The sequence below is a fragment of the Copadichromis virginalis genome, linkage group LG7 (assembly GCF_057382275.1).
Source record: "Copadichromis virginalis isolate Kocher_CV1m ecotype Utaka linkage group LG7, C_Virginalis_male_GT1.1, whole genome shotgun sequence".
Classification (NCBI taxonomy): Eukaryota; Metazoa; Chordata; class Actinopteri; order Cichliformes; family Cichlidae; genus Copadichromis; species Copadichromis virginalis.
The window spans coordinates 40,339,869-40,402,931 of NC_140624.1; the positions used below are offsets into that span (position 1 = coordinate 40,339,869).

The window sequence follows — 63,063 nt, forward strand, 5'->3', positions numbered from 1 at the left end:
TGGCAGGAGGACCCTTATCCGTTCACGTGCACCATTGACGACCCCACCAAGCAAACAAAGTTCAAAGGGATGAAGAGCTACATGTCATATGGCCTTACTCCAACGCACACCAATGTCCAAGTCAACCGCAGGTATGTATCGTCTTCCCTTTTCTCCACTTTTCTGATTTTTACTGCGGTTTACGAAATGTTAAAAACAGAGCTGTGGATATTTGCCATCTGGAGCCTTCTCTTGTTTCCTCTCTGAGGTTCCCTCAACAGCTTTCACATTGTTTCCATGTCCATGTGTCTGTCAGTTGAACTACACTCGAATTCCCTCAGGGCTTGTTGGGAAAAGATTCCTGCACTTCGCCTCCATTTATCTTTTTCACTCTGTCTCACTACATGCTCCTGGCATTACCTTACCTCACTTATTCAACCAGTCCCAATTTCTCTTCTCTCCACTCCTTCCTGCAGGTATAAACACTTTGACTGGCTCTACGGTCGGCTCGTGGAGCGCTTCCCTGTCATCTCAGTGCCCCACCTGCCAGAGAAGCAGGCCACGGGCCGCTTCGAGGAGGACTTCCTCTCCAAGAGGAGGAAGGGTCTGATCTGGTGGATGAACCACATGACAAGCCATCCTGTGCTGGCGCACTGTGACGTTTTCCAGCATTTCCTGACTTGTGGGGCGGATGAGAAGGCATGGAAGCAGGGAAAGAGGAAGGCAGAGAGGGACGAGCTGGTCGGGGCCAATTTCTTCCTCACAATCAGGTAGGAGTCTGAGAATTGGTCTTTATTAAGATGCACATAGCATTTTGGGAAATGACAAAGTTTTTTGTCAGGTTCTTTTTAATAGTGTTAAGTTTAGCTGAAAGATATTTGACCTTGTATAGGGAACTAATATTATAAACTACGTTCTTTGCTCTGTTTTAACAACTTGGAGTTGAAGGCCTTTAAAAATAGGGTGTGCCAGATAGTGAGCAAAAGATAAGCAGTAGAAAAAGATTTAAAATGACAATCTTCCCCTTTCTTTTTTCCGTCAGCCCCCCATCTGTACCTCTGGACCTGCAGGAAGTCGAGAGCAAGATTGAAGGCTTCAAAACATTCACCAAGAAGATGGACGAGAACATCATAGTTGTGAACACCAGCATCAACGAGTTCGGCCGCAAACAAATATCGGGGTTCAAAAAGGAGTACCAGAAGGTCGGACAGTCCTTCAAACTCCTGGCCCAGGCTTTCGAGCTGGACCAGCAGGTCTTCTCAGTGGGCTTGAACAAGGCCATTTCCTACACGGGGGAGTCTTACGAGGCAATAGGAGAGTATTTTGCTGATCAGCCGCGGCAGGACCTGGACCTCATTTCCGACCTGCTGGACATCTACAAAGGACACCTGGCCAACTTCCCTGACATCATCCATGTGCAGAAAGGTGGGAGAGTGTCTTTGTCTTCATGTTGGTAAAAAAAATTCAGCTCTGCAGTCTTAGAGCACAAATGCAAAGGAAAGACGTTGAGCACATTTTTATGCAGGGCTAACGTTTTAATACTGCCTAAACATGTTAAAATACTTTCTTGGGAAAATAAATTCTAATTAGTAACAAACCAATTATGAAAAATCAAAAAACAAACAAACTTAGAGGAAAGAAAACAGACTCGGCACCAAGTATGTAGGGAAGCTTTTAACTGCCGTTTAAAGAAAAAAATTTAAATGAATTATATGCGTCTAAATGCTTCTAGCATGTCTGTTAATCATGCAGACATACAAAGACCCAGATTCTGACTGTATCCCAACCAAGAGAAACATCTGTTTTCATTTAGTGAAGAGCAGTGTCAGTCTGCGTCGAAAACTGAAACCCGTGGTCCATTGTAACACTCGGGGTACTGTGCGAGGGCCTGTATTTGCTCATTTTGAAAACACACACACACTTACAAAGCAGGAGTTGGCTTATTAGTTCCCTGCAGGTTGGGAGGAGGGAGTTCCTCCTGGCACGCAGAGTCCAGACGTTTGCCAGACCGAGAGACACTGTTTCTATAGTCTGCTGAACTCTGTTCTCCAGATACAATCCCAGCTCCCAACTGTGGAACGAGCCTGAATTGCAATAGTCCGTGTGACTGACAGGGCTTCACCTCCTTTCCTGTTGACAAATAACAAACACATTGTTTTATGCCTCGCAAAGCCCATTTACTTACTAACTCACTGTTTTTTTCCTGTTAAGTTTTTCATGCCAAAGTTTCTCTCCACAGAGCATCATTGGTTCGGGGTATTTTGTATAAAATGGGACGCCAAATAAAAACCAGTTAAACCAGTAAAACACATTTTACTTAAATTATAACCAAATTGATTAATATCTCGGAAAGATAGTCAACGTAATTTAAACATTTCAGGTGATCTCCCACAAAGTAGTGACATAATTCTGGGGCACCGGCGTGGGTTTCATCACTGAAAACACTGACTGGCAACATTTTTTTGTCCTTTTCATACAAAGAGTTGATTCTGTTTATTCATGGTCGGTAGTGACCGTGACCGCCCACTTTTTTTAAGACCTCCACTTCCAGTAGTGAATTTCTCATTCATTTTGTCCACTGATGTTTCAGAAAATTATTACATTTTATATACATTTAAGCCTTCAAGTGAGCCAGCCAGCTACAAGCCAGATCATAACCATGAAATCATTTGATTTGGATCAAAAATATAAAGCAAAATGAAAGTCTACTCAAGTTTCTTCAGTGTTGTGCTCACTAATTGAGCTGATGTGTAAGGGTTTAAACATTTCAGTGGTAACAGAAACCTCTATGCTTTTCCTACCCTTGATGTCAGTAACACGGTATATCCTCTTCTAGTTTTCAGCTAGATTCTATCCTGCTGTAAACTAAATTATAACCCTAATTATAACACATCCAAAGAAAATGACTAACACAACTATAAAATAGACCCAGCATGCAGAAGAATTTGTAAGCCTTTACAATAAGAACTCTCAGACTTTTGTAATCATCTCTGCTGGTGTTAGAAAAGGTCAGTATCCGGTGAGTAACATCCTTCAACCATTGACCATACTGCAGAGTCGACATTGCTGCTGGGGTTGTGAAATAACTTAGATTCGCATAAGATGACTGGCTTAGTTCACGAGGCATCTGATTTGATAAAGAAATAGGCAAGAAGGAAAACAGGACTCTAGCGGGTTTGCGTTTCCAGACGCATCAGGCTTCATTTTTTTCTCAGCAGCAGCAGCTCCACATTCCCCTAATTTCTATCAGTCTCATATTGTCTCATATACACTTTCTCCAGTAATGGCTAAATTAGAAAACATATAAAATGGCAGCTGTAACACCTCATGTTTGACTGCTTTGTTGAACTACATATGTCACTTACGGTGACAGTCATCTATGCCAGCTCAGTCTTTTAAGTCCAAAGGCTACATCTGATTTGAATGAGTGGGAATTCCTGGGCCTCTTGTACTCTGTTGCCCCGGGACTACAGGAATCCAAAATGGAGCGGTCTCAGGATTACATTCCCCTCCTCCTCTTTTTTTGTTCCCCCCTTTTCCTCTTTCCTCCTGTTGGTTAAAGAAAAATAGGAAGAAGAAGAAGAAGAAGAGGGGAGGTGAATGTATGAGGGGGTACGGAGAGTTACAGAGCTTTACAAGATTTCCTACCAGCATAACAGTACAAGAGTTCAAATTATAGCTCAGTAATCCCCTTGGCGGGGAGGAGAGCAAAGTCCGAGTTTTTTTTTTTGCTTCACTGTGGTGGCAAACTTGTGCTTCTGATCTTCGTGAGATAGAGAGAAGGAGAAACTAGGTCAGCATGTTCAAGATCAGCTTCCTCGCAATTTCCTCCACATTCATTCGAGTTAGTCCTTAACTCTGAGATCCCTCTTTGTTGGTCCTGTCTGTCTGGACTGTACAGCCTCCCCCCCAAAGCTTGAGTCACTCTAAACACTGTGAGTCATAAGTGGGTGATGGGTGTCTTCAAAGAAACCTGGCAAAGGTTTGCAACAATCAGCACATTTCTGCAGGTTTCTCAACATGTCCTGATTTTATGTGATCCAGTTACGACCTCGTGAATTTTGTATTGCACAAGTTCCTTTTGTAGAATTGTGTTTTAATTATTTGTGTAGAAGTTCTAAAAATATTCCAGACTTCCTTGATTTGACTATTGAGTTTGACTTCCTCTTTCCTGTGTAGCCACCCTGATGTCATCAACTGCTTTGCGGACAATTATTTTAAAGTCTCAATTTTCTAATTTTGGCAAAAAAAAACAACTAAGTGTTGTCTCAGGGGGAAAACTGAACTCCTATGAGTGTCTTTTTTTTTTTTATCTGAGCACAAAAAACTCGAGTCAACCCTAACAAGCTAAAGAGAGCACAACCATATAGCAAGCTGTGAAGATGAATGGTTCTGTTGTTATCATCAAGTCCTGAAAACTGGTCAATGGGGGTGTAAAAGTGTATTTTTTATAATGGGGATTTTATGTTGAAAAATAAAATCAAGTGGCGGTATAACCTTAACCATATAAATTTTGTCCAATCAGAAGCCTAGGGGGCAAAAAGTTGCTAGGCAAAAAAAGGAGGAAAAAGAAAGCACTGTGCAGGAGTCCTCCTGTTCTTTCCATTCATAATAAAGTCTTTGAGTTATCCAGTGGCTGCTTTAAAAAATGTCCTTGTTGTATTTTTCATTTCACAATGTGCCAAGTGTTTTCAGTTTGTGAAAGGTCTGGACTGCAGGTAGGCCAGTTGAGTGCTCTTCTAATGCAAAGCAATATTGCTGTAATGCATGGACAGTATGTAGTTTAGCATTGGCTTGCTGATATATGCAAGGCCTACCTTGAAAAAGACTGCATTGTGTGGATAGGAGCACATGTTGCTCTAAAGCTGTATATACCTTTCAGCATTAATGCTGCTTTTCCAGATGTGCATGCTGCCAGTTCCACACACGCTAATTCATCCTCCATACCATCAGAGATGCAGGCTTTTTAAATGAACATTAATAAGAAGCGTCCAGAGAAGATGGCAGCGTTTTTGGATTATACTCGAATAAAGTTTTAACCTGTCTAGTTTCAAGATCATTTCTTGAAGTGTCCTGAGCCCATGTGGTGATTTACATGACAATGCCATGGTCTCAGATTGTCTCATCCAATGTTTGTGAGTTTTTACTTTTAAATTTTGCACATTTAAACTTTGCATTTGGTTATTGTTTAAACTGTTTAATGTATTCTCTCCCTTAGTGTATTTACCCATTTTATTAGTTCTTAGTTGCTTTAGAGTAATTTTTTTCCCTCAGTGCTCCATCTTTTTGTGTCAAGTCTCCCGTACGTTCATTCATATTTTCCACGTTTAGATATCTCACTTCCTGCTTTATTTTGAAAGTTAGTTTTTTTCCTTGTGCTTTGCTTTTAGTTCCCTTGTCTTGGCTCTGCAATTTAGTTCAGATGTCTTCTTCTCCCCAGCTGTCTGCACTTCCTCTAATCACCCTTCTGTTTATGTATAGTTGCTGTCTCCACTTGTCCTTTGTCAGAGTGTCTGTTCCCCTTGGCCCAGTGTGTTTCTTAGTATTTTTTTTTTTTTAATGTTTTTAAATCCCCCCCCAAAAGTGCTCACGACAGACCGGTTACTCTCACTGAACCTGGTTCTGCCTGAGTTGAGGTTTTTCCTGTTAAAAGGGAGCTTTTCCTTCCCTTTGTCACCAAAGCGCTTGATCAGCACGGGGTCATCTGATTGTTGGGATTGTTAGACAGACAGAGAGGCCTGTTTAAAACTGGCGACGATGTTGGCGTCAGACTCTGGGCCACGAGAGTTCGTGTTGGATGTAGTACTTCATTCTCACGCCTGTCTTTCTAGACAGAGGAACAAAATTGCAGATATTAAGAATAACAAATGTATTGCAACAGTATTTTTGCCTGCACCTACCATTACAGGAAATTGTCTCATGAAAAAAACATTGCACATTATGATGTCAAAAAGAACATCATACCATTAATGTGGCTTGCCTTTAAGGGCATACCACATCAATGGTATGCCCTTAATGTGTCTCTGGAGGCTCCATTTTTAGTGATCTGATAAATGGAGATAACAGTTTACACGTAGGCTAAAAGCTAAAAGCTAAAAACCCAAAAATATCTGTGTATGTGTTGCCACAACCTTTAGTGACTGTAACTTCAAGTGTGCAAACTTAGATTGTTATCTTATCAGCTATCTGTCGCTGAAGTGTTCTTGTTTATCTGTGTAAAGAAAGGAAACCTGTTTTTGAGGTAATGTATTTTAAGATAGATGAATATCAAAGCAGAGTGGCATGGTAGTTATCACTGTTGCCGCACAGCAAGAAGGTTCTGAGTTCAATTCCACCATCAGGCCGGTGTGGAGTTTGCATGTTCTCCCTGTGTTTGCGTGGGTTTCTCCCACAGTCCAAAGACATGCAGTTAGTGAGGATTACCCACAGGTGTGAGTGTGAATGGTTGTTTGTCTCTGTGCGTTAGCCTTGCGACACACTGGCGACCTGTCCAGGGTGTACCTTGCCTCTCGCCCTATGATAGCTGGGATAGGCTCCCGCGACCCTGTAAAGGATAAGCAGAAGCGAATGGATAGCTGTAGAATATTATTTCTGAAATAAATGTGTCAGGGTTTTATTTCCAGTGTTGTCATGATCACAGAATATTTTTGAATAAGTTTTTTTTTTTTTATTGTGAAAAATCCGAAAGTTTTTTTTTTAAACTTTTGAACTCTCCGATGTATTTTCCCAGGTGCGCTGACCAAGGTGAAAGACTGCCCAAAGAAGGAAGGTGAGCTGCATGACCGCTGCAACATCATTTCTTTCGCCACGCTGGCAGAAATCCAGCACTTCCACCGCACACGTGTACGGGACTTCCGCTCACAGATGCAGTACCACCTACGCCAGCAGATCAGCTTCTTCCAGAAGATCACGGCCAAGCTTGAGGACGCACTGCAGATATATGACGATGACCAGTAGCACAAGAGTGAGACAAGGAAGAGAACAGACTACAAAGGCTTCAAAGAAATGGGTTGTGGTGGTGGTGTCATCCTCTCATAATCGAGAGCATCTTATTGTCCTTTAAAAGAAAAATCTTTTTTGTGATGATCCCTCGCTGTCTAGTTGGAGCATTGGAAGAAAAATACAGGCCATTTGACAACTTCTTGTATTATCTGAAGCTCTGATGAATGTACCATTAACAAGGATTTTGCTGACGCTCCAGACACATGTTGCAACTCAGCAGGATTGCAGCAGATATTTAAAACAGCTGCTCTCAGTATGACTGGAGCTGCGTTTGAGTCACAGTTTCAGGGTCACGTGACCGTCTCCACTGCCTCTTCATGGGAGCACTCGGTCGGGAAAGAACAATCAACAACAGCCCAAACAAAGACTGGAAAACTAACTAAATCGCTTGAACTGGATGTTTTAGCGCCTGAAAGATATAAATGTACTGATTTGTTTTAACTTGAATGACCTGCTCAGTATTGTTTTAACAAGACAGCGTATGAAAGGGAAGAGGGCACTGTCTACTTTCCAGAATCGGTTTCAAGTCTGGATTTCCATCACAGCTTGAAATCTGAGCTACCTGTGATGTCTGACTTCTTTCACATCACCCTCACCTTGTTTGCATTTGAAACTTTTTGTGGTTGAACATTTTCTCTTAAATGTTTTAATGGTGAAGCGGTACCGCAGTAATCTTAACTTCCAGATGTTTTATGAAAACCTAATGCTACATCTGTCTCTCACCCAATTCAGGGTAAGGTTAAAAGCTCTTTCGAATGCCAGCTATTTCTGGCATGGAAACAGTAAACCGAGAGCATGCAGGCAGTGATTGTGATTATAGCATATTTTACATGCTTTAGAGTGAAAGCTTTTTGTTTGAGAAACATGGCAGTCCTTGTGAAACTGATCAACTTGTACATCTCAGACATGCATCACTAACAGACCAATTCTTTTAATGCTATTTGGGGTTGGCATTGTTCAAATACTAGACATAACAGCTTTTCAACTCCCTTCTAACACGCCACCAAAATATGATCACAATGCCTCACGTGTACTGATATAATGAGCCCGATTCACCCAGAAGCTCCTTGGATTTAATCAGCATTGAGTTGCAGGCTGAGCTCTCTGAGAGACAGTTAGGATTTGTTTAATATTACTTATATTTTCCTTAAAAATGCAGAAAACTCAGAGATACAGTTCAGTGGAGTTGGTTACAGGGGTTTAAAGTATCAGCCACTGTAAGTCTGAGTTGTGGTATCAGGTGTGACTTCATTCCTTTCCTGTGATTTCACTTTACAAAGTTTGTAATGGGACAAACCACCATCCTGGTTGTTTTTTAGCTGTTCACTTGGATCGCTAGCAAAAGTGAAAGTGATATACTTTCAATATAACATGATGGGAGAAAATAAAAAAATAAATAAAAGCAGAATTTATTTCAGTTCAGACTCTGTATTGTTGATCATTGGCATTTTTGCACAATATAGGCCCATTTTCTGCATATTTTAGGGTGTTTGTTTTGATGAATATTAATATATTTGTGATGATCACACACTATTCGGACAAAAGGTATTGTGCCACACTTCTTAATCTTTCATCTTTTTAGTGCCAAGGGTGTATAGAATCAGTTACCTAGCAGTTCAGCATGCCTTTGCAGTCATTTGTGAAAGAATAAGCTCACTGAATTCAAGTGCTGTAATAACACGCCACACTTTCAAAAAAATATATCCATAATCAGCTGTACCCGCTGAAAAAAAATGACGGTTGAAAATCAGAGAAAAGCCTATGAAACATCCAGAGTTGTCATTGTAGATGCGCTTAGTCAGTGTTATTATTCTTGTGTTAAACTTTCAGTTCAGTTTCAATTATATAGTCCCAAATCACAACACCAGTCACCTCAAGGCACTTTATATTGTAAAGTTAGGACCCTACAGTAATACAGAGAAAACCCAAACAACCAAATGACCCCCTATGAGCGAGCACCTGGCGACCCTGGCAAGGGAAAACTCCCTTTCAACAGGAAGAAACCTCTGACAGAACCAGGCTCAGAGAGAGGCAGCCATCTGCTGCAGACGGTTGGGGGTGGTCACACATTTTAAACCCTTTATCAGGTAAGAAACAATGTTTGGTGACTTCACTGGACATAAATTAGCCTAGTTTCCCCTTCTCCAGGAGGCCATAGAACCACTTGGATGTTTCCCACCACCCACCTTACCATATGGTAATTTATGTGGCTGCTTCACTGACCTTGATTTGGACCATGAAAATTACAAATGTGGAAACGTTATCAAAAAATAAAAAACTTGCAATATAGACCAACTTGAATTTCCAAACATTTCAATGAGTGACCTATAAAGGGTTATGCAAGGGTTGACGTACAGTGGGGCAAAAAAGTATTTAGTCAGCCACCGATTGTGCAAGTTCCCCCACTTAAAATGATGACAGAGGTCAGTAATTTGCACCAGAGGTACACTTCAACTGTGAGAGACAGAATGTGAAAAAAAAATCCATGAATCCACATGGTAGGATTTGTAAAAAATTTATTCGTAAATCAGGGTGGAAAATAAGCATTTGGTCACCTCAAACAAGGAAAATCTCTGGCTCTCACAGACCTGTAACGTCTTCTGTAAGAAGCTTTTCTGTCCCCCACTCGTTACCTGTATGAATGGCACCTGTTTGAACTCATCATCTGTATAAAAGACACCTGTCCACAGCCTCAAACAGTCAGACTCCAAACTCCGCCATGGCCAAGACCAAAGAGCTTTGGAAGGACACCAGGAAAAGTATTGTAGACCTGCACCAGACTGGGAAGAGTGAATCTACAATAGGCAAGCAGCTTGGTGTGAAAAAATCAACTGTGGGAGCAATCATCAGAAAATGGAAGACATACAAGACCACTGATAATCTCCCTCGATCTGGGGCTCCACGCAAGATCTCATCCCGTGGGGTCAAAATGATCATGAGAACGGTGAGCAAAGATCCCAGAACCACACGGGGGGACCTGGTGAATGACCTGCAGAGAGCTGGGACCAAAGTAACAAAGATCACCATCAGTAACACACTACAACGGCAGGGAATCAAATCCCGCAGTGCCAGACGTGTTCCGCTGCTGAAGCCAGTGCATGTCCAGGCCCGTCTGAAGTTTGCCAGAGAGCACATGGATGATACAGCAGAGGATTGGGAGAATGTCATGTGGTCAGATGAAACCAAAGTAGAACTTTTTGGTATAAACTCAACTCGTCGTGTTTGGAGGAAGACGAATACTGAGTTGCATCCCAAGAACACCATACCTACTGTGAAGCATGGGGGTGGAAACATCATGCTATGGGGCTGTTTTTCTGCCAAGGGGACAGGACGACTGATCCGTGTTAAGGACAGAATGAATGGGGCCATGTATCGTGAGATTTTGAGCCAAAACCTCCTTCCATCAGTGAGAACTTTGAAGATGAAACCAGGCTGGGTCTTCCAACATGACAATGATCCAAAACACACCGCCCGGGCAACAAAGGAGTGGCTCCGTAAGAAGCATTTGAAAGTCCTGGAGTGGCCTAGCCAGTCTCCAGACCTCAACCCCATAGAAAATCTGTGGCGGGAGTTGAAAGTCCGTGTTGCTCGGCGACAGCCCCAAAACATCACTGCTCTCGAGAAGATCTGCATGGAGGAATGGGCCAAAATACCAGCTACTGTGTGTGCAAACCTGGTAAAGACCTATAGTAAACGTTTGACCTCTGTTATTGCCAACAAAGGTTATGTTCCAAAGTATTGAGTTGTATTTTTGTTATTGACCAAATACTTATTTTCCACCCTGATTTACGAATAAACTCTTTACAAATCCTACCATGTGGACTCATGGATTTTTTTTTCACATTCTGTCTCTCACAGTTGAAGTGTACCTCTGGTGCAAATTACTGACCTCTGTCATCATTTTAAGTGGGGGAACTTGCACAATCGGTGGCTGACTAAATACTTTTTTGCCCCACTGTAAGTTCAAATGATGTAAAGTTCATTATCAGAGGGTGAACATGAGGCTCTGCCCAAACTGATTTCCACGTGACCTCTGAATTGGAACAATGCAGGCTTGTTTATGCAGACACTACTGTATGGTTACCCACTACCTGTGATTCTTTGAATCAGGCTACCAAATGGTGTAACTTAAACAACTTCTCATCCATGTTTTCTACAGCTGTCCATGTTCCTTTATCTGAAAGCCCGTGTAGCGTTCAGTTACACCAACACAGTGACTTCAGTATCAAAATTCAAATACAGTTAGAACAGAAAAAGCCAGAAAAGTACAGTCCACATTAACATTAAAACAGTAATCTATTACTTTACGTATTTACTCCCTGAAAAACTTTAGCTGCACTTCTCTTTGCACTTTTGCTTTAATCACCCAAGATACATTAAGACAGAGTTAACCAGAGGGTTAACATGCACATCACTGCATATCCACACTAATGACTGTGCTAAGGAGGGGACATATGTTGGCACTTTACTGTCACATTCTTGCCCGTTCATGGAACAGGTTCATACTAAATATCTCCTCCCATCAGAAGTATGTTTCTTTATGCACGTTACCTGACAGCTGTTGCACAAACAGGCATGAAAGAGCATGTTTGATTTGGTTTTTGTTTCTGTTCACTGATTATGCAAGACAAAAAAAAAAAACAACACAATTGGCATAATTGCTTGATGAGTGCACTGAATTTACCAAATCTAATGTGATTAGAGTGATGTTACCCTTCCTAGAGAAAAGTCTCTCATCTCTTGTTTTCTCTGGTGAAGGGACCACTTCACTCCTTGCTATCTGACACCAGAGTTCAAAGACTGCAGATCAGGTTACTCCAACTGCAGGCCCTTCATTATTTAGACTGTCCTCTTTCTCCCCTCCACTCAGTCTTGATTTTACTTTGAAATTGTGCTTTGTTCAGAATGCGTTCAGACTTACCTGCAAAAGAAACAAACAAAAAAAACAAGACCTTTCTGGGGTACTGCTCTCTAAACGCTGCCTGATTCATTGAGTTTTAAAGGTCAGAGATGAGGGTTGTGGAGCGGTAATACAAAAAATTTGACTCACCCCAGATGTTATGCATGTGACCAGATTAAGAATCTACGTGGAATTCTACAGTGCAATGCATTCAGAATTTTTGGTGTATGTTATGGTGTTAACGCTTGTCACGTGCATGCCTGGCCACAGATATACATGTAGAGAAACAAGTTTTCTGCACTCATTCATGTTGTGTACAACGAATCCTGGCTCTGCCATCTGAACGTCACAGCCGGGTGTGACAGAGTATTAAGGCCACATTAAGAAAAAAACTTCAACTTTATTCTCAAAATGCGGCACTAATACTCCTTTGTAGCAGGAACTCATCAGAACCAGGTAATATCTTCTGTTGTCCAATTTTGGTGAGCCTCTGTGAATTGTCACCTCAGCTTCCTGTTTGTAACTGATGGGAGTGGCACCCAGTGTGGTCTTCTGCTGCTGCTGCCCATCTGCTCTTCAGAAATGCTTATCTGCATTCCTTGGTTATAACGAATGGTTCTTACTATTGCCTTCTGCTCAAAGCTGACTGGCATAAACAGTATTTTTCCCCCACAGAGATGCCTGCTGGATATTACCTCTTTTTTGCGACATCTGCTGATGCTCTGTTGGAACTCCAGCATGTTGTCTTGACCATGTCTACATAACTAAATGCAGTGATTTGCCGAACTGTAATTGACTGATTAGATATTTGCATTAACGAGCAGTTGAATCTGTGTACCTAATAAAGTCAGTCAGTTGTCTGTTGGGGTTTCATTCGTTTAAATACTCTGGTATTAAAATGGGCAACTTTATTGTCATAGATGCTTGGTGTTGGCCATTAACAAGGAAATAAAAGGAAAAAGAAATGCCACTAAAAAATAGCGTAACATGTTTAGATTTGCACAAACAGCATGGGTATTTAAGAAATATTTTTTTATTAAAAAAACTGTCACAGTGCGTGGCAAACAGATGCAGCCATACAAGGGGTCAGAATTGACAAGTACATCTTACAATGCATCATTATTGATCATAGAAGCAGTTACATAGCAGGAGTAGTAAGAAAAAGGACACAGGAAAGTACAGGACAGGGAATAATGCCTGTGTCTGTACATGTGGGATGAGTGTTATAGCTTACAGTACATTTAGTCGTATGTACAAACATGATGATCTACTGGCTGACGTAATATGTTTTAAAAAAGCAACACCTGACATCTGTACAGCGTGCAATAGCTGTGGGTGAGTGACTTCCATTACCAGTTATATGTGTGCTAACTCAAAATATAGCTGCTGTTAATGTGGTTCACATTAAATGAAATGAACCCCGGGCCACGTTTCACTTCCTCCTTCAGTATAAAATGTATTATTGCAACAACTCTTTGCTTTAAGGAAAATAAGATGTAATTTTCTTGAGAAGGACCCAGGGCAGTTTGTGTTCATTGCTTATAACTAGGAAATCTTTAAAAGAAAAGAAAAAGAAAAAAGGAAGAAGAGCTTTTTAAGCAATAATTTCCTCTGTCTTTACTCAGAAGAGTATTTCACATCTTAGAAACAAATGCTAAAAGTGGGTAACACCTCGCGGATTATGGGTATTTCAAGACAGTATTAATGGAACAAAGTCATATTTATTAGCAACGTAACTTAAATGTGATGGCCATTGCACATTTTACTGTCGTCTTTCCAAAAAGAACATGTTGGATGTGCCTTAGGTGACCATTGGTGTTCCCTGGAAAGCAGACACATATCTTATATATACACACACACACACTACAAACACACCTCTAAGGCACAGTTTTTTCAGCATTACTACCCTCAAACCCAGTACTGGCCCTCTTTTAGAGTTGGAGTCGGGGACCTAGATCTCACAGAGGTCCTGAATCCTGTAGTACGTGGAAGTGGATTGCTAGAAGTTTTATTATCTCTTTCATTACTGTTACAGCCTCTAATATTCCTATCACCACCAGCTAAATCAGCCTCAAATGGCCCCCAGAAGGTCATTCCAGGGGCCAGACTCCTCCGGGGACTTGTGGGCACCCTGGGAGAAGTTGGGCAGCTTGCAGAGCCGAGTGGGGTGACCATAACTGAGGGCATAGCCACACTCCGCTCTGGCCTGCCCAGATACGGGCTGTCCTCATTGGGAACCGGCACTGCAGCGAGTGCCTGGACAAGTCGAAGCCGAGCTTGTTTTTCCTTGCGATGGCGGAACACCAGGATCAAAACTATGAGTATTATAATGAGAAGCAAACAAGCTAGCAGCGGAAGGATAATGAGGAGGGGGTCCGACGCAGGACGAGGCAGAACCTCGACATGAATCAGCTGGGTGTCGGGAGGGTTCTCCGGACCGTGTTTCTCTGGGATGGAGGGAGTGTGGGGCTGGGGGGCATGGCTGTGACCTCCTCCTGCTCCCTCTACGCTGCTCTTTGACCTCCCTCCAGGACTCCCATTCCGTGTGTGGTTCCCCAGTCGGTTATGAGGCCTCAACTTGTGGTGTGTCCTGTTGTGGTGTGACAAAATGTGGGGGTGCAAACCCACAGTGACCTCACCGTGTGCTGTAGAGCCTCCTCGTCCACCTTCCCGTCCTGCTCTTCCGGCAGTTGTCCTGTTGTGTGCTGGTAGACGGGCTGTTGTGTGTTCGCGACCTATCTTGTCTATTTTATTGAAACCACCAGGACCGTGGCGCATCTGGTGATGAGGTAAGATGGTGAAGTGAAGCTCGCCCTTTGCTGGCTGGACGTTTCCAGACCTCACCAGGAAGCTGAAAGAGTCATTAAGAGGCGTGGCGGGAGCGTGGACTTGAGCTGTTGTGAGCGTGGATTCATTATTGTGGAGCTGGTTGTCGCTGTCACTAAGATTCTCCTCGATGGCAACTCGGCCTTGCACCACATCTCTGAATGTGAATGACTTCAGGACCTCTGACGCTCTGTTAGGATCATATGTTATCTACACAAACACACACACGAAAACACATAGCAGAGGAGAAAGTCAACAGCAAACCAGTCAGACACGCGACATACTGTAGTTTTATGACATTGCAGTTGGAGAAAGGGACCGTCTAACCCCGACTCATTACAACAAATGGCTTTACCTTGACTAGTTTTCCATGTTTTGGTGGAGAGAGAACCTCAAAGACCGGGTTGGCTCGGCTGATTCTCGCCAGCTCTGAGGCATCAATCATGGCTTTTCCCAGTTTCACAGCGATACCACTGGGGACTCGAACTGGCTCTCTCAGGTAGATCAGAGGCCGCACGGTCACTTTCACCGTTGCTGTTACATTTCCATAATTAATGCCAGGTGACGAGGCTGACACTGACATTTGAAAGGTGTCCTCGGACTCGCTGAGATCAGTCATGTGATAGACGACGCGTCCAAACTGGAGGTCCTCGTGGCGGAATGTGGTGACCTCCTGGTCGTTAATAGCGATGCGTCCGTGGCGAGGGGGTGTGGTGACAGTGTAGGAGACAGTGGCCCGGCTCTGACCATTGGTTTGAGCTGCAAGCTGATTGGTTGTCAGGACCACCGCGGTCCGGCCTTGAATCAACGACAGGCCAGTGTTGTTCACAATGGACACCGAGGGCTTAATAACCTCCAAACTAAACAGCTTGTAGAGTGGACGGTGATGGCCGTCTGTTACGTTGAAGTAGAAAACTCCTGTTGAGGGGTCGCCCTAAGGGAGGAAACATTGAAAGGAAGAACAAAAGACACAATGCAGGAATTAGTAGTGGAAAAAACATAAACATGAACTTTATTCACTGCTTTGTTACCACAGAATAATGGCACCACTTAGCCAAAAATAAGGCATATTGAGCATTAACCATGTCCAGCACTTTTTAAATCTCTGCACAATCACAATTACAACAATGTAAGTCTGACGCTATTTTTTTTTCTAAATACATAACACTGACACATGTTTAGGCTTCACTGCTGCAGTAAACCTTCTTCACCTGCTGTATAAAATGCAGCCGGCCGTGGTTGACGTCGTACTGGGTGAATGAGGTCACCGGCTCCGGTCTTTCCCCCAGCGTCAGGTAGCCATTGTTGGGCTTACTTATCACGAGGTAGTGCAGCTCCTCTGGAGGAGTATCATGGTCCTCCACCTCGACATGGAAAAAGTGAAGGATTAAGAAATGATGTAAAAGTTTTGTAGATGTAAAAATAAATTGCAGCTCTACCTAAATTTATACTTGTCCTTTTTGCACTTACTCACCTGAAGACTGCTGGGTCCAAGTACGACTCTCTCCCCCACTACCACCTTCATACTGGGAGCCCTACTTCTGATCAGTGGTGGCTGGTCATTGACTGGTGTTACTGTGATGTTGAACATCTCTGTCACTCCTGTGGTGTCTTTAACGTGATGATGAGAAACTGTGTCTAGTGATGAAAAGGGAGATGATGACGCAGAGTACAGAGAGGAAAAGGAGCTGGAAGAAGAGGAGGAGTCAGAGGAAAAAGCCGACAAGGATGATGAGGAGGAAGAAGAGGGGAGATCCAAAGGCGCCACCCAGGCCCGAAAAGTGAAGCTGTCACTTGTGGTCTCAGAGTCATCGTGGAAGTATGTGATGCCAAACTTGTTCAGGGTGACTTGTGAAAAATCTGGTTGGTTCCTGAGAAAAGACGATAACCCAAAAGCCATATTTGATACTTTTGTTCATATTTACATGGATGCATGTATTTATATATATAAATCAACACAAGAAGAGAATAATAAGTGGCGCTGAATGTTCTGCATTGTCTTTTAACTTGACAAGGCCGAGGCCTATTGACTTCTCCTAAGTGATCATGATTCACTATAAATTGTAATTTCTCTTTGCCAGCATAAAAAGGATTTGTTAGGCAGCAGTCACTGGACTCTGTGACAATGGAAAAATCCAAGGAACTCAATGAAGTTCTAAGTAGAAGAACTGTAGCTTTACACAAGTTGGGAAGGTCACTTGCAAAAAAAACCCCCAAAGAAACAACAACAAAGAAACCCACCTACAAGCTGCCAATGGAGAGACGCCAAACTGTGTTTCATTGTTCTGGTAAGAGTGACAATAAAGATCTATCTTATCTTATCTTGCAGCCATTTCTAAAAAACTTCAAAGTTCAAGATGATCAGTTCAAACAACTGTATGTAAGTATAAGTTCTTTGGATGTGTCACTACTTTGCCAAGGTCTGGATGAATACCCAAACTGTCACCCTCAAATGAGAGGTAATTGGTTAAAATGTTCAGGAACCACCAAGACTCAAGCCTGACATGAATGGAAACTGCTGAATGCCGACGTCGCTGCCCACAATGAGACAGTTTGGACTAAGAAGGTGTAGAGCAAGAAAGAAGCCCCTGCTCAAAAATCAACACCTTCAAGTTCAACTAACATTTGCATCTGTTCACATGGACATGCCAAATGGCTTCTGGTAAAAGGTTTTATGGTTAAATGAGACAAAGACTGAGCTATTTGTCCAAGAGCTATGTGTGGAAGAGTAAAGGCTGGGCTTTGAAACCTATGATTATGGTGCCAACTATCAAGCATGGTAGCAGTAGCGTCACACTGCCAGTGGCAATGATATAATTGGACAAAGAGGATGGCATGATGAAGGAGGAACACCTACAAAGTATTCAAGTTCACCTCAAATCAATAGCTAGGGAGCTAAAACCTGGACGTGATTGGGTGGTTCTAACACGACAAATACACAAATACAGGATCCCAAACACCTCAAAACTGGTTTTAAAATTGATAAAGCAGGCTAACATTAAGGTTCTGGAATGACCTTCTCAAAGCCCCGACCTCAACCCGATTAAAATTTGTGGAAACCAAGGAATTTGAATGAACTTTACCAACTCTACCAAGAGGAGTGGTCAGATATTCAGTCAGAATTATACCAGAAGCTTGCTGATGGCTACCAGAAGCATCTGGCTGAGGTATAAAGGACATTTAACCCAATACAGGGGTGTATGTTCATGTTTAAGAGTATACATTTGACCCCATGTGGATTAGAGAAAATCCAAAATGATTTCAAATTAAAATTTTTATGGCCATGATATAGTATATGTAAACTAATCCCAGCTGTATAATGATATATATCTTTTATTGAATATATATATATTTACTTTTGCACTGTATATGGTATTACATTCCTTTGATTTTAATTTTGTTTTTCAGTTCATTTCATGACAAATAAGAGCAGCTATGTACCTGGTGAGATTGTGTCCTCGAATAGACAAAATCCCATAGCGAGGCAAAGAAATCACACGATACATGATGTGGTGGTCTTTCCGATGGGACTCTGGGATTTTTCCCAGGAGATTAGAGGCATCAAGCTTGGACCTGTCTATTGTCACCCTGCCTCCTTCAGCCACCACAGCACCTGAGTGATAAATACAGACATAAATGTAGTCACCCTTATATTATATTCTTCTTGCCACATGATATTTATTAGTTTGAAACATAGATAGTACCTGCATTGTTTATTAGTCTGGTCTTGTGCTGAGAGCTGTCATGATGTTCATTGGCTTGGTAGGAGATCAAGATGGTGAAGGTGTGTGGAGGAAGAGAAGCAGGAGGCAAAGACGCCGTGAAAGAAAAAGTGTCTGCAGCTGACCATCCCACTGACTCTGGCTTGTTCTGATCATACAGGATAACGCCATCATCCAACTAAGAGAGCCAAATAAATGAGGAGGGAAAAGAGAATTTCTTTCAGAAGTCAGTCCTCTTAGAAAAAGCGAACACTGACACATGGAGACACACACATCCCTACCATGCTCTGTGTAAAGGTGGAAACATTTCTTGTGGAGTTGTCCGGCATACGTCGGACCAGGCGGCCGAGTTTAGGAGGAGAGGTCACTGCAAAGACCACGGACTGGTTCCTCCTGATGTTGCCGTCAGCAATGTTAGTAACCGCCTGAAGCTCCTTGTCTGAGATTGGTGTCACAGAGCCTTCAGGATAAACAAAAAAAGTAATGCTAAGGAGTGAATCTACCGAGTTTAATGTATTAGTAGCAGGTGACGCCATGCGTCAACAATGCCAGAGTGTTTGGCCTTAACGTGACCAACATCTGCTGCTTTGCTGTACATTTCACTCAGGAGTAGTCTACACCTAATATGGGCCAGATGTCATGTGTGTTGTGGCATGAGCCCACACAATAACCCACGCCAAGCCCACCCCACACCTTTGTAGGGCGTGTTTAGTCTACAGACATCCTGTCACTGAGTCAAAGTGCCAAATGCAGCCAAGGTTCAAATATATTTGTCACCTGAGATCGAACATAACATTGTAAAACAAATATATCAAACAAAAATTTCATACTCGAATGTCTAACTGTGCTCATTCGTTCCTTTGACTGTCCATTGATTGTCAGCGGAAAAGTTGTAGCTAAGTAGTTCATATTGTTCTTAAAATAGCAGCATAACCAAAAGAGAGATCAGGAGGAGATGTTTTACTTTTTCTTGAGCCACAAATTCTCTTTTCCCCCCAATAGTGCCACATTAGATCAAGTTCTTGCAGTTTTAACTGATGTGCTAGAAGCACTGTAACCGTTTAGCCTTTAACAGTAAATCTATATTCCCAGTTTCAACACCAATTTTCTCAACACGTTTTTTATAAACTGTTTTTTACTTGACTGCAAAATGTTGTAATTTTTCTCATCAAAGCAAGTAAAATAGTTGTGTGTGGTTATATATAAGAATAAATGCTGTACATATGAGTAGGTGTCACTGTACGCATGTGCTTTATAGGTTTTGGTGTGAACATAAGGCACTGTGGTTTAGAGTAGCGAGGCCACCCAGCAGCATTGCAGTGTATTACATCAGCGTGTCACTGTTGTGCCTTCAGAGCGGCCTTGATTCTTTGTGACACAGATTCACCACAGTGCTAGAAACATTTCTTAGAGATTTTTTTCTGAAAGTCCCGTTCCACCACATCTCAGAGGTGTTCTGCTGGATTGAGATGTGGTGACTGTGGAGTACAGAGGCCATTCAGAGGGTCTTTTTAACTTCAGGTCAAGATGTGACTTCAAAACCATCAGTCACTTTATTTATTTATCTAGTCATTTACTGATTTATTGAAGCTGGAAGAGCAGGTATACCTGGGTAGACTTCCATCGGGTGGTTTCTCTGCAGGGTGAGGATCAGAGAATGAGCAGTTGTGCTAAAGATCTGACGAGGAGCAAAGTTGAGGCCGTCATTCACTTGGAAATGAAAGCCACCCGACGGCGCCCCTGCAGACAGACAGAAACATGTGGTCTACTCCTCTGCTGAATCAAAGGTCTTTTTAGAAAACAGAAACACATGCTTACCATTGTGCACAAACACCAGCTGCTTGCTTTCTATGTGACTTTGAGTGAAGTTCAGAATGTGTCTGGAGGGGGCGCTCTTCAAAGCCAAGTGGCCATTACTGGGTGGTGTCACTATGAACTCCAGCCCCTCAGGTGGAGTGTCAGTGTCCTCCGCACTGAGATCGCCTGTGGTTATCTCTGTAACAGAACCCACCCACACCTGAAGAGCAGAAAGGAAGCACGACAAGTCAGCTTGGCTCAGCATGACTATAAAGAGATATAGATATATAGTTACATAGATACATTTTGTTTGTTTTAATATGCACTAATAAAAAAGCTCTTTCATGACTTTTTGATTTAAGTGTGTCTTTGAAATAATTTTAGCTGAAAATAACAATTGTGTTGACTCTTCTTATCAGTGTGTGGGCATTTCCAACCTTCAGTCCGTGGTTGGTTGTAATCACTGGGGTCTCATCATTGACAGGTGTGATGTTGATGTGAACGGCGCACGGCAGGCTGTGTTTTCTGGTTTCTGTCTGGTTTGCCACAATGGTGAAGTTGTCTCTCAGGGTGTCACTGCCGTCGTGGATGTAGGAAATGTACTCCCGTTCCACCTAAAAACAGATGTTGTGTGGAAAATGGAACAAACGAATCCAATGAAATGATAGCTCACATCATAGTATGAAGCATTTTATCACAAAGATGAGCGCTACATTTAATTTAAGGAAAAATCTGCCAGGTATTGTTGTAGGGTGATTGTGCTCAAGGTCAGCAGGTCAACGGAAAGTGTATCTTTTGTATATTTCATGTTAGATTTTATTTGCAATATACATGACCTGATCAGGGATGTTTGACCTGAGTATCAGCGATGAGGATTATACAAGTTTTGTGAACAGGTAGAACATGGGTATAAGAAGAAAACATCTATTTTTTTCCACTTATCCAATACAACGTCATGGTTGGAATAGAGCCAATCAATGCGACCATAGGGCAAGAGACGCAGGATAACCACTCACACCTACAGCCAATGTAAAATCACCAGTTAACCCTATATGCATGTCTTCGGACTGTGAGAGAGTATGAGAGGACTCAGACAAACATAAAGGTCTCACTGGCTAGTGGACAAACCCAGGATGTTCATGCTGTCAGGCAATGGTGCCAACCACTGCAGCACCATGTCACCCATGAGATGAACCCATTAAATGACCAACTGTTCCTGTGTCCTAGTTTACTCCATTTTTGAGAAATTATTTAAAAAAAAAAGAGCCTATTAAATGTTTTCAAAGTTGTAACACATGGTTGTGTTGATTGCCCTTCTAGTAAAAAAGGGTCTTTTCCTGCTTTTTGATGCCTCTGAGATGAACACATGGAGTCTTTCAGTCTTTAAGAGCTACGTGTGTAATCAAACTTGGTTTTTGAGTGGGTTCGGTCAAACCTCAGTGTGTGTGAAAGCTGTGATAGGCATCCCTGGAATGCGGCTGTGCTCCAAATGTCCATGTCGTGGTGGATTGATGACCTGATACAGGAAGTTCATCCCAGAGAAGTGATGGCTGGCGACTTTAATGATGTCAGAGGTCAGCGGCATAGAAGACCCCTCATCTAGAGTCAAGTCGGACACCTAAACAAAAAATGTGTAGAAGAAAGTAGTGACTGACTGCTTTCTGGTTTGGTAAGTTGACCTCCGTTTGACCTTTTTACCTGCAGAGGAAGCAGGATTGGGATGATATCAATCTCCAGCCTGATAGGTCCAACCTTTGTCACCCCATTGGTTGCTTCCAACAGAACAGAATCATTGGTGCTTCCTGTGGTCTGCTGTTGATAGATGACCAAGCCCTGGTTCAAGTCCTCCTGGGTGAATGTGGGTGTTGACTGCTTTTTGATACCCTGCATGGAGGGAGAGAGTGAACAGACCCCTTGACTGCAGCCTCATTGTGAGGCCGAAATATCACAAATCACCTGCTGATTAGAAGGTTGGTTCGATCCCTGGCTCCCCCAGTCTGCATGCCAAGTATCCTTGGGCAAGATACTAACCCCAAGTTGCTCTCCGATGCGTCCATCAGAGTGTAAATGTGTGTGAATGTTGTTAGAAAAAGCACTCCGTTTAGAGTCAGAGCATGGGAGAATGGGTGTGATTGGGTGAATGTGGCATGTTATATAGAGCGCTTTGAGTACTGCGGGAGAGTAGAAAAGCACTATATAAGAATCAGTCCATTTACCAAACACTAAGTGACAGGAAATGAGACAAGGGAATAGACAAGGGCATTTGTAACCCTTTCCAGACTAACAGTTGTCAGTTTCTCAGCTGTACTTGAGCTCCTTTAGATTGTGCCATGATGTTGCTTTTTGAGATCTCCTAGCCTACTTTATCAGACAGTTTCCATTTAAATGCCTCTTACGGAGGTACCTACTTTATAGTGCTGTCCTCCATTCATGCGTTGATGCTTGTTGTCAGTGGACAACCTCTGAATGATGCCAACTGTGGGAAGACTGTGCACAGTAAAAACTATCTCTGAGGGCTGACTGTCTTCATGGACCACCTGGTTAAAAAAAGAAAATCACAAAAGTGATGCTGAATATGAAACTAAACATATTTTATAATCAGAGAATTTACCTGCATATGTGAGGATCTTGGTTTTGCTTACCTCTAAGTTGTCCCTGCTTATAGAGATATTCTGTCCCTCTTCCACCACCACTGGCCGGTTGTTTCTGACTGTTGGTGGCCTCTGATGACTCTCCAGGTAAATCTTTACCGAAACTCCAATGTCTAGATGTACCTCCCTCTTCCCTCTTTCCACCTGCCTCTCTGTGCTCCGTTCTCTAGCTCTTGCTGTCACATTAAAGCTATCCGACAACTTGTGACTGCCATCATGGCGATATACCAGGCGCCCTGCTATCAAGTCTCGCTGGGTGAATATTGAAATTGCATCTGCGTCTGTTATAATCCCACTCTCTCTGTCAATAAAGCAGATCACGCCATGTTTAGGTGGGATGAAGACCTCAAACGTCACTTCGTGTGGGTCTCTGATGTCAAGGTTGCTGAAGACACTGAGGTTAGCAGAGGTCAGGGTCGTGATCCCACCCTGCTGGACCATGATGCCTGTGTTGTTCTCCACCTGCAGGTAAGGATCCTGCGCCATCACCTGCACCCCACAGCAAAAAGAAGACCAATCATGCTAACATGAACTTCATTATTTTCACACTAAAGTGTCTTCTCAAGTAAACGGTATGAATAGAAATGAAATAAATCACATCACATAGGAATTTATAGTGAGTGCCTAATCTGAATCTTTGCCAGATTTCTACTGCTTGGTTTACTCAGCTTTTTTATATTTGTGCCAGTCATGGGCCTAATGGTTCAATCACAGTGAATCACATGACTCGGAAAAAATCAATAGTTGCCCGAATCAATAGTTCAGATTGCAAGTAAGCAACTGGTTTCCCAGAGGAAGTGCCTTTGTAATTTTGCAGTTAAAAATAATTTCTGTTTAATGTAGATTTCTGTGCTTGCGAACAGAAACAGATTTGAAAATAGATTGTGTGCAATTGCCAAATTGAAACCAATTGTCAGAGATTTACAGTTAACAAACAGTCAGGTGAATAAACAACAATGAGACACTTGTGTAGGTTAACGTGCTGCACGGGTGAAAAGCTCAGAGCAAATCACACCGAACTGAAGTATTCGTTTATTTTTATAGGTTACATCGTCAATATGCAAATATAATCACATTTCCTGTTACACAGGTCCTGATGTCTGTCTGCATGCAAGCTGTGTGTGTGTGTGTCACAGAGTATGTGTGTTGCAGGTCAATTTCTAAGAATAATATAATGCAAGTCAACTTCTGCGGATATGTATTTCTGTACTGATCTCTTGTCAGCGTCACAGGGTCAGCTTCCTGTTTCAACAGAAAGCTGTGTCTGATGAAATATGTATAACATAACATTTGAAGCATAATCAATTAAAACAATAAAAATTCCTTAACACCAATCAATTATAAACTGCTGGCAGACTGACTCAGTGTTATTGATGTTTTATCCCTGTCACTGTTGAAGTCAGCAACTGACTGCCAGTCACCGCAGACTTGGTCCTTGTCTTCAACACAACGATTTAATGGCAACAAGATCACATTGCACATGCTCGTAATAACTTTGTGGGCAACCAAGTTTCCTCAGCGTGACTGCAACATTACCCTTCCTGTCATTGTTATTAAACCAAAAAAACAAAACAAAAAAGAGAATAATCACCTCCAACAGCGTTGAAACATAATGCTTCCCATCAGATACGAAAAGCACAAAACGCCCAAAACTCACTCCTTTGTGGACAAACAGCACCTTTTTCTGAGATGAGAAAAAGCAGGAGGCCATCATGACCAACGATAAAAAAAAAAAGCATTAGCAGGCTTTATAAAAAATATACAAACTATAAAAGATACCATTATTGCTCTTACCTGTTCGAGGTCTCGCTGTGTGAACTCATACAACTTGTGGCTAGGATCACTGGCCAGCACCAACTCTCCCATGGGGATCCCCCTCCGTGTGTACACCAACCAGCTGTCCTCGAAATCTGAGTCATCATCACGATAACGCAGGTCACTCAGCGTCACCAATCTCTGGCCCTCCCGTGCCACGTGGAAAACTTTATCCACAACCCTGAGGGGCCTCTGATCATTGACGAGCTGCACTGAGATGTTAAAGGTGTGCTGTTCTCCATTTCCGTCCTCTTTCTTGTTCGTGTGTTTGTGAGCTTTGTAAACCACTATCTGAAATGTGAAAGAATCCTGCTTAGTTTCGCTGTCGTCGTGAACGTACATGATCCTTTCCTCAGTTATATCCTGATTCGTGAACGCCATAATGTTGTCGTTAATTGAAGTTGAGTTGGAGAGGTTGATCCGCCTTATGTGCCCATGCCTGGGGCTCTCTATAATGTTGTAGAGGACCTCCCGGTTACTCGCTGTGTGAGTGAACAGAATATCTCTGGTGATTACTTTACTCCCTCCTTCCATGACTGAGAGACCTTTGCTTATCATAGTGACGGTGGTCGACTCGGCTTTGATGTTGATTCTGAAGTCGTAAGTTGTTGAGTTGGAGTGAGCTGAAAACACCTGGAAGCTGAACGTGTCTCTCGTGTCGTCATGTTGCCGGTTGATTAGCTCGTACCTTACCAAACCATCACTGATGTTCCTCTGGCTGAAGGTTGAGTTCCTTTGTAGGGCCTTGTTGTTGAGGAGAAGCTGACCTTTCTTGGGTACCGTTACCATCCTGAAATGGAGGTCACTCTCACTGAGCTTAACACCCTTAGAAATCACATGGAGGTCCTCGGGAGTGAGAACAGCAGCCTGAACGCCATTGAGCTCCATCTTACTCCGTGTGATCTTGAAGTGAATCCATCGTACCGCGATGGGGAAAACAGCCTCTTGTTTAGCCAGGGAACCGATACTGACTTTAAATTTAAAGTGGTCTGTGATGTTATTCTGCATCTGTAAGCCACGGTAGGTGCTGAGGTATCGAATCCGTTCTTTTTCCAGAAGTTTCTGGGAGAAAGAGGTCGCTGGCTTCCATTCGCCGCTTGAGTGTAACCTCTGGAGCTCGCCATATTGTGGGAACTCTGTAACATTATACCAGATTTCTACTGTGGGGTCAGCCACATTAACTTGTACTGCAAGGTGATTGGTGGTGATGACTGAAGCTTCGCCTTGGTTCACCTCCAGTCCGGTGTTGTTCACCAGTTTATCTTCGAGTGGCACGGTTATTATCCTCAAAACTACTGTGTTGCTTACCTGACAAAGGGAGAGGGAAGAGGCAAAATACCATCTGAGAGGATAAGACATAAGATGAGAAAAAAAGACAAGCTGCTATTTTACTCACCTTCTGCCCGTCACTAACCCTAAGAGCCAGCCTAGACGTTGAGACCCCTGTGTGGATAAAGCTGATCTTACCCTCCTCTAGATCGTTTAGGGAGAACAAGTTGATGGGCCTGGAAGATAAGAAGGTGAAAACCTTGGAGGTCAAAACAAACAACAAAAAATGTTTTAGTTAAAAGTTGTAGAAAGATGAAAACTACGGGAAAAAATTAGAATAATACTGCTTACTAACTCAAATGACTTCATCCAAGACAAGTGGATGAAACAAATTGGTTCAATTCGTTTTTGTCACTTGGTGCAATGTCTGTGAAAAAATCCTACCAACAAACACTTTACCAGATGAGGGGCTTGGCCCAGCTTTGAAGAAATACTCTCCACATCTGGGCTCAGGAATTTTTGGAAGGACTCTTTAACACAAAATCCCATCATCAGAAAAACAAAATTTGGGAGACATGTTCTCAATAATCAGCACTGATATAATTTTAGTTTTGCCAGTTTGGTCAAATTTGTCAAGACACAAGAGAGAGTGCAAATGCAAGATGTGACTGAAGGGCAGGCTTTCAGCCTTAATGCAAGGGGTAACACAAAAGTATTACATTAACTGTTTAGGAATGACTTAAATGTTTATGTAATGCTGCAAAATATACTGATGTATAAAGTGACCACACTAATTATACACAAACAGCCACTTCCACAAAAGAGCTCAGTATCTGGATCTAAAAAGATTTACAATGCCCCATTAAAGCTTTATAAGCCGTAACACCAACCTGCCAGGGTAATCCTGATGCTCAAGGTATCCAGCCTCAGTGTTGAGGTTTCCCAGGGAGCTGAAAACAAGCTCCTCAGGACTGCTGTCAGGGTCTAGCGCTCTCAGCACATCTGTAGTCAGCTGGGGGAATTGTGAATGCATTAATTTTGATCTTTGCACGTATAATTACTCAGACATTTTGCTGTACCTACCTGTCGTCTGGACTTCTCGAGTAGAGTAAAATAGTTTCCCTCTGGCAGGCTGAGCACAGGGGCATCGTTCACAGCACTGATGCTAATTTCGAACTGGTGCAGACGGTTGCCCTTGAGAAACACAGGAAGCTCCTTCTTATTGCTGGAGAAGACTGAAAATGTGAAGAAGTCACTCTGGTCCTCTGAGCCGCTGTGAACGTACATCACCCTGCCCTGCCAGAGGTCCAGCATACTGAACGTCCGGTCCTTCTCCTCAATTCCTATCGTGATGGTCCTCTCCTGGCCCTCGTCCAAAATCCTGTCGGGGTCTGGACTCAGGTCCAACCGGAGCTGGCCATGAACAGGCTGTTCCTCAACGCGGAACATAAACTGGGATGGATGAATGCCCAGTTTACGGAAGTCCAAATTCACCTGGCAAAGCGTCCAAAGAGAATTATATATCGGTGCTGCTTATTTTTATTTTCACAATTACTTAAAAAACACTAAACTCAAAAGACAGATCAGCACTACCTTTATGTGTTTTGGTTCAAGAGGTGCCCGGCCTCCCTCAGATACTTCTAGTTTCCTCAGCATCAGGAAGTTAGGGCTCCTCTTCGCGTTAGTCTGTGCAGTTGTGATATCAACCCCAGGAAGATCTGTTGGGCTGGTGAGACTTGCTCTCTGTGGAGCCTGCCCTGTCCTACAGCCAACAGTGACATCCTTGGTGACTGTGGCATGAGGTAGGCCTGTTTTTTGAGTGTTCACCCTGATTTCACTGAGGCAGCCTTTAAAGGAGCCTCCTCCTTCTCCTCCAGATGGAACAGAAATCAGTCGAGCTCGCCTTGCTTGTCCCCGAGCTGCTTCATCCAGCCCTCCTACGAAGAGAGGCCCCGTGAGCTGGAGGACCTGAATCTCTGGGCTCAGACTGGCCTTCACCAGCTCTTTGCCTACCTTCAGCTGAACACTGTGAGGCAACAAGTGAAGCTGGATGGTGTACCAGGTGTGGTTGCTGTTTACATTTGTTAAAGAATGCAGCTCAGTTTTACTCCCCTCTCCACCTCCTACCGAAGCTACCAGATGACCACGTACGATCTCAATGGCAACAAACCCTCCTTGATTGTCAGAGCTATAAAGGACAATGCCGTCTTCTTCTTCTTTTGCAGCAGGATGTAGTTCACATTCAAACACTCCCTCTTGAAGCACATCCCACGGTGGGAGTGACATGAACGCTTCTGAGCTGAAAAAACTGACAGGATCTTCTTCTGTTGCAGAAAACTGTGGACTACAGCCCAGAGATACCTCATGGACAGTCTTGTACCCAGAATGTGGCCTGAGACTGGACAGTAAGTCATGTTGATTGAAGACGACTTCGTCCATGCAACCTCTAAACCCAGAGGAGATGTTGTGAAGATAGAGATGTTTTAATCCAGCTGTCCCGCCAACAAGGAGTCCATCCTCCACACCGAGCTCCAGATCTGGTCCCTGTATTTGTAGGCCGGTGTGGGAGTTCTGGTCCACAGTCATAGTGATATTATGGCGGGTGTGGGTGAGATCCACAGTGTGCCACGCCAGGTCACTGAGATGGATGCCCTTTTCTGAGTGCAACGAATGCTCACCTGAGCCCAGATCAAGACGCACCTGAGGATTAAGGGGGAAGGTGAAAAAGGAAAAAGTTCATAAACTCAAAAAAGTTGCAAGGAAAGCCGAAATATCACACATCACATGTTAAATACAGTGGGGCAAAAAAGTATTTAGTCAGCCACCGATTGTGCAAGTTCCCCCACCTAAAATGATGACAGAGGTCAGTAATTTGCACCAGAGGTACACTTCAACTGTGAGAGACAGAATGTGAAAAAAAAATCCATGAATCCACATGGTAGGATTTGTAAAGAATTTATTCGTGAATCAGGGTGGAAAATAAGTATTTGGTCAATAACAAAAATACAACTCAATACTTTGTAACATAACCATCCATCCATCCATCGTCATCCGCTTTGTCCGGGGTCGGGTCGCGGGGGCAGCAGCCTAAGCAAAGAGGCCCAGACCTCCCTCTCCCCAGCCACCTCCTCCAGCTTGTCCGGGGGAATACCAAGGCGTTCCCAGGCCAGCCGAGAGATATAATTTCTCCAGCGTGTCCTGGGTCTGCCCCGGGGCCTCCTCCCGGTGGGACATGCCTGGAACACCTCACCCAGGAGGCGCCCAGGGAGCATCCTTGTCAGATGCCCGAACCACCTCAGCTGGCTCCTTTCGATGTGGAGCAGCAGCTGCTCTACTCTGAGCCCCTCCCGGATGGCCGAACTTCTCACCCTATCTCTAAGGGAGAGGCCAGCCACCCTTCGGAGGAAGCTCATTTCTGCCGCTTGTATCCGCGATCTCGTTCTTTCGGTCACTACCCACAGCTCGTGGCCATAGGTGAGGGTAGGGACGTAGATCGACCGGTAAATTGAGAGCTTCGCTTTTACACTCAGCTCCCTCTTCACAGGAACTCATCCCCGACCCGGAGTGGGCACTCCACCCTTTTCCGGCTGAGAACCATGGCCTCGGATTTGGAGGTGCTGATCCTCATTCCCGCTGCTTCACACTCGGCTGCGAACCGTTCCAGTGCGAGCTGGAGGCCTTCACCCGATGAAGCCAACAGAACCACATCATCTGCAAAAATCAGAGATGAGATTCTGAGGCCACCAAAGCGAAAGCCCTCCGCCACTTGGCTGCGCCTAGAAATCCTGTCCATAAAAATTATGAACAGAACCGGAGACAAAGGGCAGCCCTGGCGAAGCCCATCACCCACCGGGAACGAGTCCGACTTATTGCCGGCAATGCGAACCAAGCTCTTGCAACGGTTGTATAGGGATCGAATGGCCCGTAGCAATGGGCCAGACACCCCATATTCCCGCAACACCTCCCAGAGGACACCCCGAGGGACACGGTCGAATGCCTTCTCCAAGTCCACAAAACACATGTAGACTGGTTGGGCAAACTCCCATGCACCCTCAAGTATCCTGGAGAGGATAAAGAGCTGGTCCAGTGTTCCGTGACCAGGACGAAAACCGCATTGTTCCTCCTGTATCCGAGGTTCGACTAACGGACGAACTCTCCTTTCCAGCACCCTGGCATAGACTTTCCCAGGGAGGCTGAGGAGTGTGATCCCCCTGTAGTTGGAACACACCCTCCGGTCCCCTTTCTTAAAGATGGGGACCACCACCCCGGTCTGCCAGTCCACAGGTACTGCCCCTGATCTCCACGCAACATTGCAGAGGCGTGTCAACCAGGACAGCCCTACAACGTCCAGAGCCTTCAGGAACTCGGGGCGGACCTCATCAACACCAGGGGCTCTGCCACCAAGGAGTTGTTTAACTGCCTCAGTGACCTCGACCCCGGAAATTGGCGGGTCATTCCCCTCATCCCCAGACTCTGCTTCCTCCTCGGAAGACGTGTCAGTGGGATTAAGGAGGTCCTCGAAGTATTCCTTCCACCGCCTGACAATTTTCTCAGTCGACGTCAGCAGCGCTCCGCCAGCACTATACACAGTGCAGGTAGAGCACCGCTTTCCCCTCCTGAGACGTCTGACGGTTTGCCAGAATCTCTTCGAGGCAGTCCGAAAGTCTTTTTCCATGGCCTCTCCGAACTCCTCCCACACCCGAGTTTTTGCTTCAGCCACTGCCCGAGCCGCATTCCGCTTGGCCTGTCGATACCTGTCGGCTGCCTCCGGAGTCCCACAGGCTAACCAAGCCCGATAGGACTCCTTCTTCAGCCTGGTGGCTCCCTTCACCTCTGGTGTCCACCATTTGGTTCGGGGATTACCACCACGGCAGGCACCCACCACCTTGCGGCCGCAGCTCAATGCAGCAGCTTCGGCAATGGAGACGCTGAACATGGTCCATTCGGACTCAATGTCCCCAGTCTCCCTCGGAATGCTGTTGAAGCTCTGCCGGAGGTGTGCGTTGAAGATCTCGCGGACTGGGGCCTCTGCTAGACGTTCCCAGCACACCCTCACTACGCGTTTAGGTGCACCAGGTCTGTCCAGCGTCCTCCCCCACCACCTGATCCAACTCACCACCAGGTGGTGATCAGTTGACAGCTCAGCCCCTCTCTTTACCCGAGTGTCCAGAACATATGGTCGCAGGTCTGCTGATACGATTACAAAATCGATCATCGACCTACGGCCTAGAGCGTCCTGGTGCCACGTGCACTTATGGACACTCTTATGTTCGAACAGGGTGTTCGTTATGGCCAAACTGTGGTTAGCACAGAAGTCCAATAACAGAGCACCGCTCGGGTTCAGATCAGGGAGGCCGTTCCTCCCAATCATGCCCCTCCAGGTCTCGCTGTCGTTACCCACGTGAGCATTGAAGTCTCCCAGCAGGACAACAGAGTCTCCAGGTGGAGCATGTAACATAACCTTTGTTGGCAATAACAGAGGTCAAACGTTTACTATAGGTCTTTACCAGGTTTGCACACACAGTAGCTGGTATTTTGCCCCATTCCTCCATGCAGATCTTCTCGAGAGCAGTGATGTTTTGGGGCTGTCGCCAAGCAACACGGACTTTCAACTCCCGCCACAGATTTTCTATGGGGTTGAGGTCTGGAGACCGGCTAGGCCACTCCAGGACTTTCAAATGCTTCTTACGGAGCCACTCCTTTGTTGCCCGGGCGGTGTGTTTTGGATCATTGTCATGTTGGAAGACCCAGCCTCGTTTCATCTTCAAAGTTCTCACTGATGGAAGGAGGTTTTGGCTCAAAATCTCACGATACATGGCCCCATTCATTCTGTCCTTAACACGGATCAGTCGTCCTGTCCCCTTGGCAGAAAAACAGCCCCATAGCATGATGTTTCCACCCCCATGCTTCACAGTAGGTATGGTGTTCTTGGGATGCAACTCAGTATTCTTCGTCCTCCAAACACGACGAGTTGAGTTTATACCAAAAAGTTCTACTTTGGTTTCATCTGACCACATGACATTCTCCCAATCCTCTGCTGTATCATCCATGTGCTCTCTGGCAAACTTCAGACGGGCCTGGACATGCACTGGCTTCAGCAGCGGAACACGTCTGGCACTGCGGGATTTGATTCCCTGCCGTTGTAGTGTGTTACTGATGGTGACCTTTGTTACTTTGGTCCCAGCTCTCTGCAGGTCATTCACCAGGTCCCCCCGTGTGGTTCTGGGATCTTTGCTCACCGTTCTCATGATCATTTTGACCCCACGGGATGAGATCTTGTGTGGAGCCCCAGATCGAGGGAGATTATCAGTGGTCTTGTATGTCTTCCATTTTCTGATGATTGCTCCCACAGTTGATTTTTTCACACCAAACTGTTTGCCTATTGTAGATTCGCTCTTCCCAGTCTGGTGCAGGTCTACAATACTTTTCCTGGTGTCCTTCGAAAGCTCTTTGGTCTTGGCCATGGCGGAGTTTGGAGTCTGACTGTTTGAGGCTGTGGACAGGTGTCTTTTATACAGATGATGAGTTCAAACAGGTGCCATTCATACAGGTAACGAGTGGGGGACAGAAAAGCGTCTTACAGAAGACGTTACAGGTCTGTGAGAGCCAGAGATTTTCCATGTTTGAGGTGACCAAATACTTATTTTCCACCCTAATTTACGAATAAATTCTTTACAAATCCTACCATGTGAATTCATGGGGTTTTTTTTCACATTCTGTCTCTCACAGTTGAAGTGTACCTCTGGTGCAAATTACTGACCTCTGTCATCATTTTAAGTGGGGGAACTTGCACAATCGGTGGCTGACTAAATACTTTTTTGCCCCACTGTATGTGTGTACATAAAAAACAAAATGAAGAAAATGAAGGCTTTTCCACAAATAGAAATGCAACTGAGATCTCTCTAACAGCACCAGTGACTTGTACTTGGTATTTTTATTAAGCTATTGTGGTTTTCTGTCTTAACCTCACTCGTGTATGAACTTGTCTGGAATTAAAGCAGTGCCGGGGGGGTTACTTTTCCCCCCACTCGCTGAGCAATTTGACGCCAAGATTTCTGGGTTTAATCTTCTGGCTGGTCTTCTTCTGGATAGTAAATTCCAGCATATTTAATGAGCTAAAATGGCCCGAGGGACAATTTTTACCCTTTTTTCCCTTTTTTTACGTCGGCCCCTGGACAGTTTTCACTAATCCGTAGCCATTTTATTGAAATGGATATAGCCTTTATCTTACCTTGTCTCACAGTGATACACTTTGTCTCACATTTTTTGTGTCTTTGAGATAAAGAAGATTAGTTTCTTCTGTGTTATAACCTCCTACCTGCAGGTACCCAGAGATCAGCTCCAGAAGCATGAAGTCTGTGTGTCCTGCTGCCAAAAGCAGCAGCCCTGACTGACTGGAGGTTCGAAATCGAACATGGATTAACGTCTGTATGGACGTCTCAACTGTCCGCAGGTAGATGTAGCCATCTCCGTAGAATGAAACTGCAGCAGTGCAACAACAACAACAAAAAAGACAGATATAAATTGAAGCCTGAGCTGTCACGAAATCACTAAAACATCGTGTAGTTAATCAAAGATGCTCTGACAGCCATGTTTCAGGATTAAGCTTAATTTCATTTGCTACCATACAGGAAGCCCTCATAGCGATCTGGTGGTGATTATAGACCTTCTACCAGGAAAAAACTCTTCCATTAACCTGCATTGACTGATCTGTCACTATGTGCACTCTGTACCTGCTATCTGAAGTCAATTAATGACAACTAATGCATTCTGTAGGGGTTCATTAGACGTCATTAGACCCCACCATTGACCCAGATGACGCAGATTGGTCTTTTAGTTCAAAATACATACCATTAACTTCAATGGGAAACTATGGGAAAAATATACATTAGAAGGAGTTTTAATCAAGGCAATATGTGCACTATATTGCATGACAGATGTCAAAAAGACAAAGTGAGGCATGACTGTGGCTTAGTAAATCTGTACTTATACAGCAGAGCACATGCTAGGATTTTCACATTTTAGCATGATAGCATGATTATATTTGCACTAAACACAGTAAAGCATAGTGTTAAAGCAGAAGTTCATCTTTTTAAAAGGCATCACAGTATTTTCTAATGATAAAAACCATCTCCGTGGCCATTCATACTACACCAAAGTTATTATAGATAAATTAAATGACAGTAAAAGGAAAAAAAAAGATTTTCCAAAGAAATTCCTGTTTTTTTTTGTTTTTTGAGGTTTTTGTTTTTTGAGGTTTTTATTTACTTATTTTTTAATAATTTCTAAATAGTTATTTCTGTGAATGACAAAAACTGCTTTATAATTACAAGACAGTCCATGCAATACACTATTTTGTAATTTTACCCACAATTTTAAACATTTGTTTCTTACAGTTTAAACCCAAACAGTTGTGGTGGCAGATCTCTTTCAATTACAACATCAGCATTTTATATAGATCATATATAAAGTATTTGATATTCATGAGCCATGAATTAGTGCTGACAAAAATTCAAGAAGCATTTCCATTACTTCTGTTTTTATTCACCTGTAGTCCAATGATCTTTATAATTAAATACAGAGGATGCTTGCCCGTCTCTGGTTTTATAAGCATGTAATTACAGCATACTTTTATCTATCAATGAGGCCAGCATATCTACCACTAACTATAAATGAGCACCAAAAAAGTACGAGTGTCTTTAGCATCATCGATTTGATCTACAAAGCAGCGACACGCTCTCTGACTGTCCATTTGTGCAAACTGTGACGTTCAATGGATAGAGGTCAGAGCCATGTGTCTGGATGCATGCAGCTGCAGTTTGGTGACACTAAAAATGATTCAAAGCTCTGTAAAAGCAGACAGCACAACACTGCAGAGGCAGTGACCACAAAATGGAAATAAAGGGACAATTTATATGACAAAAAAGGGTGGCAAAAAAATCAATGCATTTTAAAGGTGAATTAAAGTTTGTTTGTTTCCACATCGCACAGGAAAAATATTAACAATCCAGGCCTGTATAATCTTAACTATTAATTAGTTAAGATTAACAAATCTATTAGACTACCTGTCATAACAACAAATCTATCAAAACTTTGTTTAAACTTATAACTTGTGTTTATTAAGCAAATAACAAACTAATTTCACTTTTTATAGGCAAATTTGAGCTGACACACTGGAATTCTTAGAAAAGTCAAAAATTGATCAAGCACAACATTCAACCACTAAAATGAATTTGTTTCTGTTACAGCAATACAAGTAAAAACTGTAATTTGGTATCTAAATTTGAAAAAATAATAAGAATGCTCTTCACTATTTCTTTCAGCTTTTTTGTAAAATGTTTGAAAAAAACAATAATTATATTTTACTGGTGGACTAACAGTTACAGACACATTCAAAAATGATTTTGGTGAGTGCTAATGCTAATGTTAATTTAGGCATAAATCTTACTCTGGGTGGTGGTCTATTAACTTTGTTAAGACGTGTATTTGGTCTCTAAACATATTTTTGTGCTTTTGGTTACACATCTAACATTTAGGTGTTTTTGCGCATGCTTGCTGTAAATAACTTTAACACAGAATTTATTTTTTTCATGTATATTTTGTAAATGTAGGGAAATTGTAATGTTGGTACAAAATTTTAGAATGAGAAAAAGTATTTACATTTATGTGTCTGCACTGTAACATATGTCACAGTGGCTTAATATTTTTTTCTTAAAATCCCTTCTTATCTCTGAGTGGGAAAACTTTGCTATGAAAGCTTTTATTGACTATAGGTGCTGCAGTGTGAAGTACTCAGTCAGCAGACTGGCCCAGCATGCTGCTCTGCATAAAGCCTATAAGCCCGCTGTCAGTATAACCCACGTCTGTCCATGCATCCCTAATCTGCCTCTATGATAGCAGTGAACATTGGATTATTAATAATCTTCCTACACTCGCAGACATCTCCAATGTGAATGCAAGTCACTTATGTGCTCTGACAAGCAGGTGTGGTACAGAGACATGTGTAACTGCCCGAGGCAAAGCTGGTGACCATTAGAAAGTTTTGCACGCATACAAAAACTTTCCAAATGTTGTTAAGTGTTTATATTTAAGTGGCAGATACCTGTAGTGGAGAAAATGACATATTGTTTTCTTGGACAAAGAAATGCATTGCAGAGAAGAGCTTAAGAGTTAAGATCAAAGCTGTATTTGCGAGGATTACCACCACCAAAAATGTAAAATTCCTGGCATCAGCTCAACTAACCATGTTGCCGCAAATTCATAAGGGCAAGCATTCTCCCCCAAATATAATCCATCATAATGCCATATGTCACCAGTCTGCAATGTTAGACAGGATTAGATAATAAGCAACCAACTGCCAGATCCATTTGAAGTAAATCAAAGGTTGTAAAAAAAATAAACAGGCCTAAATAACACCAGCAAAACCTTCTTTTGTCTCTATAATGATGGAAATCATTTCAGCGCAGCAGTAATGTATAAAATACACGCCAAGAACCCTTAAGAATTACTTTTCACATGCATCTAAAGGTGAAAGTTTTCTCACGTTGCTATAATGTATCACGTTGCTATAATGTATTGAAACAAATGCCAGGTTTAACTTTTACATCTAGTTTAAGACAAGGAGTATTTTTTTCCTCTGCAGGAACCTACCTCCATAAACGTGTCCGGTGGAGACCAGCAGCAGCAGAAAAACATCAGCCAAAACACTCCCCATGGTTATGTAGGCTCCTAAAATCTATTTTGCATCTTGGTTAAGCGAAACATCTGGATGCATGACTATGCAGCATATTATCTTTACTGCCCATGTCACTCCCAACACTGACAACGTCAGGACAATCTCTTCATGCTCTGCTGCTGGCCTTGGATTACAGACTTGGCTCCAAAAAAAAACAAAAAAAAACAAAAAACCATACCTGTGTCTGTGAGCAGAGCGCAGAGAGGTGGAGCTCCACCCTCGGATCCTCCCCTCAAATTCAGGAGACCTGTGTGTGTAAGTATCAGTCGGGAACACAAGGGGGAGTTGTTGCAGCATATGGAGACAGAGATGGAGGGGGGAAATGAGAAGGTACTTTCAGAAGATGGGGCAACCTCAAGAGCCGAAAAATGAGACCAATGTGCAAGTGGGGAAAACTGCAGTACCTCTAGGCGCCACTTACGGCTCCCATGTTTAAATGCCCGACTTTACATCATTAAAAAGCATGTTTCCATTGCAAATCCAGTTTGGCCTCTGTTGATAATTTTCTTCACAACAACTCGGAATGGGGTGACTTAAAAAACACCAACAACACCAACAACAAAAAACCTCTTTGACCAGGATAACTGAGTTATAGTTGTGCGGCCTTATTTTTTTTAAGATGTCCTGATACAGTCGCTAGAGTTCATGGAAATCTTCAAGGCACCATCATAGACAATATAAAACACTGACTATCTTCTGAAAAAATGAAGCCAGTGCTAAAGTAAGTGAACATAACATTTAAAGATATCACAAAGTGCTTCACAACAGAAACGCTAAAACTTATTTATACAAGTTAGCCAAAAGCAATCTTATAAAAAAATGTAACTGCTTTTTAAAAGGGATCACTGAGCCCACAGAAATCAGGCTGGGGGCTCAGTTAGCTACAGTGTGACATGTGAGTATTTATAAGACTTAGTCAGAAGCCTCGCAGAATCATTGTGAACAACCTGCAGACGTTCCAAAGACGTTTTGTGAACACAAGTGAACAATGAATTATAATAACTGAGGTGTGATTAAATAAAAGCATGAATAACAATTTACATGTCAGAGTGTGACACACTGGAAGTTAACTTAGTGATAAAAGCAAGAGCAAACCAGAAATCTTTAACATGAGCATCCCGAGTGAGGATGAGTCAGGAGTTACTCTAAGGCTCATGACAGAAGATTTGGCAAAAGTGGAAGAAATCCATTGGGGACACAAAGACTTCAGTTTTTTTCTTCATTAAGTTGGAGAAAATTGTAAGCTTTTCAACTTTTAATGGAGTCTAAGCAGGTATAATAGATATGTAGCTAATAAATATCTTAAAAAGAAATACAACTTAATGTCATTTGTATAGCAGTGATAAGAATTGTGCTTAAAATGTGTGGAAGAGAGAGCAGATAGCAGAAACCATAAAGGTCCCAAAATAGAAACTTGTGGCACACCGTAGGCAAGAGAAGTGGAAAAGGACCTGAACTTAGAAGCAGCAGCAGAAAAGGTTAACTTAGATAGAACCACGACCCTTTCTAAAATCATAGCAATAAAAAGTAATTTTGAGATTGGGCTGTAAGTGCTAAGAAGAGAAGAGTCAAGCTAAAGTGCCGTAAAGCTGCATTTTATCTGAAGGCCACCAGATGGCGACAGTTGCAGTTACAAAAATACTTCTGGTCCTATACAAGTCTATGGGCTGTTTGTTTGACTAATGTAAAGACTCCTGATGAGATTATGGGCTCATATGGGCTTTTGTAAAATTATGTTATATTTTGACTCAAAAATCAAGATTATTCTCGGTCCAGTCTTTGGGTAAAGACTTGTGACTTGTGACAGAGAGCATGAATGAGCTCTCTGTCTTAGCCTTGCAATAGACTAGCAACCTGTCCACGTATCTCTCCCCAGATTGGATAATTGGCAGAAAATTCCCAGGTTCCCAAGGTTTAATTCCCAGCAGACTGAATAATACATTCTGCAGCCTGGTTTCTTAAACCGAAAGGGTCACAACCAAAGTGGGTCACAGTTCAGGACAGGAGAAGTGGACTATTTTAATGAGCCTGGATCTCACGCTGAGAGGATTACTGTCTTGTCTTTTAGGTTGTAAAGGTTTTTAAAGCTCAGCTAGCAGACAGCAGATCAAACCAGTCTTTATTTTTGTCTAATTTCACACTTTTTGCTAAACTTAATGAAGCTGATGACAGGAAAAAATCTTTTAAAAACAAAAAAACTGGGAAAAGTTTATTAAAGTTCATTAACATCACTATTAACTGAGATATATTTTAGCAGGAGTATCACAAACTGATTCACTGTCTATTTGCTCAGGAGCATAAAGAACTCTTGAGCAAAGATAAAGGGTCATGTGGGCTGAGGAGTCCAGATTTACCCTGTTTCAGACTGATTGGCGCATCACGCCATCATCCTCAATCCTATTTGTTTTTAACCACACAGCTTTTCTTTTGGTAAATGTAACATTTTTTTCTGACTGCACTAAAAGTTTCACTAATCTATATTCAGAAATCAAAGCAACAATCAAAATTGAGTTACCATATTTGCGTTATATGCAGTTTTACAAATCAAAACAGATGTTGTGCGTTTCGTTTTCACTTTTACAAAGATGATTTACACAACTCGGCACGCCGGGGATTTGTCATAGTGCAAACTCAGTTGTTTTTCCCTGCTGGAGTCAATCAAAGGACTGGGACAAACTGTGGTGTTGTGGGAGGAGAAGTGCTCGAATAAAGACAAAAAGTACAAATAACGGCAAAAGATTATCTTTAATACAAAAGAGATTAGCTGAAAAATAAACTCAATTCAGTCTTCCGCTGCTCGCAGTAAAGCAGGCAACATGTCGTACAAATATTTCATATAAATCTATCTTAAGGACCTGAAATGTGGGCGGTTTTCTGAGATTGAACAGCTACATAACTGTACTGCACAAGTTAGAGAACAGGAACCACCTGGTTCCAAGCTAAACAGCACGGAGCTGGAAGAGATAGAGGATTGGGACTGATTTAACCCCAAAAGCAACTAAAACAACAAAAACACATCACACATCTGGGTGGAAGAGACTCAAACCCTGCTTCTTACGCAGTCACCACTTTACAATGTTTATAAATGAACATGTAAAGAAAACAGAAAGTTGCCATGTGTGTTCGTGCTTGCACTTGTATTGGTTTCTGCTTGCATGGGGACAATCTACTACAAGAGAAGAAAAAGTGCAGCACATTATGCACCTATGCAGGGAAGATAAATGACTCACTGTTTTGATACCGGAGTAAAAATAAAGTTAATGGAAGGAAGCTTAAAACCTTGTGTGGGCTCTGGTGTAAACCTTGGCCTGAGCCATTCGCCCATTTCCAGTATGAAAACAATAATTGAGTGACACATCCATTTTGTATTCATGAACAGGTTGCATAAGAAGGGAGAGAAAGAAAAGATGAATGCTGGGGAAAATTAGCGACAGAAGGAGATTTAGAAGGTCGGGATTCTTTCGCTCAGACAGGAGGTGGATAATTAACAACCTGCAGGGTTTTTTCCTGTTCTCTGGGCAGTTTGCCTGAAATATCATGGCATTTCTAACAAAACTTAACAAAACACAGCTCAGGTGTGGTGGTGTGTGTGGGGGGGATAGACTAGAGCTTGATCAGTCATTTATTATGGTAAGTGCTCTCTCTCCATCATTGGCTCATATAATATACCACACTATTAACACACTTTGCTTGTGTGTGTGCTGTGCATGTGTGTGTGTGTGTGTGCTGTGCGTGTGTGTGTGTGTGTGTGTGTGTGTGTGTGTGTGTGTGTGTGTGTGTGTGTGTGTGTGTATTCCATGTCTAAAGGCACCTCTTCAAATGTTTAGGGGAACTTTTAAGATATTTGATATTTCTTTGCCAAAACATGCAACTTGATGCTGAGACCAGCTGCTGCCTTTGCTCGGGGACACCTTAGAGTCTTTGTGTGTGTGTGTGTGTGTGTGTGTGTGTGTGTGTGTGTGTGTGTGTGTGTGTGTGTGTGTGTGTGTGTGTGTGCATGTGTGTGAAAGTGAAGTGAGGTGTGACTTACAGAGAAGAAAGTACATCATAAAACACAGGCATTGATAGCAGTGATCAAAGATGGGAAAATGAATGTAAGACAATCAAGGATACTGTTAATAAGGAACTACAACTCTAATATCCTAATATTATGCTAATGCACAGTAACTGAACCACTTTTTACAAGCAAGATATGCAGAAGATCATCTCCAAACACAAAACCCCCATTAATCCTTGGACCAGATGGGCGACAGCAGCACCTGTTAGCTGAGAACAGGAAACTGGGCTCACCAATATTGGACAACTGAAGATTGGAAAAACCTTGTTTTTTTGGTTTTGCTGTGCAGCAGGAATAAGGTTCAGTTCCTGCTGCTATATTCAGATGGTAGAGCTTTGTGCAAACAATATGAAAACAAGGATCCATCCACGCTTGTATCAAAAGTTGATGGTGATGTAATAATATAGGAGATGTTGTCTTGGAACTCTTTGGGCCCCTTAACACCAGTTAGGCATCATCTAAACACCACAGCTTGCTTGAGTATCGTCACCGTCCATGTCTACCACAGTATACCCATTTTCTAATGGCTGCTCCCACCATGATAAAACATCATGCCCAAAAACTCAAATCATCTTAAACTGATTTGTTTAAGACGACGGTGAGTTCACTGTACTCGAATGGCCCCCACAGTCACCAGATATCAATCCAGTAGAGCACCTTTGGGATGTGGTGGAACGGGAGATTGACATCATGGCAGCAACTGTGTGATGCTGTCTTGTCAATATGGACCAAAATGTCAGGTGAATTTTTCCAGCACCTTTTGAATCTGTGCCGTGAAGAATTAAAGCAGTTCTGAAGGTAAAATGGGGCCCAAGGCAGTACTAGCAAGGTGCACCTATGCTTCTCGATAGTTTTAACATTTAAAATGAACAGACTTGAGTTCCAGCTTGAGGCCCAGCTATCCCACCTTACAAGTGCTTTCCTCTCAAAGTCCTGAGAAAATAAAGATGGGCAACATCTGCCGGATCAGCGCTCAAAGTGATGAGTGATGGGAAGGGAAATTGTAGAGGAGGAAGGATGGGATGGGATGAGAGGAAATGAGCGTACATTTTTTTTTCCAAAATGGTAAGAAAGTTGAAGAAATGGAACAAACGTGCTCATGCAAGGGGACATTTTGGTCATCTGTGTTGTTTATTTTTTCCATGTTCAGCTTTATAAACTGCCATGTGAAAGGCGATTTGGTGCTTGCTTTTACAAAAAAGCCCATTAGAAAACATTGAAGCACAGGTATACACTTTTAGAGCTGCATGCGTGCAGAAATTTACATAAATGGCTTATGGTCCACATGCACCTCTTTGCTCTTTCTCTTTCTATGTTATTTTGTCACTCACTGAAACACACACACACACACACACACACACACACACACACACACACACACACACACACACACACACACACACACACACACACACGTAGGCGCCGCTTGTTTCCCAAACACAATTTCACACTTTCAGACGAGGACTGTTTTGCTCTCATTTTAACTCTTCCTCTCCATCACTGTGACAAAGGTCACGCTCCAAACACAATGGCTGCTGGCAGCTGCTCGCCTGACTCACTGCCACCAGTTGGCCCTGCAGCTGATCAGATAATTTAACTTTGTTAAAAGACTTCTAAGCAAAACATAGTCTGCTTCTGCTTTTGCACAAAGGCAGGAGCTGGACTCTGTCACTAGCAGACACGGAGCATCGCTTTATCTCACCAAGCAAACATTTACGATAACATAAAATACTCGAACATGTGATCGATGACACGTACAGGACACTGCAGCTCAACAGTGTGACGTGCTGCCACAGTTTTGCTGCTGGTTGGCTTTCAGTCACTTGTGTTGTAGCCTGGAGTCTGTAAAAACAAACAAGACTTGTTTGTGAGTTTAAAAGAAGGAAATGCATTACATGTGAAGTTAACATCAGATTTCTTTCAGTGAAACTTTCCTCTGATCTTTTCTTTAGCTACGGTGATACATTTTCTCAGCAAATGATTCTGATTCAAAAGCTATTTTTACACAAGTGGCTGCTGAAAACCTTCCCAAAATACTAAACAAGCTAAAACTGAATTTAGCACATAATGTGGAGAGGGCTAGAGAAATTGAAAGTGAATGTTCCCCTCAAGATACAGTCATGATTTTTAATCAGTGTATGACTACATTGCAAAGAAGAAACATAGTAAAGTAGGCATACTTAAAGAAAATAAATGCACCATCAAAAAGATTAACAGTACTGTATGCATCAACGAATGCACAAAGCTCTTCACTATGCATTAACACAAGCTCCATCACCCACTGTTTTTTAGACCTTCCTTTAACAGATTCCTTTATCTCCACCTAAACCAGCACAACTAGTACAACAGCTCCGTGGTGTCGCATCTTTTTTTGAAAAACAACACTGAGCTTGGGAAGACAGCGAGGGCCTCGGTATGAAAGAGCCAATTGTAAAGTTGAACTAATTAGGAGGCCACGACTGAGAATCTGAGACAAAAAGTGGGGTCAGAAGGTCAAACTGAACCAAGAAAGTAAGTGAGTTAGATATGAATCAGCTATTGTTGTCTGCAGAGTGGTCTAATTTCATGTTTACAACTGGGTTTCGTGAAAATTATTCACATTTTGATGCTCTCCATGAACCAGAAGTTGTATTCTGATAACTGTTGTATCCTTAGTTCTACTCCAAAGTGAATTTTGGTGCACCTCAGCAGCACTTTAATCTACTAAAATATTAACAGAAGCAAAACTTAAATGCAACATTTTCACTTGAACGTTATTTCCTCTGCCAAGGAGGTTATTTGATTGGTTTGGTTTTGTTTGTCTGTCCAAAATTTATGGATGAGGCAGAGTCTGGCACAGCTAAGGCGTCATGGAGTCAATCCTAATCTAGATCCAGGAATTTTTGGAAGCTTTCTTTGCCATTTTGCAATACATCTTCACAATATATCATCTTCATGTTCTTAAGAAAATATGACAAACTAATCCAGATCCAGATATCCTGGATCCAGGGATTTGTTTCACTTTAAAAGAAATTTCCAGCCTTGGCAGAGCATGCGGCCCTGGACCGGTCTTGTTTTTAAATGTAAGCCATGCCCAAAGCAGATTCAAAGATCGCATTCAGCTCTTGTGCGGTCAACCAAATGTTGGTGATCTGCTGTTGTTTTAATTCCTTAAGTCACAAATTTTGCCTCTCTCTTGTCACTCAGCAGCGTGTGTTTGGCCCAGAGTGGTTTGTATTATTTATATGAGGGAATTAGTGAGAGCTACTGGGACTCCATCAGACAAATGAGTGACTGACCACAGCTATGAGCTAAACAGCACTGTGTATTGTAAAGCTGATCCTCAATAATCTGGGAGTCATTTGATTTATTTTTTTATTTAAAAAAATGTCACTGTGTTGCCTCGTCAAACTGTCATTTTATTGCGCTGACTGTGCCATCGCTGCTCCGGATTTGTCTTAAATGTGATAAACGGCTGTGTGGTTGGCAGGATTTGGATGTGAATGCAGGACTCGGGAGACAGGGAATGAACTCCAAATTCAGCCCTGTTGCTGGTATTTCACAGGAAAAGAGTGAAACAAAAAAATCAGAGCAGGGAGACACACAACCATGAGAGAGAACATGTAGAAGGGAAATGGGCAACACAGACAATTTATACAAATGTAATGAGGTGACGGGTACACAGCTGTGCAATGCGACACTGCAAATTGTGGTATCAATATGATACCAAGTAAATACAGGGTTAGTATTGCCAATACCAATACTGAGCAAAAAGGTTCAGATATTTTTCATGTTCATGTTTGAGGTATATCAATTAACACACAATTCAGTGAGCTATATGAACTTAGAGGATAGAAACAAAGCATCGATTCTACCACGTTAATATTGGTCCCATCCCAATACCACCATTAGTAACAATACTAACGATATTTGGATCAATCTGCCTGCCTCTAGGAAACACAAAGAGTTGGCGACACAAAGAAGACAAATCAGGACAAACGAGACAAAGAAAATTAAACTGGAAAGCCCAAGGCACAAAAGGCCAGCAAATTAGAACAGGAAGTAACTAAACAGATGACAGACATGTAAAATTGACATGGAAAGACAGAAAGACAAGACTAGGCAAACATAGCGAACCTATCATCTAAAGCAAAGAACTTTGGGTAAAAAATGCACCAGAAAATATGAAACATTATAAACAGAAGACCAAAATCATAAATCGTGACAAACAAACTCTGGTTTCAAGACCCGAGGACCATGATATTAAAGGTTCTCTGACATTAGGGTCATAATATAGATGCAGGCATCTGTTTGCTATGTAATGGTGCAGTGGGGACCCATTTAAGGATGATGTCAGCCAGTATAAGTTCAAGCTTCTTTGTTGCATGACGCTCTGTCCGGTCCCTCAGTGTTAGTGCATGTTTATAGTGTTAACATGGGTTAACATTAGAAAAAAAATGATGAAGCTTCAAAACAGGATTTCTCTAACCAAAGGGTGACATCACACTGTGACCATCATCTATATACAGTCTGCGGTCTCTGTGCTTACCACATAGATTCCAGGAGCTTTGACAACAGCAGTGTTCAGAAACCTGAGAATGAAAAGGGACTGCTACATATGCTCTTTGTGAAAGAGTCTTTCATTTTGTTTTCCTGGTCTAGTCTGGCCTGTTTGTTTCCCCGGCTCCGTGAAGCAGAATGAGACACAAGGGAAGTAACATTAGTCGAGTTCCAACACATTCAATGTATTTAAAATGCTAATGGTTGGATTAATGATTGAAGAGTATTTTGCTGGTTTTCTTGGACAGGCGAAATGTGGCTGGCAATGACATTGTAAGTTGCTGACTAATGTAGTAGTAAAAACATTTGTTTTTATGATGTGAAACATTGTGGAAATGCCCCACTTGTTACAAAAAATGTTGATTTTTGTACACGTTATTGTTTTTTGCCCTATTAAAGCCAATAGTAGCAAGCGTCGCTGTTATGCAATAATTTAATAGGTTCGCTTCACCTCTAAAGGTTGTGCAAATGCTAAATAGCTCAGTTATAATTTGATTTCCCCACTCTCTCTTTCTTTCCCGTCCCACTTCTGTGTCTGTCTTTTGCTACAGGAACGAATCACTGCCATGAGTGGAGCTGAAGTGGCACTTCACTCCAAAAACAAGCAAATCCTTCCCACCCTTTGGTGCTGGCGTTAAAAGAAGAGCTGTTTACGGTCCAGATTCAGGTCACAAATCACTGCTGATGTATGAAAACCTTATGTACATTTGTACAGCTATCCATGTGAAAACTATTAAACCTAACCAAAGGATTACAGACTCACTTAAGAACTGACGCTATCTTCGCTCTTATGAAACACTTTTGAATCTAGTTGGATAAACTCGGAGACTCTTGGCAGTCTTGGCGGAATTTATTTTTTTCCTTATTGAAATCTTGACAATAATGTTTCCACCAGACATGGAGGATATATTTCTGTTATGAAACAGCTACGGTCAAACTGCAAAATTGATTAACCCACAAACAGTCTCTTATTTTTGTATTAGTTACTACAGATTTGCACAAACCCTGTGCAGATGCCAAACCTTCTTCTTTTTCTTTTTTGAAACGTTTTCTAAGGTCAAACTCAGGCAAAAACTATTTCAGGTATTCCTTATGTTGTGCAGGAGTCAGTGACAAACACTGACTTTCAAAACTGGAAAACATCACAGACAAACAAACACATGACCCCTCCCACAACAAACTGCCTCGAGACGCGTTTTAAATCTAGCACGGCGGGAGTAAGTGGACAGCAAACAAAATGCAGACGCACTGGAATGTTTGCTGTGACTCGTTAGTGACGCACTATTTGTTGTCGTGCAGCGCTGCAGTGCACTTACTGTTAAACACTTTGCACGTGTTGGTGGAGGGGTTGAGGGGAAGGGACAGAGAGAAAGGTTTTGTTGTGTGGCCGAGAGGGTGTTCTCCTTTCCTTTCCTCTCTTCCCTGAAAAGCCCACCCGTCACTCTCCCGGTCTCCCTCCCTCTCCTCTCCCAACACCCTTGTTGCTCCTAACGTCTTTCCTGTGCAGGGGAACGATCTGTTCCCACAATGTGCAGGACATGCCTCTTTCTCAAACACGCACACAGACCGCCAAGTCATTGTGAATATAACACTAGCATCCCCAGGCTTCTACCTTTCTACCTATAAAACCCGAGAGCAGTCAAATGGTGGAAGTGGAAGCTAAATTGGCTAAATTGACCGCGGAGTCATCATTTTGCGTTTCTACCTTTAAAAGCCGGAGAGCAGTCAGTCAAATGCTGGAGTCGTTCATATGTATATTAGGTCGTTACCTAGGAATTCTGGAGGGAGGGGAGTGGGGGTGAGTGATTGAGGGGGTGGGGGAGTGGAGTGTTTCAGTTTGCCATCTTAGGGAGAAATCAACACATGTCCTTTGTATGTCCTTTGTTGCTGACATTTATTGATGAAAACAGTACAAAAAACCAACCATTTGTACACATATTTACAAATAATGATAAAAAGTGAGTGAGTACATTTCAACATTTTCAGCAATCACTCACAATCCTGGCACTGCCACGGTATCTGTCGTCTGCATTTACCACATGTGTACCTGTAGCAGTGAACACATCGCACAGTGGCCTGATTTTTTTTGCATCTGTGTACTTGGATTTTAGGTCGCAAGCCACCCAAAACTTGCTCCATGCACCACTCAGCAGGCCATTTGTAAATATGTGTACAAATGGTTGGTTTTTTGTACTGTTTTTATCAATAAATGTCAGCAACAAAGGACATACACCCATGTGTGTTGATTTCTCCCTAAGATGGCAAACTGAAACACTCCAAGTTGGTGACTTTTGGAGATTTGTTTCCCTGGATGATTGAGAATGCATCAAGATGAAACACAAAAGGAAGCTCACCGCTTTTAGCAGCTCCCCCACCCCCTCAATCACTCACTGAGTGATTGAGGGGGTGGGGGAGTGGAGTGTTTCAGTGTTTCAGTTTGCCATCTTAGGGAGAAATCAACACATGTCCTTTGTATGTCCTTTGTTGCTGACATTTATTGATAAAAACAGTACAAAAAACCAACCATTTGTACACATATTTACAAATGGCCTGCTGAGTGGTGCATGGAGCATGTTCATTGGTTCATGGACCTCCCTGAACTAATGGCATTTATGGCAGCAACAAAAGCGGTGAGCTTCCTTTTGTGTTTCATCTTGATGCATTCTCAATCATCCAGGGAAACAAATCTCCAAAAGTCACCAACTTGGAGTGTTTCAGTTTGCCATCTTAGGGAGAAATCAACACACATGGGTGTATGTCCTTTGTTGCTGACATTTATTGATGAAAACAGTACAAAAAACCAACCATTTGTACACATATTTACAAATGGCCTGCTGAGTGGTGCATGGAGCATGTTCATTGGTTCATGGACCTCCCTGAACTAATGGCATTTATTGCAATTGTCATCTTGCGGGGGGTTTACAGGGTTCCATCGGTAAATGACTGCTGGTCAGCAAACCTGGGAAACCCACAGATAATTGGAACTATGGCACGAAACCGCTTCCAAGACATCATGCAACACTCCACTCCCCCACCCCCTCAATCACTCACCCCCACTCCCCTCCCTCCAGAATTCCTAGGTAACGACCTAATATACATATGAACGACTCCAGCATTTGACTGACTGCTCTCCGGCTTTTAAAGGTAGAAACGCAAAATGATGACTCCGCAGGGGTCTAAGGTAGAAAACCAAAATGACTGCTCTCCGGGGGTCTAAGTGATAAATTATTAAAAGGAGATCACATTTCAGTAATAAGCTCACCCTCTTCTTTGAAATAAGATTGTTTGTTTCTGTGGTTTTAAGCTGTTTTTTGCAGATTTGAAACTCTCGGGTTTGTTATTGCTTCATACTCTTTTCCAGAGAACTTCCTACAACACTACAAAGGCTTGCGTCATCACACATCAACAAGTCCAAGGAGGACAGGTGTCCCATATCTAATGAACAACAAACTGAAAGAAGGGATTTTTTATATAAGGAGCCAATTCCTGAATAACTGATGGCACTTTGCCCAGAGCTCCCACTAATTAGTAACTCAGATCTGCACTCACATAAGTCTGAGTGAAGCTAAAAATTTGGTCAGTTACAGATTTTAGTGCTTTAGTAAGTTGATATCTCCCACTAGTGTTTGTTATGTAAGCTCCTGGCAAAGCCCACAAAATACCCTGGAAAAACACAAAGTTTGGAATAAACCTTTCGTGTGCACCAAGGAGCAAGCAGGAACACAAAGCTCGTTTCCTGTTTGTGTCACACTCAGACCCCTCCCCTCCATTTCCTTCCCCGGGGTTTGATTGTGAACCTGCACCTGCAACTTAAGGCCAGCACAAACGCTTTTAGCTGGACTCAGCTGGACACTGAATTCATCTGCAGCACAACAACATATGGAGAAACAATACAGCCCCTGCTTGAAAATATGTTTGTTTTTCACTGATCCATGGTGGTACACAATGGAAAGTCCAGAATGCCCTCAGATTCCTTTGCATTCTTCCCGGTTAGTGTAGACAATGTACATTTGGTCACTACAATGAATATAGCCATCTTATTATGTAGAAGAATGTGAGGAATGTGAGCAGCCGTCCTACTTTCTTCAAAGTATAAAGATTCTGGGTCACGGTGACGAAAGTGGCCAAAGAAAAATGTGCATTAATACAACAAATCATTTTAACTTTTTTTATTTGAAAATGCTGTAGCATAAAACAAAACGAATCCAGCTTATTACGTTCAACATCACAAGAAACAAACACACTAATATATCAGCATCACTGATAAATATATATTTTAATTTCCAGACTCTGGTAGAATACATTGCATGAATATGCTTTGCATCTCTTTCAAGAGTATGACAGCAATAAGGAAAATCATAATCAGCCCACTTTAAACGCTGCTATTGGTCTCTTTTTAAAAATATTTTTTCTGGCTTTATTTGATACAGTAAAGAGTGCCAGGAAACTAGAGAGGGGAAGACACGTGGCAAAGGACCGGGGTCAAACCCTTGCCTGCCACTTTTAGCCATGCAACATACTGTCACCTGCTCCTCCCAGTGAGCTAAACTGCCATCACTGTTACTGGACTCTACCACCAAATTATTTTATTCTTGAACTCCACGATGCATCACAATGACTCCTGCAAATTCTCTCTTTGCAAAACAATCACCACAAGACGGTTTCACACACTCCAAAAATTTTATTTTTGCAATTTGGAAGTCAGAGATAGGACCGCCAGGGCCCTGCTTCTGACTGTCACCGAGTCGACGAGGCACCAAACCCTCTGTGGTCCCTCCTGTGGTTGGTAAGCTCACAGGAGAGCAGACCTATGCTACTTCACTCTACTATGCCTGGTGGGGCCTCATGGGCTAAGGCCCACCCACTAGGTGCTCGCTCAGAAGCCCGGGCCTTTGCTCCTGGGTGGGACCCTGGTTACACTGTCCTGGGCAGAGTAGTCCCTTGGTCTAATGGTCATTGTGTGTGGGGGTTTTGAACCACTTTTTGTCTGGCTCCTCACCCAGGACCAAATTGCCTTGGGAGACCCCACTAGGAGCAAACTGCCCCAGATGGGACCACTGAAACAAACCCCTCATCCACCAAAGGTGGTGCTTCACAAAGGGGATCTGTTGTGCTTAGCATAAAAGCAAAGATGTTGATTTACGTTTTTACCCTCACCTATTGTCACGAACTCTGTGTAATGACCCAAAAAATTTGATTTGGGGCCCAAGTGATGGAAATGAGTTTCCTACAAAATGGCTGGGCTCTCTTTTGAAGATAGGGTGAGGAGCTCTGTCATCTGGACTAAAGAGGCTGCTCCTCAAAGAAGACAGGTAATGTGGTTCAGGCATCTGAATAAGATGCCTCCTGAGCCTACAACATAACCTACACAAGTGGCCAGAGCTGTTAGCAGCATTCATGCTTGTCCATGGTGAATTCTTTGTTAAATACCTTGTGGCTGTGAATCTGTGGCTTTCTAGCAGCCATTTGTTTCTATCTTGCCAGCCAAGATAGAAACAAATGAAATGCTGGGACTCTTTCCCCCCCTCTTGGGTCCCTTCTCTTTGTTGTGCTCAGTTTTTGTATCTAATTCAAACATAATTGTCCCACAAGTTTTTCCAGTTCTCTGAAGAGTCTCTCATGTCTGTTCTGATAGGTTTGGCAAACTCTCTGCGGGAATTTGCTGACATGTCAGAGACTTTGGTTATTATTATTTATATATGGGTAATGAGTATTATTCTTTCACTGATTAACTGAAAAACTGAAACGATGAAGTAGCTGGAGATGCATAGGAGGAATCAACAACACTGATGAGGAAGGCCCATGCGAGGTTAGTGTGTACATTATGTCCTAGGGTCTCACAGGGGTTTGCATTTACAACATACCTACAGAGGTATAAATCCCATGTGAGGGTTTGTGAGATCCCCCACACCACCTGAAACCAAAGAAACAAAAGCTTTACTTGTTCTGGCTGCTGACAGTTTGTTTCTTTTTTTAATGTGCTGTCACACTCATAATTCTGACCATCTAACAACAGCAATGGACTCCCCTTCACAGAGTTAAAAAAGAAGAAGAAAAAAAGATTTATTTACTGACAACTAGTGTGTACTGATATACATTTTTTATTATAAATGTAATTCCTAACTTTAATATTGTCCATGTGAAATATTTAAGACTGTTGGAGTATGCAATCTGATATCCAGGTAATGTGATTAACATAATGAGTGTGCGTGTGTGATGAGAGACAATGAACAAACAGGAGAATCCACTTTAAGTGTGACTTATTTGTACAGACTGACACCGGCTGATGCTGGTTTGAAACGCAGTTTTTCACTCAGTCAAACAGTTGTTTTAGCTTAAAGGCCAAAGTTCTGCTGCAGGCAGGTGAGAGTGCTTCACACCTGAACTCACTCCTGTTTAAAAGGTGTGATCAAGTCTGCTCTGCACAATAGTGTAGCTGTCACAAAATCCCTTCACTTACCTAATGGTTCGCCATTTCCCCTCGACCACTCCATTTGGGAACCACTGACATAGACAGTGTCCCTGGCTGTTTGCTCTCAAAGCATGAAAGGAGTTCATTTTCATGTTCACCAAAGGGACTGGGGTTTGTTTGTTTTTCCATTTTAAGTGCTGATTGTTTGCTTTTGTTCTTCTCACTAACATTACTAAGGAACAGTTTGTAATGTGGGTTCAATAGAGCCTATTTTAAACATTAAAGCTTGATTTCTGAAAATGAACTATGTGGAGACTTCTTTTGCCTGTCCCGTTTGGATCTTTAGCCATCAGAATTGTTGTCTGAAGGCCAACAAAGATGCCAAGTGGATTTACTTTACCAAGTGGATCATCGTGGACTTGCCATATTGGTCCATTTGATTGACCTTTATTATAATTATGTATTTTTTTTATTTGATTTTCGGTTGTTACAGATGGGACAGACATGACTGGGGGATAGGACAGGGAGAAAGAATGAAAGAAAGAGAGGGAGGGAGAGAAAGAAAAACAGAGGGGAGAAGAGGTGGTGAGAAAGGGGGGAAGAAAAAAAAAAAGAAAAACAAACAAAACACCTGGATCACCTGTATGGAGATAAGAAAAAACAGAAGAGAAAACAAACAAAAAGGAGCAACATGGTAAATACAATACCATCACAATAAACTAGCTAACAGTAGATAACAGTAGATACTAAATATTACATGTTATTGTGCAGCACGCAAGATGGACATAATAGAATAGTCCAGACTGCTGGACTCTTCTTTATTTCAAAACATGACTATATTCTGCATAGCTCCTCTGAAGCTCTTCGAGGTCAGAGTTCAGTGAGTCTACAGGTCGTTTTTAGAGTATCTGAGTCACTGTGACTGATTCATAATCCCATGTAGTAAATTCAGTTTTAGTTAAAAACACTCTGAAAACAGAAAATTCCTCAGAATCCTATTTAGTTTGAACATGAAGCAAAGCACACACACACACACACTCACTACAGACATTTATTCCCTCCCACTAAATCCAGTGCCACATCTGCAGACAGTGTAGGAGTGGTTTACAGTAAAACCACCAGAGCTACAGTGAAATTACAGAAGTAAATCAAACCATTCACAGACTGTGCTCACTCCCAGATGTATCTTTACTTTTGTTTTTAGTAAGAGCGTGGGCAGCTTACAACCCACCTCAGACCTCTATTGGGTTAACAGTTTATTGGTAAGATGAGGAGGTAGTGGAGTGGGCACTTTGTGCCGATATGGAGCTGAAAGAAAAGCAGAAGTGCCTACGCTGTGTATTTAAAAAAGGTTACTTGAATATGTGTTTACTGCCTCCTTTTAAATATTTAGGCTTCATGGGTCGTCAGCTTTAATTAGATAGTAAACAGGGACATGAGAGGAGGGATAATTGAGAGCAAGCAAACCAAGTAGAGAAAGTGAGTGAGTGGAGAGAAATGTGACCTCCTTCAGAGTGCAGAATAAAGCCACAACTAACTTTCTTTGAAAACAAAGCTGTATTACTCTGTTATTTTTATACATTTCTTCTTGTTGTTGCAAAATTCCCCAAATAAGATTCCAAAGAAATGCAAATCAGTGCTGTTTGTCATGGTCACACGGAAAACCTAATGACAAAGCACTTTAAGAAAGAAGAGGCATCGTCAACACTGAGAATGTTATCTTACCTATCTGTAGTGGAAAAACAGACAGTAAGGTCAGTGTAAGGTCAGCTGTGCAAAAGTCTTGAGACACTCCTCATTTCTTTATATTTTACTCCCAAGCAGCCAGATTTTCTTGTAATCTTTTAAAACTGGTCTTGAGCTCTCAGAGCTTTCAAAATGTTTTCACTCATTTTCAGTCCAGTCCTGACCATTTTCAGAAGAATGGGTTTTTTTTGTTTGTTTGTTTGTCAGGCCACTTATCACTGATGTCTGAATCATTCACCCATGAATGATTCAAGCAGAAAATGTTAGGGTACCTGGGTTGTTGACCCAGTGGTTTCAGTTTTGTACCTTTTTATTGGTGTTCTCATCTTAGTTTGTTTTTGTGAAGGTTTTGGTTTCTGTTTTGCATTTCTAATTTTTCCCCAGTTCTTCTTGATGTTTGATTATGTAGTTCTCAGGTTTGGGTTTCCATACTCCCTCTATTCTGTGTCCAGTCAATGTCTGTGTCTGCCCTGTTCCCACGTCTCTGTTACAGTGCCTGCTTGTGAGTCTGTGTCTCTAAGTTCAGTCTGTTTCCTGTTTTATTTTGAAGGTCCACGTCTTATGTTAATGTATCTGGTTTTGCTTCCCCTGTTTGGTTAGGCCTGAGTTGCCCCAGCTGTGTTTCCCTCCTGTTACTCATTCCCTGATTTCTCTGTGTCTGTGTTGTGATCTGCCCTTTTCTTGCTGTGTGTTCTGTCTGTGTACGTTTATTTGCAAATTTGTTACCTTTTGAGTTTAGCAATAAATCTGAGTTGGAGTTACTGTCCACCTCTGAGTGTCTGCACAATGGGTCCTCCTACTACCACTCCTGCCTGCACACAGCCTTCACATGACAGAAAAAAGGAGCAACTCAATGGATGAAGCAGTGTTGTGTCCACACAAAACAAACAGCTTAACAAAAAAACAATTTTAAACTATATCTTTAGGCACTTTGTTATGAGCAGACTGTCACAAAAACATAATTTGTTCCCATTTCTTTAGCTGAATCAATTAAAAAACGCCAAAGATAAAACTGTTTGACAGGCAACAAATTGTTATTTTGTACCAACAAAGTGAGTCCCAAAGTTCTATTAGCCAGTTCTGGTGTATCTTAGCAGTGTGTGCTGTGTGTTTTTAAAAATGTTGAGGAAACTGGTCAAGAAAGCCAAAAGAAGCAGCGGCAGATCTAGAAAACTATCAACAGCAGATGAACAATATCTGAAAGTCACGTCCTTAAAAAGTAAGAACTAGAGCAGCAAAGATCTAACAGGGCACTTGAGAGATGCTTCTGGTCCTTCAGTTGATCCATCTACTGTTCACTACAGTCTCATCAGGAATGGTCTCAGTGGTAGGATGGCTGTCAAGACGTAGTTCTTAAGGGAGGGAAATGGGAGACAAAGCTGAGGTATACAAAACTACACAACAACTAAATTAACATCAAGGGGTCTCTTAGAGCGATGAATCCAAATTCAAAATCTTTGGTTCAAATGTTAATCAATATGTATGCTGGACATCAGGAAGAAGGTCCCACAGTGAGTGTCTGTCGCAGGGGTCTCAAACTTAAATGAGCTGTGGGCCACTGCTGGCACACTCGTCTCATTGGAGGGTGACTTTAGTGTTCAAGTAGTACAAAAAAACTAATTAACAAACAAGAAAGCACCCACAAATATTTCAGAAAATAGTTTTTTTTTTAAATTTCAAATATTGTATAACAAGACAAAACTGCAAATACAATTTTTTTTCTCACTCTTAACTAACTGAACCCTTTCATTGAACAACCAAATAAACACATTGGTACTCTCTTTCTGGCCAGACACATGGCAGCACTTCTGCTATAATTTTGTTCTTGGGCGATTGTGGCTCAAGAGTTGGGAGTTCGCCTTGTAATCGGAAGGTTGACGGTTCGAGCCCCGGCTTGGACAGTCTCGGTCGTTGTGTCCTTGGGCAAGACACTTCACCCGTTGCCTCCTGGTGGTGGTCAGAGGGCCCGGTGGCGCCAGTGTCCGGCAGCCTCGCCTCTGTCAGTGCACCCCAGGGTGGCTGTGGCTACAATGTAGCTGCCATCACCTGTGTGTGAATGGGTGGATGACAGGTTGTGTAAAGCGCTTTGGGGTCCTTAGGGACTAGAAAAGCGCTATACAAATACAGGCCATTTACCATATTTAACAAAATAAAAATGCAGACACACATGTACACATACATTTTTGACTGCTAGTGAAAATTTTCTTTACAAATCACTGAACTAACACAGTCATTTCCTCAACATGTTTGTATCTCTGCTCATATCACCTTCATATTAAAGAATTTTCTGCTTTTTAAAAATTTTATTTTAACATTGCACTCAACAGCAAACAAATTCTCCCTAACAGAAAAAGTAACTTCAAGGGCCAAATTGCATTATAGTTTTTCATGTCAATATATGGGGCGCAAATAGGGGCGACGTGGGCCGCAAATGGTCCCCGAGCCGTAAGTTTGAGACCCCTGGTCTACAGCCATCTGTAAAACAGAGTGAAAGCTCTGTCAAGGTTTGGGGCCCCTTTTCAGCCAGTGGTGTTGGGGATTTTTTCAAAATTGGTGGAATTTTGAATGCAGAAAAGTACCGTCAGACTTTGATCCTACCATCTGGAAAGCATCAGAGCGAACGGAACAAGAGGCAGCCAAAATCCAAGGAAGAGCTTTGGAATGTCCTTCAAGAAGCCTGGAGAACTATTCCTGAAGACTGATTAAAGAAAAATTATAGATTTCTCAGGCTGTGTTGAACAATGAAGGTGATTAAACCACATATTGATATTCAAGCTTGCTAAAATTGTACAGACCTGTTTTTGCCCTAAATGCTGTATTTCCATGTGCGTTTGCACATGTTTCAATGAACCACTGCACCCATTTCCCATTAAACCAAATATTAAGAAACAAATGGTGGCTCAAGTCTGTTGCACATTTCATATAATTATCTGTGCACTGATTTACTTTTTCGTTGTAGCTTTTGGCAGAACGTTTTACCTGATGAGAATTATGTAACGTGGGTTCATCCGCTTTTCCCATGTCTTTTCACAGGTACATGCTGTGTTTTTATAAGCTGCCTAAAATGTGTGCACACGCATATTATGAATGATTTGTTATGTTCACAGACATTTTATCAGACACTTGTGGTATACAATAACAACAATAAGCAAATGTAGGTCAGCGTAAGGATATTAACTTCTCTACTGAAAAAGGATGTAAGGTGCGCCTGTGTGGACATGGGTCATGTGTTTAAATGTGTACCTCCCATCCTAGGAGGATATCTGTGTGTGTGACATGGAAGTTGAGGGCACATCCAGGAAACAGTCCCTCTGTCTTTATACCATCCATCAGCAGAGAGTTCCACAGAAAGAGCCAGACAGGTCAAAAGAGAAAGATGGGGGAGTCTCATTGAAAGATCAGGCAATTTACCCCTCAAATTTGCTGCTTTATCTTTAATTTAAGCAACTTAAAACAGTTGATTCACACTAAGGATGGAAATGCACCAACTAAATTTTGGTTTCCTCTTTTTTGCATGGGTTATATAACCAGGTGACAACAAAACTCCTTTTTTTCTCATGAGCTGTTGTGTATTTTCAAACAGTGAGAACAAAATCCGTGCCAAGTGTAGAAAACGCCAAAAACACAAAAAGTTAGGGGAATGAGGGGACAGTCATTTTCCTTTCTCTTGATTTAATGCCTCATCGGGCGTTTGTAACTGTGCTCGACAGCAGGAGAAAGAACACACAGATGACGACTGACGTTTGAACCTTAGTCATCCGTTACATAATCAAACACCTGCATTTCCCTTGTTCTTTCAATATTTAAAGGCCAATAAAAAAAATATGAACAGAAGAATGAGACATTACATATGCTGCAAAAGTTGGCGTGTTTCCACAGATCGGCCATGTGACTCATAATGGAGTCTCTGATCAGCAGGTTCTGTCATTACTGTTCCCGTGGGTGAAAATGATCCCCTTTCTCTCGTCTCAGCGTCGCTATAGGAACGCTGTTTGAAGGTCACAAGGTCTAAGAGAAAGACGGATCACTTCAAGGAAAGGACGGCGCAGTATGAGAGAGGGGTGGGACAATGAGCCCATGCAGGACTTGTGGCAGGGAGGGGGTGCATGCATTAGGGTTTTGTTTCTCTTCTTTTTATAGGACTGGGGAATGATGAAGAGTGAATCAGCTCATCTAAACGGTGACTCACATACTCATGTGCTTTCTAGAAGTCAAAACATCATTAAAACCGATTTGAGGCCTGTTGATTTGGCTGATTGACAAAAGCATACAATCGGTGTTGTTCTTCATTATCTGTGCGCAAAGGACAAGAAACTAAAACACTGGTGTCCTGAGGGGTTTGCTTTGGGATTTCGTGCTGTTGGGGCTGATATACAATCACAGTAAGAATGTGGTCAAACTTGTACGGTTTTCTACGTACGCCCTCGGACAAAGGTTTTCTTTTTGCTGATTATGTGGTCCTATTGTCTTCACTGAGCAATGAAGGCAATCAGTTTCCAGCTGAGTGCAGCGTTGCTGGGATGTGCATCAGCACCTCTGAGCACGAGCCCATGGTTCTCAGACGGAAATGGGTGTATTGCCTGCTCCACCCGGCTTAAGGAGGAGTTGTTTCCTCAAGTCAAGCATTTCAAGTACATCAGAGGTCTTGAGATTGAACATACGGCAGATCCAAGGAGCGTCTGCAAAGACACCGTACGGGTTTTTGTGTTGACAGCAGCGCTGAACCCAGCAGCAAACCTGTCGATTGACTAGTTGATCAACATTCACCAGTGCTTTCACCAGTGGCCTCAGGCTGTGGGGCGGTTCCCAAAACAAGCAGCAGATATCAGCTTCCCCTGAAGGGTGTCTGGGGTGACCTTTAGTGACAAGGTGAGAAGATCAGGCATCTAGAGGGGACTTATTTTAGATCTGCAGCAGGAGAAGTGGTTCAGGGATCTGATGGGGATGCCTCCCAGGTGAGGTGTTTCAGACATTTCAATGGGGAGGAGACATATCCAGGATTCACTGATAGATTATATCTCAATGCTGGCTTGGGAACTTGGTGGTAAAAACAGCTGAAGAGAGTGGTGGTACAGCTCTGCAGAGACTGCCGGCCCTGTGACTTGGAACTGGATAAGCAGCAGAAAATGAACAGCTTCATGGATGGATGTGCACTCTCCACAGTTTACAAGATTCTACACACTTCTGAAGCCAGAAAAGGGAAAGTAGTGAAATCTGTAGTTTAGCTTACATATTTACTGCTGCACTGTTTTTCTGCCTTTTTTCCTTTGGCATACTTAAAAACACAGATAATTGGAAAACATATTGTCTCCAGACAGGGTCAAGGGGCTTCCAGTAGCTGAGTCAGACCTCTTACTGGAAGCCTATGAGTAACCCCCCCCCCCAATCCACTCCTCTGTCGCTTCCCCTCCCCTCATATAGTCTACTTATCACCACTATTTATAACCTCTGCTGTCTTCAAGCTTGCTTGTCACAAGCATAAGTGCAAAACACAGACAGGACGTGTTTAAAATTCTTTTCTTCTTCACTGAACTCCTGCTTTTTATATATCTGCAGCATACAACTCCACACATTCCTCAGAGAAAGAATGTCACCATAAAAGCTTCCCACCCATTTGCCCCCAAGACCCATTATACTCAACCCCTCCCCCAGTTTTTGAGCTCTCCCCTTTCTTTATTCCCCCCTTTCCCGAACAGTAATGATCTCACCCAGCTGTCACTGCGTAATCACACCCACACTCAGTGCGACACACAGGTTTGCTTCTGGTGGCGGCTGACATCACTTGTTTTGAACCCTGTCACCGTTTCCCCGAAATCCAAAACACGATGTTTTTTTGAACACACGTGTTTAAATGATTTAATCTTAAATAATATTCTCTTGGTCACATTTGAAGGTGGTTATTATAGCTTTTGTAAAAGTTTGTGTTGTAAAAGTTGTACAAATAAGCAGGATTAAATCGGATTTAAGGGTAAATTGAGACTATTTAGTGAAATTACTCCCAGGTCACACAGAACTGTGCCCTAGAAAACTCTGTATGAACCTTTACATGAAATGAGGGCCTCACCTGTAAGACGTGCAATCCAATCTTTTCATTTTACCTTTGCCTGTTCTCCTAATCATGATTTTGATGTCAATGTGATGTGAGGAACATCTGTTGCTTTGTCTGCCTACATGTCATGGCAAGTAATTTTCTTGAAGCCCATGGATGACATCCACTTTATTTATGCATTTGATGTATCTTCCCATGTGTTAACATGTTCAAACAAACCACTGCAGATCATTTATTGGGCCAATAATGCCCAATAAATGATCTGCAGGCCTAAGTCTGGCCCTGCAGCTCATTTGCATCCCGCTTGTCCGCTCACACTGTCACTTACTTTTAGACAGTTAGGTAACTAAAATCAGTGTATGTAAAACAGAAAGACATTTGTGACGTTATGATCAGATGCCAGGATACGTGGCTGCCAGTTTACTGAATAATCAAATCCTGAACACTTTATAACCACTTCTTCAGGTTAATCGTATTTGCATTGACGTCGTCCACTCTGACAGGAAGTCTTCCTTAACAACACTCCAGCATCAGTGGGCGTCAAGTAGTCAACTGCAAAGCCAAATCTAATGAGAGCTGTCACTGAGCAATGCAAAGGTCAAGTATCAAGGCAAAAAGATGCATGTGCACACACATGCATGAGAGCGTAGTTGTGCTTCAGTCTCAGATGAACTGATGAGCCGGAAGCGGTGCACTTGGGTGCCTGGTGTAGGAGTTGGGTTATTGAAATGAGAAGACCCCGCAGCCTGAAAGACTCAGCTATTCTTGCCTGAATGGTGATGTGTCAGAATGTAAGAGGCGTCAGTGATCAAAAAATGAGCGCCACCCACAACCCGAAGGCCCGGCTGTGCTGCAAGTCTAAAGCTGGTGTTTATGTAATTTGACGTTTATGCAATGAAAATGATCGGACTGAGCTGAGGTGGATGCAGCAGTGCCTCGAGGGGGTGGCTGTGGAGTGCACCCACCTTGCTTTAATTACCATATTTCAGAGGAAATTTGACCGTTTGAGGGCGAGTAGTATATATATTTAGAGTATATTCTAAACATTTAGAAAAAGAGAAGAAGGTGCACTCTGTTGAAGTCTGAATTTTGTTTTCTTTGACCGTGCTGCATGTGGTATTCCTGTTGTTACATCACAATGTTATTTTTCTTGTTTTCTCTTCAATTTAAGGATAACTTTGTGCCATGGGTTGAGTAATGTCTCCAATCTTTTGTGGGTTGTGAAATTCTTTCAAAATCTTATTGTATGAGATTGAGTAAATACTACCACTGAGTGTCAACAACTGTGTTTAGTTTAAATTTAGTCAATTCAGCTGCAGTTTAAGGGCTTTGCAGAACTGCAGGTTTGGCTTTTGTGTCGAGTAAAAGTAAAAGTGTTCTCATTATAACACCTTTACATGCATGATAATGATTAAAAGAGGCATTAAAGGTTAGTAGCTAGACTAATGCTAGAACATAAGAACAAAAGTTACCCAAAAGTGAGTTTACAAAGATGAGTTTTTAGCTGATTTTTAAAAGTGATCACTGAGTAATTGTAAACTTTGACATGTACTCTGCCCTTGTATCTTGCACAGCCAGCAGGCCATGATCACCATGACCTCAGGGACCTGCTAAGGATGTATAAATGTAAAACTTCACTGATGTATGCTGGTGCTTGTCCATGCGAAGCTCTAATAGCTAAAAACCAGAAACTTAAAATGGACTCTCAAGTAAATGGGAACAAAGTGAACCTGAATTAGCAATTCTGTGACATGTGAGTTCTTAGAAAACTGAGTCAGAAGCCTCGCAGTAGTGTTTTGAAAAACCTGCAGACGTTCCAAGGAAGCTTTTTTAAGACAAGCGAACAATGAACCACAATGACTGAGGTGTGATGAAATAAAGGCATGAATAACAATTTCCATTTCAGAGCGTGACGTGTTGGAAATCAACTTGCCAGTATTTCTTAAATGATAAAAGCAAGAGTGAACCAGAAATTAAATTTTAAACCTGAACATCCAGAGTGAAAGGTGAAAACAAAAGCTACTCCAAGGTTCCTGACAGAAGATTTGGCAAAAGTGGAACGAATCTGTCAGGTACACAAGTAAGGACTTCTGTTTTCTCTTCATGAAGTTGGAGAAAACTTCTTGAATGTAAATGTCTTTAAAAGGACTCAGAATGGGCTGAAGAGGGAGCAGATATAACATAAAAAACGAGGTCCCCGAAACAGAACCTTGTGGCACACCATAAGCAAAAAAAGTGGAAGAGGACTTGCACCTAAAAGCAGCCACAGAAAAGGATTGTTCAGACCGATATGAAGAGACCCACTCCAAGGTAAAAAGTATCAAAGGCAGAGATCAGGTCCAGCATCGCTAAAACAGAACATTTTTCTGCATCATTTCACATCAAGATGTCTAAGAAAAGGTGTTTCAGTGGAACGAGCAGTGGAATGTATTTGTATAGAGCAAATGAAAGCTGCTTTTTAGCTGTTTTTTAAAATCTTAGGGGGGAAAAAGACTCATTTTGAAATTGGTCTGCAACTGCTAAGACGTGAAGGGTAAAGCTTGTTTGTTTGTTTTTAAACTGGGTGGATAACCATATTCTTAAAATAAGCAGGGAGTTGACTAGACACCAGTGTTACGTATATTACAGCACACAGGGACCTATGAACAAGAATTCAGGTGAAATGTCGCAACAGTAGAAAGATGCTTTTATCAAGTCAAATAATTTGACCAGATCAGCTAAGTAAGAAAGTTTGCAACATTCCTTTGAAGAAAATGAGAAAAGCAGGTAGACCAGAAGCGACAATACCACTGATAGAGTCAAATAACACATTTGGGTTACCTCTGCTCTTTGAAACCAAGTTTGACAATTCTTTCATCTCTTAGTGAAGTGCTGACAGAAACTAAAATATCCTTTAAATGAACGACATGAACACTTTAAACAGAGAATAGTCTCATATATCCCAGGAGAAGGTTTAAAATAGGGGCTAATCAAATTTTAAAGAACATATTTCATCTCAAACAGAAAGACAGTGATCAGTAACAAAAGTTTTCGAGAGATCAACATTGTTATTAATTGTTAATAAGTCCCCCTCTCAGCCACATTGCCACACACTTTTGCAGTTTTCTTCTCTCTTTTGTTTTTTTTTGCAAAAGATTACATAATGCTGCTTGTTACAGATCATATGTACAAGTAGTCCATGTCAGCTTATTTGACAAATATTTATACATTATCCTATTGTACCCAGCTATTAAATAAACACAAATGTTGATTATGGTTCACAAAAATGAAATTAACAGAATATTGTTACAATGCCAGTGATTTTTTTTTCCTCCTTTGCTGTAGGGAGGAGCCAAGATTTTCCTCCATGCAGGAAAATCCCTGGTTTTGCTTCCAAGATGCCAGATGAAGAATCGAAAGTATCAAACTATAGAGAATTGGTAATACAGGAGCCAATGTCAGCAAACAATCTGACCACTCCACACAGATTTCCGTACAGTGCTGAAATAAATGGCAACATTTGGCAGGTAGGAAAAAGTGAAACCAAGTGCTCTGAGTAACACATACTATCCAATTCATGAAATA

At 42.3% G+C, this 63,063-nt stretch overlaps 2 protein-coding genes across 3 annotated transcripts in view; one reads left to right on the forward strand and one right to left on the reverse strand.

The window, feature by feature from the left end:
• Positions 1 to 8,398, forward strand: part of LOC146705623 (sorting nexin-18-like) — a 9,613-nt gene extending 1,215 nt beyond the window's left edge. Inside the window, exons 1-4 of the mRNA XM_085463358.1 lie at positions 1 to 131; positions 456 to 749; positions 1,022 to 1,404; positions 6,710 to 8,398. The exon at positions 1 to 131 is cut by the window's left edge and continues 1,215 nt beyond it. Coding sequence (XP_085319484.1) covers positions 1 to 131; positions 456 to 749; positions 1,022 to 1,404; positions 6,710 to 6,936 — 1,035 coding nt within the window. The 3' untranslated portion in view covers positions 6,937 to 8,398. The remainder of the gene's footprint in view (positions 132 to 455; positions 750 to 1,021; positions 1,405 to 6,709) is intronic.
• A 4,534-nt stretch (positions 8,399 to 12,932) lies between these two features.
• On the reverse strand, positions 12,933 to 36,675 carry LOC146705624 (chondroitin sulfate proteoglycan 4-like). Of its 2 annotated transcripts, none has more exons than XM_085465216.1 (22): positions 36,612 to 36,675; positions 33,280 to 33,443; positions 27,555 to 28,661; positions 27,045 to 27,455; positions 26,852 to 26,973; positions 26,089 to 26,197; positions 24,672 to 26,000; positions 24,469 to 24,561; positions 22,869 to 23,366; positions 22,635 to 22,763; positions 21,925 to 22,098; positions 21,662 to 21,844; positions 20,664 to 20,840; positions 20,248 to 20,446; positions 20,038 to 20,169; positions 18,711 to 18,889; positions 18,412 to 18,607; positions 18,149 to 18,320; positions 16,182 to 16,578; positions 15,919 to 16,071; positions 15,063 to 15,641; positions 12,933 to 14,917 (listed from the first exon to the last, which is right to left on the reverse strand). In XM_085465216.1, the coding sequence occupies exons 1-22, from the start codon at positions 36,673 to 36,675 to the stop codon at positions 13,790 to 13,792; spliced, it is 7,695 nt and encodes a 2,564-aa protein (XP_085321342.1). In that variant the 3' UTR covers positions 12,933 to 13,789. The 2 variants fall into 2 exon arrangements, with proteins under 2 accessions (XP_085321342.1, XP_085321341.1); XM_085465215.1 differs by having other exon boundaries at positions 21,925 to 22,110.
• Between the last annotated feature and the right edge of the window lie 26,388 nt (positions 36,676 to 63,063).

What these genes read in the sequence shown, in the direction of transcription:
- LOC146705624 (XM_085465215.1), bottom strand. Translation starts at nt 36,675, where the DNA reads ATGGGGAGTGTTTTGGCTGATGTTTTTCTGCTGCTGCTGGTCTCCACC. An exon ending in CCACCTTTACACAGAGCATG is followed by an intron (nt 18,608 to 18,710) that starts GTAGGGATGTGT and finishes TGGCTCTCTTAG; the next exon opens with TTGGATGATGGCGTTATCCT. An exon ending in GGCTGCATTTTATACAGCAG is followed by an intron (nt 15,642 to 15,918) that starts GTGAAGAAGGTT and finishes TTCCTCCCTTAG; the next exon opens with GGCGACCCCTCAACAGGAGT.